Genomic DNA, 72,089 nt, shown 5'->3' on the forward strand with positions numbered 1-72,089 from the left:
GCTAATATTTTAGCAGGCTTCACTTGAGCATCACTCATTTCTTTGACAACCAATTTTGCAGCAGGACTTAAGTCGCTCAATTGTCGATGACCCACTTCATATACTATCATCTCATAGTTGTGATACCCCCATTTGGAGTAACCCTTCACTTCCCAACCTTCACGACTCTCTAGTTGCCGAACCTTTACTCTGAACTCACACCCACAACCTTTCCGCTTTGTATCAAACCGAGTGGATGTACTGAAATCTCTTTCTTCTCTTTTGCGATAACGGTCGCATCTCAAAATGCGATCCATTCTACCATCTCATTGAGATTTATGACTTGTTACAACCAAGCAAAAACACTAAGTAATTGCAACCTGTTTAGCCAAATCAATCGCTTGTTGAGCATCTTCGAAGGGACCATCATGTACAAATATCCCACTGTAATCATTTCCGTCTCCACCATAATCCTGCATCAATTAGATATTATATTTAAATACATTTAATTATGTAAAGCGTAAATTAACACAAAATTAAAAACATAATTATCTATAACAATATTCATACACATACAAAATTAAAACATAATCATTTATAAAAGTATTCATACACATACAGAATTAAAACATAATTATGTGTAAAAGTATTCATACACAAACAAAATTAAAACATAATTAATTTTTTTGTAAATTATTAACACAAATCTAATTTCCACATACAAAATTATAAAATAAATTTATTAGCAAATAAGTAAAACATTATTTCAAGTTATACATTTTTTTTACAATTTAAATTTCTCAAATTTATTAAAAAAACAAAAAAAATTAAAATCTAATTTCCACTTACAAAATTATAAAATAAATTTATTAACAAATATTTAAAACATAATTACAAATAAAACACTTTCTTTTTTTTTAAACAATTTCCATTTATCAAATTTATAAAAAAAAAACAAAAAAAAGGCAGTGGCGCCTGGCAGGACGCCGCCACGGTGGGAGTGGCGCCTGGCCAGGACGCCAGCACTGTGGGAGTGACGCCTAGCCTGGAAGCCACCACCACGGTTTCGGCGTCCTGGCCAGGCGCCATCCCCACGGTGTCGGCGTCCTAGCCCAGGCGCCACCGCCATGGCACCGGCGTCCTGACCATGCGCCCCAACCATGACGGTGGTGGTCCATGCTCACGCCTCCGACGATGTTTTACCTCGTTTTGCTGCGACGACGACGGCTCTTCGGCGTCCCTCGACTCTCCGGTCTCCCGCGGGGACCCAGTACGACTCCACATTTTCCGATGTTAGAATTTTTCGTTTTTTGGTAAGATTTCACAAATGGGCAAAAGAGTCAAACCAAGTGTCTTTTTTAATTCGATTTTTCAATGTCAGAATTTTTCGTTTTTGGTAAGATTTCACAAATGACCAAAACTGTCAAACCAAGTGTCTTTTTTAATTTGATTTTTCGATGTCATAATTTTTCGTTTTGGGTAAGAAATCACAAATGGGCAAAAGTGTCAAACCAAGTATATTTTGCGGGCTTTATGTAGTAATTTGTGGGCGATGTTTGACAAATCCCCCACCTAAACACCTCTCCCCTTCCCCGCCTGCCGGAACGTAGTCCCACCGTTCCCCCGACCTCGAAAACCGCCGATCCATGAATACGACCTAGGTAAGATTAATTTGGTTAGAATCATTTTGATTGATATTGAAATAAAGTAATTCGAATAAATTAAGTGTAATTTGATTCAAAATATTGCAATACGATTCAATAATTTGCATTAAAAATATCGATTGAATTATATCGCTAAAACTAAAACTTTGAAGTTTTGTTTAATTCACCTAAATTTCGAATCAAAAAACTGTAATTGATGAATTTTATGATTGAATTTTAACTACAGTTTAATTGAATGCAATTAGATTGAAAAATTCACCCGAAACAAATTATTATAGGAGAAGAAAATATCAACAGCCCACCTGGATGGTGCAGTGGCTTGGCGGTGAAACGGAATGTATGACAGTATAGCGGTGCTGTGGTGGCGACCCCTCTCCCCTTTCCCCTGCTCAAAACGACCCCAGGATCCAGAACCGGCTCCCTAAGTCTAACGGCTGCGATTTTATGGTGGTAATGGATTAATGGTGGAGATTGATGGTGATGATGATCATTGAAGCAGCCAAGCCGAAATGGAAGAGGTAGCAGGGGATGGTCGCGGCGGGTTAAGGAGGAAAGGGAGGGGGCTGGGTTAGACGGAGTAGGGGAGGGGGCTGGGTTGGACGGAGTAGGGGAGGGGGCTGGCCGGAAAGGTGGAAAGGGAGGGGACCTGGGTTGGCCGGAATCAATGGGGGATTGGGATTAATTTTTTTAATTTTTCTTTTTATAAAAAAAATATAAATATAACCATAGTTAATATTTAATGAAATAAGGTTATGAGTGGGATGAAATTTTTTACTAAAGTCATTTTGTATAATCCAAAATAAAGGGGTTTATCATTGGTGCGTAGCAAAAGTTAGGGGTTACCATTGAGAATATCCTATTATTTGAAATATTGAGTGAAGGGTGTAAAATTTAAATCGAAAAAAGGTGCATTTGGCAAGAAATATTATACCAAATAAAACGGAGTGGGAGAGAGAATAATTGGAGAAAATCTAGTGAAGTCTAACCCACTACTCACAAAGTTTGATCATTTATTCTACAATTTTTTAGGAGAAATAAGTTGCAATGAACGAAAAATCAAATGGATAGCAAAATCGTTTACATTCCCATCAATTGAAAAAATATCTAAGCCTGCATAACTTCATTGCTACTAGTTGGTTTGCTTGGCTAACTTGTCTTTTGCGGCTTCAGGACATTATACATTTCGTCTTTAGCGAATCCCCATTGTCAAGTAAAGTGAAGCACTCCACAAATTACACATTTTTCAAACAGAATGCCTTCTTCATCAAACATTGATCTTCTATATTTCAAATTATATTAGGCCATTTAATGTATTGCAATCTCTGAGGAACCATCTTGGCAAGCACAAGCACGGAACATCCCAGTACTATTGAATGGCATAGCGATCTCTCCTGTAGCTGATACAGCAATCAGCCCAAAAGTGCCTTCTGGGTCACCATTTTTCACAACATAATCTGCTGCTTCTTTCAAAGAAACACCTTTATATTCCATAAGTGCAGCCACATGTCGTGCAACAGTACCACGTATGATGGCTTCCCCTTTCCCAGTGGCAGAGACAGCACAATAAGTGTTGGCATACGTGCCTGCTCCAATGATTGGGGTGTCTCCAATCCTTCCAGCCATCTTGTTGACAACGCCCCCTGTAGAGGTTGCAGTAGCCAAGTTGCCATTGCCATCAACTGCAACACATCCAACTGTGCCTAACTGGCTGTCACCACTCACTTCGTGTGTTTCCACTTTCACTTCTTTCTCGATGGACTGAGTGTAGTCTAGCTACAAAAACAAGTACCATTCATAGATCATTGAACTGAAAGTAATGATGCTGACTAGCAAAATGCACAAACTAAATGCACAAATGATTGGAAGACTAGCAAAATGCACAAACTATTTTCTCAATTGATACTGTTAACATGATTGAAAGAGTAGCAAAATGCACAAACTATTTTTTCAATTGATATAGTTAACATGATTGGAAGACTAGCAAAATGCACAAACTAAAAGTACTCATAGCATATACCCTCAAAAATATCATACATTGTTTTTTTTTAAAAAAAAGAAAAAGGGGGTAAAATCAAACCATTAGAACAACAATAATAATTTCATATTTATTCCCTTTTTCCACAATACGTATTATGTGATGCAACCAATTTACTAGAAATATTTTGGCAAATTACCACAAAGTGAGAATTTCCTGTTTATGTTTTCAAGTATGCAGCTTCATATCCAAAGAGACATGATTATACCTGCACTCTGTTTGCTTCTTTATCTTGTTTGAGCCTTTCAACATTTGCCGGAGTGATAAAATGACTTGGTTTCTGAGTTTCAACGCCCTGCTTAAAAAGAAATTAATCAGTATGTATAATATTGCAAGTTTGCAACACGACAGTATTCCATATGAAGACAGTTGATCAAATATAATGACAGCTGACCTCAATAGCTACTTTAAATCACAATATTTTCAATCGAAACATTCAACAGTCAAGAACAGATGCAAGACATGGGTTCACCCAAAAAAAAAAAGCCTGATAAAAAAATTTGGCCATTAAAAAGAAGGGATGCACTCACTTGTTCTCTAGCAAATGCCTCTGCCCCTTCAAATGCAAGATATATATGCGGCGTCTTCTCCATGACTAGCCGTGCAAGAGAAATGGCATTCACAACAGTTTTGAGACCAGAAACAGCACCACATTTCTTGGTGTTACCATCCATAATACACGCTTCCATTTCAACAGAGCCATCAGCGGTCAAGACCGAACCCAGGCCAGCATTGAAGAGTGGATGGTTTTCTAGTTCACGTACCTGTTAAGGTCACAAACTTTTATTATTCTCAGTTCTGTACCAAGTAAATAGACAATCATGGGATCAATTTACTGCATAATAAAAAGATGTTCATCATCTGATAACAGAAAGCAATGTCTATTTCAAGTTAATAATTCACTTGACGACTCAAATTGAAGTAATCTTATATACTCCGTAATTAAACAATCTTAAATACTTGTGCATTCGTACTTAGTACACTCTAGTGTCTAGTCGATATTGTTCCAATTCCTCTTAGTTTAGAATTGACACAATTTAACTAAAATACTCACGGATTAACGGCAAAGCTAATCATTCCAATCTTTTCTCCTAAAAAAAGAAAACCATAAATCAAAAGAATATTTAATAGGTGACACCAATATCCCAATATTTTAAAATAGTAAACGTGACTATTAATTCTGAACACATGACTTAGAAACATAATCAATCAAGCAAGCAACACCCAAGAAAGCATACTCCGTATAGAAAAATTACCACAAGTTCGACGACATCAAGGGGAGAGCGGCCAACTTTAAGAGCGGTGACACCAATATCAAGACAATGTTTGAGGGCTTCTTCACGAGCTTGTCGTTTATCAGCAGGAAGATCAAGAGGGATGTCACCTGCTCCTCCATGCAAAGCTATTGCCCACCCCATCACTTTCTCTCTCCTCTTTTTTTCTGGGTTTCCTAATTAACAAGGTTTTCAAATGATCAAGGTTTGGTGTAGTTGAGCAGTTAGCACACACTACTCATATGATCGTGAAATCCGGTGTCCAATTATTGCTTAATTAATTAAATGGTGTTAGATAATGGTTAGGTAGGCAAAATTGGCCCATTAGCTCAGCTGGTTAGAGCGTCGTGCTAATAACGCGAAGGTCGCAGGTTCGAGACCTGCATGGGCCACTTTTTTAGCATATCCTAGATCTAGGACTAGGCTTAAGGCTTGTCATTGTATATTGTAGCAAACAAAGACCAACTATGTGCATTAACTGAAATTCCGAAACAATATGAGCATTTTGATTGATAGGGTAATAAAAAGTTGGAAAACTACTATTTACATTCACCTCTACAAGATGAAATCTTTCAAGACTATTAGAACATATGTCATTGATAAAACTTTGAAATACACTATGTACAGTTCAAGTAAGACGTATGTTGTAATTTTACAAGGCAGGCATTAAATCAAGAGATTTATCAATGAACAATTCAATCAATCAAAAATGTATTCCAATGAAACACTCTGGATGTAGTCAGTTCATGACGTCAAAACTGAACCTGCATGTAACTAGCAGCAACTAAATAACTACACGAGTCGGGGATTCATATAGTACTTTGCCAAGGTGCTGAAGATGGGATACACACCACAGCCATCCCACATAAGTTATAATTTGACTGGTGCAGGTGAATTTGTCAGCACCTATGATCAGATTTTTTGCAACGGCCATGCCTCTGAAGACGGAAACCACAAACCACAGTTGTTCCTTAGTATATAGAACCTCGGAGCTATCACAATTCAAGATCACCATTTTCATAAGAGGAATTAGAGGTCGAGAAGCTCTCCTAGATGAGATATGGAGCCAAATATGAATTTTCATTGCGCATGGGATACAGAAAGTAGCATTTTAAGTGTCTTCAAGCTTAGGCTGCCACATCCAAATTCACGCAGTTTCTGAAGGGCCAAAATCTTGTCGCCAGTACAAATCTTCCGCCTCTAAAACACCCTGAATAAGGTTTTTTTTTTTTTTTTTTTCCCAATTTTGGGGGAGGGCGGACGGGGAGACAATTATAATATTCATTAGTAATGATACCTAAAAACATATTCTCATTGGCTGCAGAAATCATGCTAACCTTGATAATCATGATTGCAGCATCCTTGTGCAATAGCTCATTATACTCCTGACAGGCGAGTGTCTGTTAAGATGCAAATATGAAGTCACCATGATGAAAAAAGTTACTGTGATAAAAATTGAAATTTTAGTCAAAATAAAGAATTGAAGAAAAAAAAAAAAGAAAAGAAAAACATTTTGAACATACTTGGACACAGTTGGGGCAACCAACATCTCCTGAACAGAAGCATGATGTAAGCATATCCAACGCAGAAGTCAGCAAATCATTAAACAGTGGTCGAATCTGTCCCACCTCAAAATATCATACATTAACATAAAACTCCATCGAGAAAGAGAAAGTGAAAGAGAGCAAACAGCTTGTATTTGCTAAAATCAAGAGGGCAAACTAAAAACTGCCAATGTAACAAGAAAGAGTGGCAGAAAGACATGTGGTGATGTAAAAGTCACTTCCAAGTCTATTGTTCCAAATCTAGTGTATATTATATTTCTAAACCAGTACATGATGAGTGCTAAGAATCTTTTCCTTTATATTAAGTTAAACTCTCATATCAAGAGATTACATACAAAACCATCTTCTCAATATTGGATACATCTGCAACTTCTTTGACTCTTACTATTCATTATTTAATAGTGTGATATGTTTGCTGCATGATTCTTGATAAGTAAGAAGTAAAAAGATAGATCTATGTCAATTACCCGCATTGAAAGTCCTGTTCCTCCGGGACGTTGATCATATAATAAGATTCTTTCTGGTACATAGCGGGTTTCATGAGGATTTGCACATTCTGGAGCTAAATCTGAAGAGTCACAGATTATGTAGCTACACATTTACAAGAGACTCAATCAGGGAAACAGCAAAGTTATAAAAGAGCAAAGCTTTATACAAAAAGGAACAAAGAAAACAAAGAGAAATTTAGGAAGCGGGTTCTAGGTGTAAATTTTGGATGAATTATTCATTGCAAAAACTATTATCATCGATAGCAGTAATTCATTCAGCTCCTCTGAAATATTAGCAGTGGCAGTGTGGCACCAACAATCAATAGATTTGGCGACAAGAGGTTCAGGAGCTTTTGTCACCTGTTTAGCAAATAATAGACAGACAAGAGACAACTGCAAATGCATGGTTATGGTTTTAATCACTAGTGAATACAGGCCACCTAAAGTATCAATAAGGCACAAAGAAGATCAAGATAGGTAATCCCTCTCGGACAGTTAATCTACACTCTATACATAATGCAGTCTATCTTATATTATTTAAAAAAAAAAAAAAGAACAAAAACCACAAATACACACACCTACCCAGCCAAGACCCCATATTAATATTGTAAGTAAAAATCATCCTATAGCACATCGTGTAAATTTAGTGCAGAGCTGCAGATCTTTGAGAAAAATCTTCTAGAGAAAGCATACTATAAGGAGTGAGCAAGATAGTTCCAATTGGAGAGCTATTCAATAATTTTGTGAAAGAATGACTAGATTTCAGCACCTGCTTAATGTAATTCTATACGGGTTAAAGTCTAAAGTTTTAGTGCAAAAGAAGCACGGCCTTGATCCTCACCCTTACACCAATAAAAGGGAGATGACCATTGTCACAAGTTAGTTAAGTCTATAATTTGATAAATGTCGGTAGAAACTAGAAACAGAGATATATTGTAATAAAGCTAGAGCCCTCATTACCCTTCAAACTGTGTATTGACTCCTTAGCGATTAAATACAGCATGTACACAGCTAAAAGATAATAGGATGATTGAGTGTGGTTGGTTCCTAGATGACGAAAGCCATAGATAGTTTTGGCTTGAGCGTTCAGACTTCAGACTGCACCTGCAATTACAGAGTTATAAATGCAACAAATATTTTGCGTCTTCTATCTTTCAACTCGTGGTCTTGCAGTCTAGCAGCTCAAGAGATGTTTTAAATTTACTCCTAGCACCATAAAATTGAATTCCATTCCTTAGTTTCTTTACAGAACAAAAAGAGAATGTTATGTCCAGATTTGATGCATACTTACAGCGGAACTACATTGAGGACAGCATGAGATGCAGCATGTAGGCCGGCACGAAAAGAAAATCCCTCTTTCTCCACTGCTGTTTTCACAGATGTGGGAACTCGAATCCAGACAGCCTGTCACAAAAAACCATTGTGGAACATGAAAAAACTCTTAAAAAGAGACTTGAAATAAACAGGAAGCTGTAATATAAAACACAGAAAGATTCGAGCCTGGTATGCACCTTTGACTCATATGAATATTTGGGAAGTGCAAGATCAACCGTATCAAGTACCCTACTGGTTCGTTTACAAATGCAACGGAAACCAAACCAAGTGGTGGTTACTGTGCAGGAATTTGTTAGGGCAGTTGTTCCATGACACTGCATCTTTGAAGCTCTTATTTGGTAAGCCTATAAAATCATCAATGCAATTAATCAGCATTATTCAGGTAACACTACATCTATAATAATCAAAGGGTGAATTAGACAATACAAAAAAGCAATAAGTTAATAGTCTTAATAACAGGAAAAACACACACACACACACACACTAATTTGGATTAATTGGTATTCTATAATGGAATACTGATCTTGATTATAAAATTTTGATAAGAGTATTACAGTAAGGATGAAACATGATTAAAGCCAGTGATTATTAGACATGGAACAAAAAACGAGAAGGATTATTGATGACAGTAGTTTCCTTGTGTATAACTATTCTGACAATCTGATTACACCTTCATTTCTAGGCTTACACTTGACAAAAGAATTAGAACAGAGAGACAACACCAAGACTTTACAATTAAGAGAGCAACAACATCAACAACAACAACAAAGCTTTAGTCCCAAAATGATTTTGGGATGACAATTAAGAGAGCGGCCCAAGTTATGGCTTAGATCAACCAAGTCCAGCCCACATGGTAAGGATACTACACAAATAGGAGTGAAGAACTGATTTTACATATAAGGGAGTGAACCAGAGGCATTTTTTAACTTTCAAAGAAGTTGACCTCTAAGAGACCTCACTAACAAAAGTCCGGCTTCTGCAAACATGACTCCTTAATGGGAGCAGTTGACCTCTAAGAGACCTCACTGACAACAGTCCGGCTGAACTGCAAACATAAGTACATGACTCCCTAATGGGAGCAGTTGACCTCTAAGAGACCTCACTGACAAAAGTCTGGCTGAACTGCAAACATGACTCCCTAATGGGAACAATAGCTGAGATACAATTTTATTTGATAAGAAAATTCATATTTATTAATATTAGAATGGGTAATACAAGAGTACTTGGTGTCCGCATAAAGAAGCTCTAATTTCGTTTTATAGATTAGCTCAATAACTCTTATTATCTCCACCCCTCCCCAACCCCCCCCCCCCCTTCCTCCCAACAAAGAATAATTTGGAAAAGCCACTATTGCCTTAGGCCCTATTCACTTCACCTTAAAAAAAAATATTCAGTAAAAATTAGTAACTTTAAAGAAGAAATATAACAGAAAATCAGTAAAAATAATTTCAATTCAGCAACAATAATTTTACTTCAGTTTAGCAAAAATAATTTCAGTTCAATAAAAATAATTTCAGTTCGGCAAAAATAAGGTGAAGTGAGCAGGGCCTCAGCCCATAATGAAGCTAACGAAGTCAATTTATCCCACACCAAATCATTCAGGATAGTAATACCCTTAAAAGCTAAACCCTTTCTTTCTAGTAGAACACACCACAAGACTGAAATCATTGTATTTGGCCAAACCTTCTTCTCCTTCACTCTACCATTAGTCCATTACCCACAAATTGAATCTGAAACCACTCCTTGATGTACAAAGAGAAAACCCAATTCTTCTAATACACCACAAAGAGTCTTTTTTAAAGATGACTAGCCAGTAACTAAAAATGTAAACCACTTCTCAAAGAAAAAAATAATGGGTAGACCAGCATTCATTTTTGTGATAATCACAGACAATTTCAAAAGTTCAAAGGATCAGAAAATTCCTAAGAGTCTAGTCATTAAAAAAAAAATCAAAAATAATTCTATCTGCAAATGCAAGATTGAGCCAGAGCCATATTATATCCCACCTCAAGTCTAAAAGATGCAAAAATTGCTATCAACTAGACCACTTTAGAAAAAGATGCAGCATTTTCAGGATATAAAAACAGAAAGAACAGGAAACGAATCATTATCACCTCGGCTATTTAAGGCAGCAAATTAAAACTTGAAGAAGGCACGTCTGGTTCACTACACTAAGTCACAAATTTCAAAGACCAAGATGTGCTGAAAGAATGTAACCGAATTTAGTGTTATAGCAATATCAACTAATTCAATAAAATAGGGCTCAGTCCATGGTCAAAATTACATATTAAAAGGTACTACAAAGTAATGACCGTACAAAGTCTAGTCATTACCCTTCAGCCAAAATTTTATAGATACTACTGAAGTTTAAAAAGCCTAAAGTTATAACCCTTGATTATCCTTTGTCATATAAGAATATAACCCTCTGTTGCTATCATCTTTTGTAAGTTATCCGCTACTCCCTCCGTATTTTATTATTTGCTCCATTTCTCCAGACATGGAGTTTTAGGAGGAATAGTAGAAAGTATTAATTTATGATGGAAGTGGGTTGGTGGAAGAATAAAAAAATCTGAAAAAGCAGAAGTAAGTATATGTGGGGAGGAAGAAAATATGAAAATTATTAAAATATGATATGAGGGGGCCACTAGTGGAGAGGAAAGTAAAACATTGTTCTAAGTTCCAAAAAAGGAAATGGAGCAAGTAATAGAATACGTCCGCAAAAGGAAAGTGGAGCAAGTAATAAAATACGGAGGGAGTATCATATAAGATGGTAGCTCTCTGTTGCTATCAACATTTGTAATATCTATGGCTTCAAACTGTCTCCCAAGGCACCGGCTATGAGCTTATGATAGCTAGAAAAGAAGGTCCATTTCTAATCTCCCCGTAGGAATTCAAACCACAATCCTCAATATACAGGTCCCCAAAGAAAGAAGCTTAATGTCAACAATTATAGTTTTTCTTCCTGATCCTCAAATGTTCACTCTTGATACCCCAATATTTTATAACCATTGAACCCCTTTTTAAAAAATAAAATTGTCTCAAATCTCAATCCTCAAAGCATTGGGGAGGGAAATTATTGCCAAGATAGGTTGCTAAAAGATATGTTTGGGACATCCCAAAGAGTGGATCAAATTATGAGACATAGAGAGTACAATGCTAGCATGACATTAACACCAATTTGCTAAAAGACTGTTGAAATTTCCCACTTGATGCACAAATATGTAAGAACAGCGTATAATGCAGTCTGAAAATATAGGAGTAGGGAAATATAATTCAACATACAAGAGCACCTCCAATGACATCAATGTCAGTGTAGTCACGAGTCTGGGTATAATACTTCACGTCTGCTCTTTGGCAAATTGCAATCTTACTTGATAAATCCAACTCCTTCACTAGATAGGTCTTCCCTTGATTCATGTAGATTGCCCCTTCATATACCTGGGTGTTACAAAGATTTAATAAAAAAATCGATTGCACAAGTACAGATAGCCAGATAGCAGGCATGTAAACCAAAAGTAACCATCATAGCATCAGCATGTCCATATTAAGGAACAACATGATTTAAAATTACAGTGTAATGTCCATCAAAAGAAATAAAGAAGTAAGATCAATTACAACTAACCTGGAAAAAAGCCCTGCTCTCTTCAATCTCTTCAAGAACTTCGTTATTCTTGTCAATTACTTTGTATTTCTCAGACTCAATTGCACGGATACTAATTGAACGAGAAGGTAATTTCTAGCAAGACAAAATAAACAGAGAATAGACAAGGTTAAGGTTTTAAGAAAATATAACTTGCTGAATGAAAACATAAACAGAATTCCATATGAAAGAAAGCCTAATGTATTTCAGGCAACCTTTCCTTCTCTATTTAAGCCGTAACTCACCAAGTGAAGTCATTTACAGGATTTTCAACAAAAATACAGGCATCTACATGAAGAAGCCCTGATCAGATTTATAATTACTTCCATTCTTAATAGAACACTAAGCTAACAGATGAGGGGAAGATCAAAGCAAAGAGGAGAATCGAAGAAGGGACACAAGGAAAGAACATAAAGAGCAAGAGTGAAAAAGTGAGACCTTCTCTGAATGAAAGAAAAAAAAAAAGAAGGGGAAAATGTGCACAAACAAAGGCACCAAAAAAGAGAACAAATACAAAAGAATACATAATTGATGATAAACAAAATTGATGTCAAAGCCTATGTCTAGTGAAAAATCTGAAAATACAAAGACATAAAGTATGCACTGTCAAAATGATGTATCTGTAGTTCAAAATTCTGCGCCTTAAACGGTGTCTTATCATCCTTCTCACTTGACTCTAGTGCAGTATCCTAGTGTCCTAAATTTATATTAACCCAGTATTTGATACCAATAGTACTTGAGCGCAGGCAAGTAGCATAGCTGCACAGCTTCCAGGTTGTGCCCATAACTAGGTTACCAGAAGACACCATCTCCAATATACGCATTCTCTTAAATTACAAGTATATACTAGAGAAAATATCGGAGGGGCACATCGTTCCCAAAATAATCACTGTCAATATATGTATGCCACACATTCACACAATGTTTCATCATATTTCTTTTTTCATATTTTCCCTTCATACACAGAAGCCGCTGTAACTTGTATGATCTTGCCATCTCTAACCCAATATTCACGACTCAATTTAGATAGTGGCTTTGCCTGGTCAATAGTGCACAAAAGGGGCCTCAACGAATTCATGGTCCCCAAATATGTAAATTGAGGTAGAAGAGCTTTTAAATAAGACCTGATAAACATACCTCTTGCCCGATGTAGCTCCATATCTTTGCTGTTGACTCACCAGAGGGGTCAGCAGATAAATATCCCCTGCTTTCAAGTGCTGTAACAGCATCGTTTAAACCAGAGCCAAAATACTTTCCATCATATATCAAACTTATAGGATGCTCTATGGCAGCACAAATTAGGTGCTGCTCAAGAAGCTGCATGAAAGACATGATCAAAGTACATAATCAAGCTTGTGAAGCAGAGGATAAAAAGTAAAACTAGCTTGCTATATAGTACTAATTAATGCAGATTTAAGATATAAATTATCAATTACTGATACCTTTGGGTTTTGAGCATCTACATGGCAGCATTCTACAGGGCTTCTGAATAATTTTTGTGGAAATTTCATAAAATACTGATCCAGTGGTCCCTCAAATGCAACATACACAGCAAGTGACGGTTTTCCTCTTCTTCCAGACCTACCAGCTTGTTGCCACAGACTGAATAAAATGACAGGCAATATATCAGAACCAAAACAAATAATTCCAAGTTACTAAGATCAAATAGTTACAGACTTTACCTAGAAATGCTACCAGGAAAACCTAGATGCAATGTCACATCAATATGTCCAACATCAATACCCAACTCAAGAGCATTAGTTGCAGCGATTCCACAGAGCTTCCCGCTAAAGAATTCACTCTCTATCCTTCTCCTATCCTGCTTCATCACAAAGCCCAGTCACAACAGAGCCATTCACTATTTTAATATAAACTGCAATTCTGGTCTCATAAACCCCCTTTCACCATATACCACCCTTGAATACACCCACAAACATTCAAGAGTCCAAGAAAAAATAAAAGCCAAGCAGCTTAATCAGACAAAAAACAACTCAATTTATGGAAAATTTCATTATCCAATTTCCAAGATGCTTCCAAAAATTAATCTAGACTTCAGCTGCTTCGTAAATAACCACTAACATGCTTCATGCATGCTTATGTACATTAAAACCAAAGGTGTCAGCTAGCTTTATGGTGCTAAAGACTCTTCAATTGACCACAAGTCTAGCACCCTCTACCCTTAAGGGCAGCGTTGGTTGGTTGAAGGCATCAGTGCAAGGAAAATAATGTGGCATATGCCTCAGCACAAACCAAGTTCTTTTTTATTTTCTAAAGACATGTTAGATGGCATTGAACACCAAAATAAAAAGGAAGAACACTAACCTCAGCAACATAGCCACCACGATAAGCACAGATGGAATCACTAAGATGAGGAGCTGTATCTTGAAGAATCTCATGTCTGCCAAAGACATAAAGTTGAAAATTAAAAAAAAAAAAAACCCAAGCATTTGGATCACACTTAACTGCAATACACATCAAGATGCGTCTAAATGGTATAACACAAAAGCACAACCATCGTAATAAAATCAAATGCATGACCAAGTCCATTTTGCAAAAACCATTCACACCAATCTTCATCCTCAGGGAAAAAAAAAAGGCAGAAAATGACGACCATTATGAGCTTAAATCAACAAAATTTAGACTTCACATATGTTTCACTAAAGGACATTCCAGAACCTATCACGAATATCAACACATGAATATGAGATTGACTTACGTGTAAGATAACACAACTTCACAAAGTTTGCGTGTTTTGCAGAAAGCAATACAACGTAGTCCATGCTGCACCATTTCAGCAAAGAGTTGTGAAACCTCCAATATAGGGCTGTAAATACAACAAAAAGATGATGGTTACCGGATTGCAAGCAGTATAAAAGCTGGTATGAATACCAAGGCAGCAGAGCATGAGCAGTAAATCAGTAATATACTGAGCCCAAAAGAATTAATATCATCAGTAAAAGTAAACATAGAAAGAAGGGGAAAGATAAAGCTTAAACTGACATCTAACTATTGTTCAACTTTAAGTAATATTATTTTTCATCAATCTCTAGAAACATCAGCTATACAGAAATTCATAGTTTTGTTTTATCTTTAGAATGTAAGGAAATCAAGTAACTTTCAGAATCCATGTAAATCTGTAGTTGATAGAGATATATTTCCAGGTCTTCTAAAGTGCATGGGAATATAGGCACTAGATAGAACACAGTTAGCAGAAATCTAATTCCGGCAGTAAACATGGTCTTTTAAGCAGTTTATTAAACAGGCTACATGCATTATTTCAAATTAGATTCAAGGCCAGACCTTAAATTTAGAAGGGCAAGGCTATATTTACAACATCCAAGATTCAATTGCACATTGGTAGGAAAGTTGGTGGCTAGTCTACACTTAACACAGTAAGACTCTAATGCTAAAATTGATCTCTTACTAGCTATAATCAGAAACCAGTGGCAAGATAGAGCTGAAAAGGCCTCTTGAATCAGCCTTATCTATTCGAAAAGCAATATAGAGGCTTGAAAGAGATGAGAGAATCATCAAATCACCTTAGCATATAGCATTCAAGATCAGTGTGAAATTAGTAATGGGTTAAACTCAGTATATCTTTATACTTTTGAGAGAAGGGTATCAAGTGATTTTCTATACAGGGAGAAACAGGAATTAAGAACTAATACTCCGCATGAAAGAAAAAGTTTCCTGTTTGCTGTCTAAGGTCTAATCCATCAAGTAAGAGCTGCATTACAGCTAAAACTTGCAGCCATGCCCATAACAGGTCTTAAAAAGTGGTTGAAATATGTTATGTTTAATCCATGTCCCACATTTCTTAGTACAATGAACACTATATACCTAGCTTCCTACAAACGAAGATAAATTTTACCTAGACCTCTTTGTGACAATGGTTTTGATTCTTGTGTCAGTTCGCTGCACCTGGATTTCAGAAGTATATGATCAACATCATATCACAAAGTTACCCACTACATAAAAATATCAAAGAACCATAAAGCACCCACTGTTTTTGGTAACAAAGGTGGATTCCAAAGAATAAAAGACTTTGGAGCGGACGGACTTCCATCTTTGTCAATCAGCTCCATTGTTGGTAAATTTGCAAGTTCCTGAATGGAGAAAAAACAAGCTAACCAGCTCATTCTCATAAAGGGAAAAGATCATTGACAACTGAACAAATAAACAGCCAGATTGATGGAAGTCATGGAACCCACCAAGTTAAGGATAAAATTACCATTGCATGCTCACGGGGGTTGGCAGAAGTTGCAGTAGAAAAGATAAAAGAAGGATCAGAGCCATACACTGCATAAGGCATATGTGGATTACTGGTGATGCTCTTACAGACCTACACCAACTGAGAATAGGATACTATGCATACTAATGCCATAAAGGAGCTTTAAACCGAGTGCATGGGACACATTAGTTAGTTATCACTCCGAATTCATATAGATACCTAAATGAAATTGTAGACATAATATATTCATTATGTGGCACATCATCTTCTTTTAATCCAATGAAGTCAATTAATGGCTTTTATAAAAGTAAATAACAATCAAAATTGATTGATTTGGGCTTTATAAACAAATTTGGCCTTAAAGCCCTATGAAAGAAAGTTGGGCTACGTAAATGGCTGATGGCCACAAAACCCATCCAGGTAGCTACTTGGAGGTTAGAACCCTATAAATTGGAAAGCTCTATATATATATATATATATATATATATATATATATATATATATATATATATATATATATATATATAGAGCTCATCTATTTCAATTTTCTATACACTTAGAAACTAAAGCTACACAAGAACACAAATATACTCTTGCACCAAAGTTGATTATAAAGCTCAAATTAGTAAATTTACTAAATTAATTTTTATAAAAGTCAGCAATTGACTAAATAAGATTTAAGAAAAAGATCATGTGGCATCAAAAAGAATGTTTATGCCAACATATACATACCATGAGAACATAACCGGCGTAGTCTCCTCAATATAAGGGAAGTATGGCATCCAAATGCTCCCTTATAAGCATGTGCTTCATCAAAGACTACATACCTGTTTGATTAATCAGAAATCACATTGTTGGAGAAAATTACAGAAATCACAGCTTTATAGAATTTATAACATATACTTTCAACATCCATATATAAAACAAAAATCACAGCTTTATAGAATTTATAACTTATACTTTCAACATCCATATATAAAAGTGTATTAAAAGTTAAATGCACTAGTATAAAGAAAAGTAAGCAAAAGAAAATTACAGAAATAACTAGATAATAAAGAACAGCAATCAACAAGATTTACTCCTTACTTAAGATTAGATAAAATTCGCTGAAACTGTCCATGATATGGCAAGATTGACATATGCAGCATATCTGGATTGGTGATCAGCTGTAAGAAAGGAAAGAAAAGACCTCAGTTAGGCACAACAGCATGGTGAGAGTAGCGTCCACAATCTTACAAAGTTGATAATTACTTCCTCCGTTTCTTTTTTGTTGACACATTTGTTTGGGCACATTTGCCAATGCATGATTAAACGATAATATCTTCCATTATTAATAAGAAATAAGTATATAAAAGAGTTTATTTGAAAAATATACATTGAGACATATCCAACAAGACCCCACAAGACTATGTTTCTTCTCAAGTATAAATCACAAATGGAAGTGAAAGTAACTTATGAAAAAGTGTCCAAAGTCAAAATGTGTCAACTAACATGACACGCAGGAAGTAATAAAGTACCAGTCTAGCGTTGTCACGAAGCTGATTCCTCTCTTTTTGAGAAGTGTCACCATCATAAACTCCAATATTGACATTTTCAAAATTTTCAGTCATAGACAGCAATGATCGCAACTGATCCTGAGCTAAGGCCTGGAAGCAGCATTAGACATAAAGTAGGTAAATTCATTTTAGACAGTTTTCATCAGAAAAAGAAAATATATCATTTTAGACAGTCAAAGAAGTTGAATACAAATTTAAGTGTGAGTTAAAAATATGTCACTGCAAACCAAATGTGAGGCACTGAATAAAAAAGAGGCTGCAAATCAGTGAACGAGTGTATTTGTGTTTGCATGTGTCTACAAATCTACGTAGGCTACTCTTGTGCAACTTTTGGTTAAGATAAATTTTAAACAATAACATTGTTGGAGTCCGTCAAGGGCTTGAGCAGCATGCCAAATTTCAGAGGAATCAGACACCATTTTAAAGTAAAGGTTGAGAAAGGTCAAATAAGAACATCAATATATCTGAATGCTAGGGATCCCTAAAGCCTAAAGAATTGCAAAATGGGATTTAATAGTACCAAAGATGCAAAAGTGAACTCGTAAAAACTAGACTTCCTTTAGACTAGTTGCGCTAGTCTAAATGAATATCTGCTAAACAAACAAATCTACATATTGTTCAGTCAAATTCTCATGCATGCAGCATGCGTCATACATACAAACAGATATGTGCTAGTGTGTGCACGGGAGAGAGAAATATCGTATTACTGTAAGAGGTGATGGATACAAAACTAAGGGGACCAGGGTCCTCTAAAAAATCATATAGTGTGCCAATCTAGATGAATATCTGCTAAAGATACGCCAGACAAGGACCACAAAAAAATAATACACCACTATTTCCCACAAAAACTCCCAACTAGAAACCATAGTCTGGAAAAGTAACTCATTCCTTTCCATCAACAAAACCAAGGGATAGACATGCAAGATACCTGCCAAGAGGTCTTATTAAGCCTATGTCACTCAAGACTAATCTGACTTGATCCACAAATAAGAGCCAATCAACAAGCAAAAAGTTAGAAATTACAGGCTCCTCACAACCAAGGCACAAGACACGTGTATTATAACTTAAACACAAGGGTCTCCAATTTTTATGATTACCAACAATGTTGAATCCATTCAAGCATGGAAGCCCAGATCTTTTTTTCTTCTCCCTTAAAACCATAACTTGCACAATTTTGATAATATATTACTTCTTAAAAATGAAAAAGGGCCAAAAAAAAAAAAAAAAAAAAAAAAAACAGGCCTGGATAGTGTATGAGGCATACTCTAGCAAACCTGTCACCCCCAAAATTTAGGCTTCTGCTCAAAATGAAAGTACTATAGGAAGACAAGACCCTCACTACCCAAGAATTCAACATTTGAAATATTGTGTGAACTACAGAAATAATAAGACATCAGAAGCATATTGGAAGATAAATCCCCACAAACTAGGATTCCTCTAAAGTGCAAAAATTACTATGGGAATTTACAATGAGGAAACATGGGATATAAAATTCCAAGATTGAAATGGGAGGCAAGTGTACCCACAAGTGGCTCCCATATGTTATTCAGAATACCAGACTATACCTGTTTCGACTCAGTAAAGAAAAAATAAATAAATAAACAACAGCAATAACATTATTAAACTGAAGCTAGATCAACAAAGAGCGAAACAGTAGCGTCTTGTAAATAGGCAACAGACCCCTCACCCAACCAACCTTAAGACTTACATATTATCCCTTAATAAAGAGATAGCTAAAAGGATTACCCTGCCCTCCCTTTTCATGCAAATCATATCTTACATGTACAGTTGGGTGGATTCGAACACAAGGCCACACATTGACTAGATCAAAAGGCAATCAGACAATGAGCACCATCCAATCCACATCCACCATATAACTATAAACTCTTTACACTCCAACTAACCCAAGGTGCTCCAATTCAACCTTTAAGTAGAGCAAATTCCAAATTGGTCACTTCACAGAAAAGACGAGAATCTAGTGTGCTGATGTGGGGCTGGCTCAATTCATTAACTTTGCTAAACATTTGCATTAAAATTAGAGCCAGATCTTTATTTTGAGTTGGCCTGAAATGAGGGAGGACCCATTCTATAAAAAATGTAGTCTTGACTGGGACAGTATGATCAGCACATAAAAAGTATCATCATTTGAAAAATGTAACAACTGGAAACTTCCACTATTTATCCAATTAATCATATAATATATCCCTTTCTCTTTATCATTTCAACACCCTGATCATCAGTTGAAATATGTAACTAGAAGCTTTCTCTATTCATCTAATGAATCTACCTGCTCTCCTTATAATTTCAACATCTGGAACTACACAGAGCTTCAGTAACCAGCTCTGGCAAATTAAAGATGGTTACGCCATTCTATTTTTTTATATCAATTGGCTGGAGGAGTTTAATATGGGCTTTGGAGAACTCCACCTACTTGCATCCACACCAAAAACTAAGGTGTTGTCCACCCCCAACATCACTGCTTCATAACCGTAAAAAAGGCTAGCCCTTAGAAAGCTTGAACCCATTCTAATCTTACTTTCATGTCAAAAAATTGTCTCATCATCAACCAACTCACCTCGGACAATCAAAAGAGCATAGAATATAGCTTATTGAAACCCCTAATCCAACAAGGGACCACAAATGTGGTGATATATTGAACCAGAAATCTTTAAATCAGCTAAGCATAAGAGAACATAAAAAAGACAGCCAAATTAGCTGAAGTAACACAATCATTAGAAACTTAAGGGAAAGTTGATAGAGAAAAGGAGTAATTAGAAAATGTAATCCATCATCTCTCAAATAACAAACAATTATTATGGAGAGCCTACCATCAAATACATCTGAAATGAAGTTTTATAAGAAAACAGTAAAAACTTCATAATTGTCCACACAATCTTGCCAAGCACAATTCAGTAGAAAAAAAACAAGAAGATAAGTAAGGCCAGTGATTCATCCAATTCCCTTACATAAGCATGCCTGATTAAAAGTAAATATCAAAACATATTCCATATATAAGACTGTATGTGAGTGTATAAGTGGGTACATGCTTGTTTATACACAAAAAAACAGTATATTCACCTTAGTAGGAAACAGATATAGAGCACATGATAGCCAGTTTTGGGATAATGCTTCTAGTATTGGAATATTATAGCACAGAGATTTCCCGCTAGATGTCATGGTGGCTACCACGACATTTTTTCCACACAAAGAAGCCTTTATAGACTCAGCCTGCAGAAAGGTAAACTTAATCCACATTAGTTTTATGGCTTTAAGCAAAAAGTTACAAGGCACATACGGTGAAACAGACCTGGTGGCTATACAGCTTAGTAATTTCCAGAGTCCTTAGAGCACTCTTCGCATTTTCTGATAATTCATCAGGGATATCAGTGCACACTGCAACTCTTGCAGTAATTTCTTCTATATGTACTATCTGCATCCAAATAATAGCCCAAAGCAATTAACAAGAACCCTTCTAATCTTTTATTTTCCATAGGCACTTTGTTCTATAAATATTGGCACATTATGCTTTTTGGTCAAATGACTAAGAATATTGTGGTTAGGGAATAAGGGAGGCAGGGGGGAATGGGCACCAGTCAGCAAAGCTTTACAGGCTTTACCTTAGTTTTAAAGGGCGCAAGGTGCAACAAGGCACAAAAATCCTTAGGGCCAAGGCGCAAGGCAGGCACTTTTTGTAGGTAAGGTGCACTTTATTTATATTAAAAATTATAATATTTTCTACTCCCTCCGTCCCCGAAAGAACGACCCTTTTGGGTTGATTTCGCGGGTATTAAGAAAGTTATTGGAAGTATAAGAGTGTATGGGGAAGCTAAGAAAAGTAAATTGAAAAGGGAAATTTACATTGGAATTGCAAAAAAGTAGAGAGAGAAAGTAATAAAAGTATATAGAAAAGGCAAAATTTGCATGGGGAAGCTAATTTTGCACAAATATTATTGCAAATTAGAGGGTATTAAAATGGTAATGGGATGAACATTTTGGGACTAAAATTAGGCCAAAAGGGTCGAACTTTTGGGGACGGAGGGAGTATTAGATAAGTCTAAAAAAAGAATTATGAGAAAAGGTGAAAAGGCCATATGATCAATAGCTAGGATTTGTCAAATGGAACTGGAGGATATGGAGTTACTCTCTCCTCTAGACTGACCATCACAAAGTCACATGGTGTTTTTATTAAAAAAAATAAAAATAAAAATAAACAAATAAATAAATTACGCATTAGCTATTTACAGCCTTACAGCATAAGGTGCAAGAAGCAGCCTAGAAAAAAGTGCATAGGTTTGCACCTTTTGTAGGTCTTTGCACTTCGCAGAGCTAAGGCACCACCTCTTGCGCCTAATTGCACCTTGTGCCTAGGTACACCTAACTCGTGTTTGTTAAAACTAAGGGATTTGCAAGCTTCTTACAAAGAGTAACTTCATACATTATGAAAGTACCTGTCCACGAGAGCCGATGCCCTTCCTAAGATGTTCAAGCATCAACATGGGTGAAAGTGGATGAGTCTCCTACACAACCAAGCAAGCTGATTATTAAAAAAATTAAAAAGATCTATAACTTTGTGGGAGGTGGGTTTTTGAGCTCTTTTTTACACAAAAGAAAATACAAGAGTGGTAACTAAGAAGGCTAGAGATGAGAAAGGTCTAGAAGTGACGATTGAAAAGCATCCAAGCATAAGAAGTAAATTTAAAACCAAATCTTTAAATAAAGTTCTGAACGATCTGAAACTTAAAGCAGTTATAATTTTTCTTGGAAACACAAATAAAAATCAAGAATACGAGAGTGCAACTCTATCACAGAAGTGGATGCAAATAGGAAAACAGCACATGCTACCCCTACAACTCTCTACCAAAATCACTGGAAAAAATGTGATGAAAAGATCTGCCATAAAGACCTTTCTTGCTCAATTGCACCAAAACAACAAAATCACACTTGTTCACACATTAATTTCTCCTTGAAGCTTTCTAAGACAAAGCCACAACGCCCGCAAGTCATGGAAGAACAAGTATACGGCAAACACCTTGGTAATAGCTAATGAAAGGAAACAGTTGGTTACATATAACATGTACCACGGATAAATGCCAGAAAAAAACACTTGAGAAACAAGAATAATGATCCACCAAAAGATTTATGAAGCTAAATCTCCAGAAACATTAGCACATCTAATATGGAGAATGAGAAAAGCAACAGACTAAAAAAGACTTCCTCCGTATTTTTAGTTGAAACGTATTCCTTTTTGGGAAGTTTTATAGTTGACACGTATCTATTTGAGATATGTCTTGTACAATAATTGTCAATTTTGCCCTTATCTCTCTTCTCTTTCCTCCTCCTTACAGACCCACTCCATCTCTCTCCTACCTAACCCACATACTCCCTCTTAACCTGGCAACATCTTTTTTCTTTCTCCTCCGTCATCAGAGTCCTCATCAGAAAGTTCCACCTTGGCTTCCATTCCGACACCACCGCTACACGTAGAACCTTAGTCTCCTCTAGATCCCCACCACCATGGCTGCCTCCATAAAACCTTAACCATCATATCCTTCACTGAATTCACCTCCAAAAGCCCCAAATTGGCTGTCCTTCACCGTTAATAATTTTGCCTAGCTACTTGACCGTCGACAATGGATGTTCATAAAAAGTTGTAGCATATTGAATCTCAACTTTAAAATTTTGACTTTTTGTCAATCTTTCTTCAACGTAGCAACAATCCTCCATCACTCAACGCTAAATTGATTAAAGCGTCGATGTTCTTTCATCCTTCATCGTCATCTTGTTTTCCAATTCTAGATCCAAAGGTAGAGGCGGTAACAAATTGAAAGTTGGGGTTGTAAATATTTTTGGAATTTATTAATGCTGAGTAATTTTGTGGGTTTTATGTGAGGAAGAAGGTGTTGACAAAGGTAGGATGGTGGTACCGGAAAAGTAGATCAATGTGGTGGTGGAGTAGAATCAATAGATGAAGTTGGGGTGGGATGGAGGTGGCTCACGTGCTGGTCAGTAATTGGAGGAAGGAAAGGGGAAGTTAAGTAGGGGTATTACTGTCCTTTACATTTATATCTTACTTCTCCTAAATATGTGTGCCTAAATCAAACTCATCAACTAAAAAGAAACGGAGGAAGTACTTATTAATTATCCCTCTAAGACTACTTAACCTTAGAATAGAAGTATCCAAGAACACTAAAGAGAGTGCAAAGGAGGTCAGACAGTGATGCAACACCCACTCCAATTCTCAAGGTATCTGCATATGTGTGCCCAAACAAACACTCTATGAAGGGGCTTCCTCTCAATACCCTTCATAAAACAATCCCTGCCCTATAACTGAATAAATTAAAACAAGACAACAGAAGTATATATAGCATTGCCCTTAAAGGAAAGCAAGAGGAAAAACATACACAACACCGCACTTCGATAGAGCTTCTATTTTTTTCTGCACCAATTCCGTAAGAGGATGAATCAGTTTTCTTTACAGAAGTGATAAGCTCCTCCAGCGAAGCAGCTTTCGCATAGATTCCATCAGGCTGCATAACATGATTGTAATAGAGTTATAGCTCTAATAATAAGAAAACTGGTATCATAGGATAGCATTCAAATTCAGTATAAAAACAATTGATAAAATTTTCGAACACACTTAGAACACAAAACAACAAAAGGTGGCCTGCATCAAATGTTATGAATGATAATTTACACAAAAATAAACCCCGTTGCCAAGGATTTTGATTATCTTAATAGAGATATAACAAGCGGTAGATTTATAATAATGATCATGTTAAAGCGCAAAAGCTTACTGAGTACCCAGATGGTGTTGAATCTCTAGCATATATGAAGATTCAAAAAAAAAAAAGAAAAATAAAAAATAAATTCAAGGACAAGTAGTAAACTCGTAAACTATCCTGAGCAACATTATGTAACTCCGGGAAGGATAAGGCACTAGGGTCTCACGTATCCTAATAATCTAATATCATCATATCATGTCAATTATCTCATTAACTAAATCCAATTACTATGCTCATTGCAAAGAGGACTTCATTCCAAAACAATAAAAAGGTCTCATAATCTCTTGCCTTTTTATATGATTACTCACAACTACCCTTTGCTTCTTCCCAATTGGAATCTTTTTGTGAGATAAAAAAAGTTAAAGTGGGAAAAATAAAAAGGATGGGAGGGAGTACTATTAAGCTCCTACCAAGCAACAAAACATCTCCCACTCTAACACATTTTACTCCAACTTCCTCCAAGGCTCTAAGAAAAAATCCTCCAAATTATAGTCATGGTCCATCTTATTTCCCTCTAATTTTATCTTGTCTCCTATGTTCAAAATTTATAATCCACAACTTTGCAAAAAGCTCTCTTCCTCACCTATTCAATAATTTAAGGATTGATCGCAAACCTTCCACCAATAAGGCCTTGTTCTTTTCACCTAATTTCTACTTGTGAAAAAATATTTTTACTGATAAAAATAAGCTTACTAATCAAAACTGATTTTTACTGAATGCAACTTTTGAGAAGAAATTCATTTTATTGATTGACACTAATTTTTAGCGATCACAACTCACAAGTATATTTTGTTGTATAAAGTTACTGAATTTTGCTGAATAAACTGAATTATACTGATAAAAAGATTTACAACTTAAAGTTACTGATTAAAAGTTATTTTCACGGTATATTATAATTCAAAGGTGAAAAGAACAAGGCGTTAGTTAATAAACAAACTATGTAAATGGTTAATTTGGTTGGATGTAGGAAAAAGGCCATTATATTTGTAATGAAATATAAGATCAAAAGTAACATTATAAGGATAAAAGCATATAGTATGCAGTGTTCATTGTAACAATAACAAGAACACAAGAAAAACAATAACATTCATATACCATAGTACCATATGAAACTCTGTTATTGAGGACCATAGAAGTCAACATTGCAGATTAAATTAAATGAATAGTATTTCTTTGGTCAGGAATACGACACTAATTTTTTCAAATAAAAAATAAATAAATAACACATCTAGGACCAAAATAATTGAGCAATGGAATGGATCTGATACTTACATACCAAAAGTAATCTGAAACCTTCCTCTAAAGTTGTTCTGAAAAGTATTTGTCTTCTATTTATCGAACTAATTATCTTTGACACAGGAACCGTTTTTCGAGCTGTAAACATGAAAATATACAGGAATGCAATATCTTGTAAAATCACATAAAGACAACATTCCAAAATCCAGAGCATAAAGGAGGAGTTGGGGGAACATAAAAACACACATCACTCAGGAAAACAAAAGACAAGGATCTCACGTTCCAGCACTTTACCTTTCACATTGCTTTTAATATGGTCAGACTGTTCCCTTGAGAAATTATTTATCACAATAACATCAAGTGACATCTTACTTTCTGTTTCTTGGTCAATAAAATGCACAACCTGGGATCAAACAACAAATTCAATTTAAATTTAAAGATCGTCAACACAGTAACGAAAAAGTGGATGTTAGCTAGCTTGGAGTATTAAATCTCCAGGGGAATAGTAAAAGAGATATGGTCTAAACCTACCTGCATCCAGAACTAATGTGTATCATAAACAAACAAATTGGTGTGCACTATAAAGAACATCATAGCAAGACAGACCTTGTGTCGGGCATCAAATTCCATGTCATTGTAACTCATGCATGTCACATATTTATCCATACTTATGCATGAAAGATCAAATGAAGAGATATAATACAATTTTATATCCAACAGCATAATGTTCATGTTCAGCATGCTAATAATAAAAATAAAAAGTGAATAGTACCTCAAACAAAAAAGGTGAAATTTTGTTATTCTCCCAAGTAGCTTATAAAAACAGAGTACTTATCTTATTATTTTATCTTAAACGAACCTATTACCTATTAGACCTTATTAGAACTTATAATTAGGCCCTTATTGGACCTAGTCGACCCTTATTTATCCTATATGAAAACATTAGCCCTTATCTCATTTTATCCAAGCTTATTAGCCCTTATTTTACTTTATATCAAGTAATTAGACAAGCCTGACTTTAGTGGAGAAAAGTTGAGACTTCATTCACCATAATGAATGATTGTGTAACCAGAGGAAAAGTATACATCCTGTAGGCTACAATTTATTTGTCCTTCAACCTCATCTTCCATGCTACAAGGACGGCTTTCACTTTCCCAGACTGAACTTAAAGAATTCCAATCAATGCCACAAAGAAAGCACCGAAGGCTAAAGCCATGTTCCATGAAATCTTTATTTAACAGCCATATTCAATCATAAGGATCTTGGAAAAGGATAAAGAATTTATTTGACCTTGATCATTGGAGAGCAAAAGGAGGACCACACGTAGCCTTCTCATGACTAATCTCCAAGATATGATAATGGGTATAATTATGTCAATGACTTTGAAAAGTTGGCCTCCATGGGTCCATGTCTATCAAACAAGAAAATCAACCAAATTCTTATTTCATGACTGCAGAATGAATCAATGAACAGCCTCTAATATTGGGAAGCTTAAATATAAATTCAGCACAGCCATTTAACTTACTATGCATTAAGCTGGCTACAAGTTGATATCTAATTAGAAATTGTTATTTGATTGACATTAAAAGTTGATCTACAGCCATTCTTATTACTGTTGACATTCCCAGTTATAATCTTTCGCAGGAATAATCTATGCTCAAGATTAACTAATCCAGCCCTAAACCTCAACTTTTGTTCAACCATGAATTTTCCATCACTGAGATTTTCACCTTGAATTTATCTATAGATTAGGGCATATAACCCACTTGATGCACGCACCATAGCTAGCCATGTCAGGGGAACTCTTTTTATTTGGCCTTATATCACAATTTTTAGTTGTTGGCAACATTAATGAGGGAAAATATGTAACCAAATATTTTTAGGGGTATAAATGTCCGCATACTTTTTTAAGAGTTAGAAAAAAAACAATTAATACTAATGAGGGCAAATAAGTAAATAAACATTTTAAAGGGTATAATTGTCCAAACAATATTCATAAGAGATATCTCAAACTTTTTAAAAGGTAGAGAAAGGGATTAAATAAACACCTAGTTAAATTCATATTAAAAGTAACAAGAACACGAAGCCCTCAGCCTCATGTCAAATCTCTTGGAGAATGAGAATACAAATAAAATCTACAGCAGAACTATGATTTGCCTGCAGCTTGGACAGCCGTGATTGTAGTATAGGACAATAAACATTTTGAATTAACTCAAAACATACAAGACTTAACAAAAGTTCCTTAGTTGAGAATTTGAGCTATCATACTTTAGTTTGTCCTACAGTAGCCAATAAGGAAACTAAGAGAGCAATTTAAAGTGGGCTGAGAAAGACATGTAAACACAAGGTAAATCAACCAGGAAAAGCAACTGTAACAAGCCAAAAAAAAAAATTAGCAGGGGATGTATCACAGAACACATAACAAATTGGCATCAGATGCAATTAAGTTGGTAAGGAACCTTAGGGCAGAGATCTGGCAGACGCTTCAAATCTTCCACACAACCACAGAAACCAAGTTCACGGAGTTTATCAATTGAATTCTTGACAAGGTCAAACGTAACAGCTTCATGATTCACTTGAAGAAATCCAGCAAAAATGTTCAAGAACGTAAAGGACTTCATCATTATCGTTAACCATGTTGGGCAAAGGCATGAGCAAGAGGGCTGGGCCGGCTGGCCATTCTCCTGCATATTAAACTTGCTAGATAACATACAGTTCCCAGTTTCTGCATCCGATAAACAACGCACGGACTCCAATACCTTGAGGAAACCTTCACAAACTTCTTGATCAAGAACATGCCTTTTAGAGGAATGCAGTAAACTAGATATAAGATCATCAGCAAGCCCTGCCTTATTTTCAACTTGAGAGATCTTTCTACGCTTTCTTGAATAATTACTTGAGAGATTCTCATTTATCATGTCATCTTTACTTTTATCAAAATGATCTGGCAAACAACCAGAATGTTCTTCAGAACTCATTGTGTTACTTAGATACGACAAATCTTCCATCATATCACGCCAAGCTGATTCTGCTACGTGTGAAGGTTCACTTTGTGGAGTAGTCTGTGAGGCTACTCCAGATTCCTCAGAGTGTATATTTTGGGATTTTGCTTTCTTTGTAAACGGCATAAGAGCGACAAATTCTCCTGAGTTTATGGAATGACGTCCTATTTGACTCTTAACACCTAATTTCATACCCTGGGAAACACAAAGCAACTCAACAGAAATAAGCAACACGTTCAAAACATAAACAACATAGTACTCGGTAAGTCCCATACTAACAGTCCGACCTTAACTTTCTTCTTAGCTCTAAACATCTGTGATTATACATACGGTTTCCTCAAATCCTCATTAAGTGATTATACATTTATACACTAATAGTCAAATCAAGAATATAAAAATGAAACCGAGGTAGTATAAGACATAAAAGCTATAATACTTAATCCACGGATTCGACTATTCAAGCTCATAATATCATCACAATAATGTAGCTACCCTAACCCTTACTCAGGGGATCAACATCCAATCCACTAACCAATCATTGTTTTTTTTCCGAACAAGGGTACACAATCAAGGATTAGGTCCTAAACTAACCGGAGTTTCATTAGCCATTAGCCAATTCACATTCAATCCTAAACAATTATGCTAATTTTGACAAATATATATAAATCAATAAAATGACTAAATTCACCACATTAGCACAATGTCGCAATATTAACCTATCATACCATAACAACATATAAATCAATAATTTCAATATAAACCAATTAAAATTGAAAGTAACATGTTATAAATAACAACAATAAGAATTAACAATTACAAAATTGTGAGAAAATTCGTACTCTGAGAAAAAGATGAAAGTCGGAAGAAGAGGCGGGAGGAAAGCGGTTCTTCAAAATGAGTTTGAGGTCTGCAATTGTTTTGGTCGATGAAATTGAAATAGTGATAGATTCTCCGCTTAGGCTGCGCACCGAAATTTCTCTCTCCATTTTTTTTCCTCAAGCAAACGATGATGAAATGTTACAGTATCAATTTATTTCAGTTTCCCGAATTTATTCTATTAACTCATATTAAGACATCATCATTCCCTAAATTTATGTCGCTTTTTCATTAGAAAAATTCTCGCCTAAATGTTTTAATGGCATCATCTTTATTTTTTATTTTTTTAAAACTGAACTACTCTATTTTTATTAATTTGAAAACTATTTATGAATTTTGACTAAAAAATCAAATAGATGCTTCTACAAAATATTATACAAACTGTTAATTGTTGAAAGCTAAAATAATAATTTTGATAACATTGGTTCTAATTATATTTTTTGAAGCATTGGTGCTAATTATATACTACTTATTTTTTTTCTTCAGATTTCATTAATATGCATTTCTTAAATAATTTTCTTTTGACTATTTCAATTATTAATTGTAAATAATGTGGTTCATATATATCCTTAAATGTAAATTATTTTTATATCTAATTATAACCTTTATATACAATATAATGTAACAGAACATAAATTACAAGAAAGATTACTTATAATCGTGCATTGCACGGGGATAACCTAATGGGTTAATATTTGTATAAATGTTAGGTTCTGGAGAAAATTGTCATTTGAATTTTTTATTTTTTATTTTTTCCAAATTTGGAAAGGAGTTCCAACAAGAAAAGAAAAGAAACCGAAAGAAACAAACATTAATAAACTAAACCCCCAGCTAATTAGGAGGGACAAGTCGAGGAATAGCAACCCCTCTAATATCCTCCTCTAAAATGCGGCTAGGATCTACTGGAATACTATTCATTACATCAGGTTGAGAGCCCTGAGTGACTCCGCGGTTGGCCAACCAATCCACCGCTTAGTTCCCTTCTCTATAAATTGGACGACTTTGACTTCCCAATGCGCTTCTTCAATCATCTGTCGGCAATATTTTATGTCATGAATATTCTCGCCTCTTGGAACTTCTGGCTTGTGTAAAGCTTGAACACACGACAAGTTATCCATTTGAACCTCCAGTTGTAATATGTGCAGATTCTTTGCTAACTCAAGGCCACGGACGAGAGCCAATACCTCTGGTCTAAATGCAGAACAATAGCCAAAACTTGCTGCAAAGGTTGTAACATGGTTATACGAATAATCATGAATAATCTGTAAAATCGATTGAGGAAAATAACCAATTAGCTCGTTCAAATAAGAAACCCAAGCGAAAAATTACACAATTCATCTTCAATAATGAAGAAAATCGAGCGGAAGAAATGATAGAGGTGGATCTGAACCACCAAAAAAGCACCATGGGAGAACCTGAACAAAACCCTAGTGAGGCTGTCAAACCACCAGATCCTAGCAAGCCTCTTCTATCTAAGTTTTGGTTGAAAGGTAGAATCTGGAGGGTGCAATACGAAGGAATTCGTATGGTCTGTTTCAAATGTGGGAAGCTCAGACATGTGGAAGATGAATGTAAGCCTAATTAGGATGGAGATAATGAAGTGACAATGATAGTGAATGAAAATCCCCTGTTTAATCAAGGTCTAAAACCAGAGGAAACGGAGGATTTTGGATCGTGGATGCTAGTAAAAAAAAACGAGAGATGGAACAACCTTAAGTTGTGATAGTGAACCCCCTGATCCACGTGTTGGAATTAAGGGTCGAGTCTTGGATGCCACCGGTGTCGAACCCGCCAGAATTAGTGATGATGTTGGGAATACCCAATGAATTTTAACTCTTATTGAGAATCATAAGCCAAGCTTATATGTCCACTCTTCAAAACATACCCGTTTTTATGGAAGATAGCATCCCTAATTTAGTAGCACCTGATTCACTCCTCGTGACTTGTCTAGTATGGAACGTACAAGGAGTTGGAAATCGGAATTTTATTACTATTTTGAAGGATTTAGTTCGCACTAACCAGCCTAATGTTTTGGTCTTGGTTGAAACCCATATGGGTGGAGAGCAAGTAGAGAAAATAGCTAACATCATTGGCTACTCGAGTCACGTTCGACTGGATGCAGACGAGTTTAGTGGAGGTATATGGGCGTATTGGAGACCAGATGTAGGGACAATAAGCCCAATCCATAAACACAAGCAATATATTTACCAAGGATGTGACACATAATGGTGCTATTCCGTGGTATTTCAAAGCAGTGTATGTGAGTCCTGATCCTGCTAAGAGGACAGAATTATGGGAAGAATTAAAGCAATTTGCGCAAGTTCATAATAAACCGTGGCTCATAGCAGGGGATTTTAATGAGACCCAATGTCCTTTAGAACGAAATTCTTCTTGTAGGGAAACTACTCGACGATCAGCTTTGTTTAATAGTTGGATTGATGATATGGATTTGTTAGAGGTTGAATCTACGGGTGTTGCTCATACATGGTCTAGGGACAATAACAATTAGACAAGGAAAAGTGTGAGATTGGATAGAGCACTATGTAACGATCAATAGGCCCTCAGATTTGAACAAACCAAAATGAAACACTTGCCAGCTGTACACTCGGATCACTACCCTATTTTTATTTCACCAAACAGTTTTATTCCTATGCAATCCTTACATTGCCCCTTTTGATGGCTTATCCCTGGAAATTTCAAAGAGGTTGTGGCGAGAAATTGGAAAAAGGAGGATGATCTAATACCTGCACTAGGTAAATTATCATCGGATTTGCAAGGTTGGAACCGTGATGTTTTTGGCAATGTTTTCAATCAGAAAAAAATCCTTCTGGCATGCATTGGTGGTGTACAAAAAAAATTAGCAGAGTGTGCGGACAGAGGACTCATCAAGCTGAAGGCGAGACTAAGAAGAGAGCTAGACGAAGTCCTAGATCGTGAAGAGCTGATTTGGTATTAAATCTCTCGTTGATTGGTTGAAAAACGGAGATCGCAATACAACTTTCTTCCATCTTAGTACGATTGTGAGGAGATGGAAAAATTAAATTGTGGCGATAAAAAATGATGAAGATGAATAGCTTGCAAATAAACTGGAAATTCAAAACCATATAGTGCAATATTTTTCAAAAATATTTTCAAGAGAAGGGGGTCCAACTGTGTTTGACGTACCTCATAATGTATTTCCATAACTTAGCCCGCAAGATTGGAGCTGTTTAGTTCGACCACATTCAACTTTGGAGATAGATTCAGTCATTAAGGAAATGAGTGCCTTGAAGGCCCCGAGTCCGGACGGATTCCAAGCTCTTTTTTATCAAAAAATTTGGGAAGTCGTTGCTAGCATAGTCTACAAGACCATCATACCGATTTTAGAAGGAAATGGAATTCCTGATCGTCTCAATGACACACTTATTTCCTTAATACCGAAAATTGATCACCCTGAATTAGCATCCCAATTTCGTCCTATTGGATTGTCTAATGTGGCATATAAAGTTGTGACGAAAGTTACTGTGAATCGTCATAAGCCAATCCTTCCTCGTTTGATTTCTAACACTCAAGCTAGCTTTGTTCCGGGTCGCCAAATAACGGATAATATAGTGATTGTTCAAGAGGTGATTCTCACTATGAAGCGGAAGCAAGGGACAAAGGGTTATATGGCGATTAAAATCGATTTTGAAAAAGCCTATGATAGGCTAAGATGGTTGTTCATTCGAGACACGATAGTGCAAATGAATCTCTCGATTTTAATTATAGAAGTAATAATGGAGTGCATTACTTCAGCTTCACTTCAAGTACTTTGGAATGGTGAACCCTCACAGAGTTTCAAACCTAGTAAAGGCATACGTCAAGGCGATCCTCTCTTACCATATTTATTTGTTATGTGCATGGAGAGATTTTATCAAACCATTGAGGAGGCCATTGTGAATTAAAGAGGAAGCCAATTAGAGCAAGCAGGGATGGTTCGGCCTTATCAAATTTATACTTTGCGGATGATATCATCCTTTTTGCGGAGGCCGGTGAGGATCAAGCAGCGATTGTTCATTATTGTTTAGGGAGGTTTTGTCGAGCTTTGGGGCAAAAAGTGAGTCTTGCTAAATCAAGGGTGTATTTCTCGGCAAATGTTGATGAAAGTTATACACGAAATTCAGTCAGCTCTGCACTCCAAATGGAAGCGACGGATGATCTTGGTATGTACTTGGGGATGCACACATTCACGAGTAGGGTAACAAAGGCAACTTTCAGTCACTTATGTGAAAAGATTGATAGAAGATTGGCGGGGTGGAAGACTAAGTATTTTTCATTAGCAGGGAGAATGACACTTGCGAAGTCCACTTTGTCAACTATGGCCCTTTACTCTATGCAGACGGCTAAGATCCCAAGAGCCACATGTGATAAGAAAACCCGAAAATTTATTTGGGGAGGAAGTGAGGAAAAACGTGGGGTTCACCTTCTTTCCTTGGAGTTGCTTCAAAAACCTAAGGAAAAAGAGGGAATTGGCATTTATTCGACTAAGCAAGCGAATGCGACGTTAGGTTGGAGAATGCTATCGGAACTGAATGCTCTATGGTCTCGTGTACTAAGAGCTAAATATTGTAAAGGTCTTTGTGATGTGGATATGTTCGAGCCTAAAGCCAGAATGTCTAATATAATGTTTGGAGTGGAATTACTGAGAATGTTAAGACCTTGAAGGAAGGAATTAAAGTTGCTATAGGGAATGGTTGAAAACTCTATTTTGGGACCATAAATGGGTTACGGACGAGCCATTAAGCAACTTATTAATGCAGCCTCTTCCTATGGAGATAGCGGGGGCAACTGTTCAGGAAATGTGGGAAGAAGGGGTAGGATGGAGATGGAACATATTTTCCCCGTATCTTGATCAAACAGTCTTCAAGAAAATTCAGAGTTATGAAGTAAGAGTTGATCCCAACATTGGGGATTTAGTTTACTGGAATGCGGGAGATAAGGGGATGTTTTCAATAAAATTTGTCCTCAGTATAATGAGGCACGAGACAAACACACTTGATGAAGAATGCTGGGAGGCGGTCTGCAGTGCACCGGTAAAACAGCAAATAAGAGCCTTTCTCTGGCTTGCTTACCATGATAGGATCATGAGGAACTTGAATCATTTTAAACAAAAGCTAACTGATACTCCACGATGCTATATTTGCGGGGCAGCAGAGGAGAGCACTCTACACATCATTCGTGATTGCCCTACTGCTTGGGTTGGTTGGAACAAGACAGTTGATCCCTCTATCATGCAAAGCTTTTATCAAGGTTCACTTAAAGACTGGATCACTGTAAATGCAAAAGATGATGGCATGGAGGATGGTGAGTCTTGGACGATGTATTTTGGAATTACGGTTTGGTGGATCTGGAGATGGAGGAATTGCTTTACGTTTAATCGTAGAGATGAAATTCCAATAGATTTTATGGCCTTCTTGCAAGTGCAATATGATGAGGCAAAGAGAGCAATGTGGGACTCGTTGGAGGAAAGCAAGCATAAGAAAAATTATCGAGTGCCAGCTAACTTTACTTAACATGCCCCACCGTATGGTTGGTATGCTCTTAACTGCGATGAACAAAATTGTCATTTGATGATTGTAAGTAATAACAAAATAAAAATAAAAACGTATGTAACTTATTGTCCCAAATTGACGAAGGTTTTGACTATCCATTTTGGAATTACAGTAATGATCTAAGAAAAGTGTATCAAGATAATCCTACCTTATCAACAAAAACCGACAAGTATTGTAAGACCTTGAAAGTATGAAAACCTTTGGAAATTGTAAATGGCAACTATTAGCTACCCCTGGAAATTACATCCGGTAGTCATCGGTTACCCTCGGAAAATGTAATCGGTAGTTGTGCATTACCCCCGACAATTTTATCCGGTAGTCATCTACCCCAAAAGTGTAAATAGTCATGCATTACCCCCATAAAAAACAATTGATACTAATGAATAATCACCAGAATTGTATACCAAGCATAAAAGTATTCCCTTAATATGGTTATCAATACGACTTGTCAACTATTTAATATAAAATGCGAAAATGAAATATCACCTATAATACAAGTATACGAAGTACATACTCAAAAAAGGCGTTGAATACGTTATAATATATTAATACGAGTATATTAATATAGCTACAAAATTAAATTTTAAGAGTGATAAAGATGGGAAAAGTTTCGAATAAACAAGGACAAAATTGGAAGCATAAAATTTTTATAATTTTAATTAATTCTGCATTTAGACAAAATTAACCTGTATTTAGTACACCCTACATCATACCATTAATTAGGAATACGCCACTACTCTTTGATGTCTGTAACGTTGTGCTGTGAATTAATACGATCAAAGGTAACAACATTGAACTCATTACCATTAACATCGACTCCAACCCGAAAACAACAATGTCACACGACTGTGCAAACGAATTGCCCCCCACGGACAGGGCGGAACTATGTTTAAGGTAATGGGGTCAATTAATTCCGCTTATATTTGTAAAACAAATACTTGTTACAAAAATTTGAAAGATTAAGAAATAATAAGTTATTTAACATTAAATTACTATATGAAACCCGTGCGATGCATGGTTTGTTTGTATTTTTCAAATAAAATATTTTACTAAATATATATTTATCTAACAAACTTTGTGATATTCGCTTGGTTACTACTTGATTTTTTTATTATAAAATGAATTATTAATATTTTTTTCTCATATTTAGATGAAATTCGTAATATAAATAAATAATATTTTATTTAACAAAGTTTCGTATGTGGCTGGTCACACCGTGTGGTCGGAATTACTTGGTTGACCAAGGGTTACTCAATCGATCAGGGGTTATTCGGTCAATGTTTATGTGTGTCTCATCTGGCCACGCGATATAACCAGCCACACAAAAAACGCGCTGATTTTATTTTCATAATTAATATAAATTTTGATCAAAAATAAATTGCAATTATTTTTTTTCATTAGCTAAAATATAAGATTTTACTTTGTGACGCTCTAAAATTAATTTTACGTGGCATAATCCTATTGTAGCGTTTTAAAATTATTAAGCCTACGTGGCGCTTTTTTGTTATAATCCTACGTAGCGCTTTAAAAAAACTAATCTTACGTGGCATAATCTGATTGTACCGTTTTTAAAATATTAATTCTAAGTGGCGCTCTAATAATTTTTTTAAAAATAAAATCCTAAGTGGCACTCTAAAAAATCAGGAAAAAACTCCCCTTTATACATATACTAGTTTTGTGCCCGAGCTATGACCGGATTGTCCTAAGCTTTGTAGCTTGAATGTTAAATACGATCATATAATCCTTTTGATGATGTAAAATATTTAGACATACGATATCATATCGCTTATTTATACAATACTGTACTTATTTGTAAATAGATATCTATGTTATTATTAACTTGATTTTTTTTTATTGCCCTAAAATTATTTCTAACGGACTGAAAGTATTTTTACCAAACTAAATTTATTTTTTCTGATTAAAACTTATTTTTACTGATTTTCTATTTTTTATTAAAATATATTATAAATTAATCTCATTTTAAAGAACTTTAAAAATGAATTTTATGGTGGAAATAGTATTGAGTTATAAAATACTTATTAAAAGTTATAATTAATTTTGCATATATGAAATATTAGAAGTATATTGATAAAAAACACTATACAATATTTTATCTTAAAAAAGTCTATCCAAAACTCGCTTACTTAGTATCCTATTTGTCACAAAATATCTATTTGTCACCTGGCTTGATACTTGGCGAAAAACTGGAATGCCAAGTGTCGATGTCTCGTGGTCTAGCTACGAGACCGACTTTATATATTAGTGATATGATATTAGATTTATTAGAAAAGTTATATAAAATTATGATTAATCTATCAATACCAATAATTATATGTGTCAATAAGATCCAATATAGTATACACGTAGTTTTATGTAATTTGTTAATTTATAAATAGTTATAATATAATTTATTTAATTTGATTTAATTTTAACCCACTTATATAAAATACTAGATTCGCCTCTGTCCACGGAAATCTATTAACTTATACTAAAAGTAAATCCTTCCATGACACTTGTCATTACCTTGTAATAAATTTTCCCACCTTTTTCGCTTCTCTTTTTTTTTTTTTTTTTTTTTTTTTTTGCAAAATCTTTAAGTAAATTATTTATACTTTATGATTTTTTTTTTTCCACTTTGACAATCATATTCCATATATATCCAAATAAAATATTTCTGAATATCTTTTATATACTTTATATTTTGTAATATTATTGTCAATAATATTGAACAACTGTGCATTGCACGGGATTTTAACCTAGTCTCAAATAAGCTGATCTCCCTCGTATTGGTTGACGTGTAGCATAAGCATAAAAATACCGTTTATATTTCATAATTGGATCCCACAACCAGTGCGCAAAGCTTGTTCAAATTAGCGACCCTCAAGCTTTTTTGGAAAAATTAATTGACGATTCTATAACCGGCGTAATCAATGGTAGGTACATACGTATAGTTGAGCAAAGTTAACCTTTGCGAATTAGTTGTACGAACCAAGTGTGGAAACCAGGTTTATCTGGTTATGGTGGTTAACCACTACTTGATCAGTATTAACTGCAATACGTAACAATAGATAAGATATAAGTATTATAAATTGATATTAGGCATTAATATTGTTGAAAGAAAAGCATAAAGATAGAGATGTCTAGAAGATATTTAGTAACCTTTAAATTTGAAAATAGGGTCCATTCTTACCCATTTATATTAGAGCACATTGCGGTTAATCATATAAGGAAAAAAAAAAAAATAGAGTACAAGTAGGCACGAAAAGGTAATGTGGGATGAAGAGCAGTTAAGGGGAATGGATAAGATTAATTATGTTAGGACTAGTTACTTCTGTTATGTATCTATGAATAAGAATTCCTTTTTAATTTTCCAAGTCAATTTTTTCAAACACTTGTGAATTATTGCTAATAATTTTTTTTTTTTTTTCATGTATTAAAAGGAAAGTCTTCGTGGTCAACCTCATTTCAAGCTCAAAATATACGCAATTGATAGTCCTTTATACTCTATTGCATAAAGCATCATATTTCATATACGTAGTAGTTGTGCAAACTAGAGGCACAATTACCTAGAGGTGTCAATAATTCGAGTGCTTAAGTCAAATCCGATGTATTTCAAAGTTATATTATTGTATCAATGTGAGTCAAAATCTAAATCGAGTTTTTTTTATTTCTTTTTTATTTTGAGTCGGATCGTGTCGGGTCTGATTTTGACACCTTCAAGCATTACCATAGAATAATGAAATAGGAGCTCACATCACATAATACCAAGTTTCGTTCCAAAATTGTAATTATATTTTAGCTAAAGACCTGTTTATTATTGTAATCTCAAGTCGTTATTTCTGTGCAATGATTGGATTTGTTTTTTAGTTACATACTATAGAATCGTTGTTGGCATCATGCCAAGGGGAAGGAATATAATTATCAACAAGAATCATTTCGTTATGATTTGGATTTTTATGAATTATTTGTCCTATGTTTTTTTTTATAGTTGTCATGTTTTTTATTTTAGCACTACTTACACTTTTTTCTTTATAAGCGTGTTTTGTGATTAATACGTAATAAAAAATATAGTCATGTGGAATTTTAACTATCGGTAATTAAAGATATTAATGGTTGAATTTGGGAGTCATTGACAAACGTGACTAAAGAAACGTGTCAACTAAAAATAACGAAGGAAATATTATATATATATATATATATATATATATATATTAGGACGGACTAAACCACTACTTAGTACTTATACCGGCAGATGTTCCACGTGGAATGTGTGGACGGTGGGGGCGTGAATTAACACAATCGTAGGTAATAATATTAAACTTATTACCATTAATATCGGCTCCTACCTAGAAGCGAATAATGTCACTTGATGTAAGATTGTGCATAGTGGTGAAATCTATCCAAGGTGATCCCAAAGAAGCTGATCTCCTTCGTCGTCGTGCTCGTCTTCGTGGTGGACGTAGACGTATATCATAAGCGTTAAAACTCCAATTTGTTTGAAACACAGGATCCCAGAACAAGTTGTGCCCCTCGTGTAGATGAGGATACAATATCCCTGTAGCTACGCGAGGGTCATAATTCATTCTTTATGAATAATCGACATAATTTAAAAATTTAGAATCTACTCGTCTTAACACGTGGAATATTTCTAAACAATGTTGAAACTTATTAAAAGTGACAGAAGTTTATGGTTAATTAATTTGATCGAGAGTTAAGGGTTTTTAAGTTCTTAGGTTGTGCTATTTCATTAAAAAAAATCAATATATTGTATCTAAAAAAAAAAAACAATATATTGTAAGGTGTCAGTAAGTAATTATGTAATCACAAATAATTTTCAAAGTGGGTGATTTTTCAAATTCATGTTCATGTCATACTAATCATTTATTTAAGTCCTTGATTTGCTCTTTCCTTACCAATTAAGATCTTAACCCACTAATGATGGAGGCCATATAAAAGCACACATTTTATTAGCTATTAAAACCTAATAATTATATGAATTTGTATTTAAATTCAAATATTCATGCCCTCTTAATCACGCGATTTTACCGTTTGAATCAAAGCCCATTTCATATATTCACTTTTTGTTTTCTTCCTCTTTAACATTGCACCAAACCAATGAATGATGAATAATAATGTGCAAACATTGGATGATCAAGAAGTTAGCAAAGTTGCAAGGCAAAGGTATGGGCTTTCAAGTTTCTTTTCCATTTTCGCATTATATGATCGTAATACTTCCATTCGTTTATGTTCTATCCACTTTCGTTTTCATCTACGAAATCATAGTTTTAGTACAGTATGTAAATAAAGTCGTAAAGGGCAAGAGTTTTCACTCGTACAATATTTAAGCCCATATGCTTACAAGGTACAAACACATGGATATAAAAATATACTTGGTCGTTGTACCAAACACAAAGTACAACTGGATTATATATAGAAAATTGTCGTAAACGGTAGAGAAAGTACTCCGTATTAGTTTATTTTGAAAGTGGAATTTTATAATGCATAGTATACTTAAGATTTAGTCATCATGGGTTTTAATAGTCTACTATTATGGTCCTCAACCATTTTTCTACCTCATTATTTAAAAGGAATTATACTTTTAATTATTCTGATGAATACGTTATAATTCATTTAAACAATCTTTAAATAGAATTCAACTGAAATTATGAACACCATTATTCTAAACATGCCACCCACAACTCAAAGCTAAGGCAAAGAAAGAAAAGACAGCAAAAATATTGATGATAGATTCTGTAAATTCATCCTCAACAAGTCAATATACTCGTGAAAATAGAGTCCATTATTTCTCTGAATGCATTACCATTCTTTTCTTTTTTCAGTGATGTGCAAATGTTCATATATCAATGACGAAGATTTGAAGAATCGGAGAAACAGAGTTGCTCTTCCTTCCTCGGCCTCATCCTCTCGAGTCACGACACCAACTAACCCGGTTTCATCCCCTTCATCATCAGCCTCACAAAGAGAGATTTTCACTACTACATATATCTCTTCACCAAGATCATCATCACCAAGGGCAGGGGCTAACACTTCTAGAAGCTCATCATCACCGCGACAATCAGAAGCACTGGAAGCCAAATCAACGACTTGGATATCGAAGGATGAGGCTAGGAGTGGTGGTAACAACACCCCTAGACTATTCCTCTCAAAACTCAAGCCAAGGAAGCTTAAAAGGCGCATTAATATTGGCTCGACACTGTCTATTAGCAGTGGTTCAGGTGATGTAGAGGAAGCTGATTGGCCTCCCTTTGCTGATGAAGACTACATTGTTTTCTGCTTCGAAGAGGACGGTGCATTTCATGTTATAGAGGATAGCCCAATGGCTAACAGTCCAAAGGTAAGGTTACATCAAACTTTTTACAGATTGTTTGTGCGTGATTCGTGAACATAGTGGAACGACTTCCTCTTCATTACTGATCAGTAGAAATTAACGGGGTATGGGAGTACAATCTCCAATCCCTTTCCCCTTAAACCTTAATCGATCTTATTCCAACGACTGAATGGTCTAATAACTAAAGAGAATCCTCACACTAACATAGTAGTAGACTAGTCATAGTAATGAAATCACAAGAGGGTGTCTGATGACTGATCTAATTTTTTTATGGGAAAATGGGATTTGAACAGCTTCAATGTGAAGAACATGGGAACCTCGCCTGCATGTGTAGTGACGAGAACAAGGATGTAAACTACCTGAGCCTTATATATAGAAGAGACTGTTTCTTACCAAATAAAGAGGTTAGATATGAATCCCTTAAAGCATGTTAGGAGTAAGTTATTCCTTAGTCGATAATACAGGTTTTGTACTGATCTGATGACATTGGTGATTGGCTGCAGGCTGAGGAAGAGATGAGTCCTAAGCTGCACCACAATGGAACTGATATTAGTGATCATTTGTTGGAAAATAACAAATTCGTACATGATATTGAATCGACTGAATCGATGGAATGCAGAAATGGATCAGTTGAATCAACAGCGTCTAGTAAATTGGATTATGAAGAGCAGTTCCAGATTGAACATAACACTGAAGTAGAACTTTCATCATCCCCCTGGAACGTGATAGACCAAGACGGCAACAATGTCAATGCTCTTCTAGCTTTTAGGAGAGACTGTTTGTTACCCAACACAGAGGTAAGAACAACTATTCTCGTACAAGAATTCAACTTTTTTGGCTCATTTTCATTGATATCTTTTGTGTGTTTCTGTCAATTTTCAGATTGATGAGGAAGATATCTTTTTGAGTCCGAAATCTAAAATGGGAGTTATGATAAGGATTGATGACCTGTTGAAGGGAGATAATGATATGTCAAGCATAGAGTCTGATCAATCCAGTGGCTTCAGTGGATCAGATTCTATGGGTGATCAAGACGATCAACTCGAGGGGAATGAAGAGCTGGCTTCAGAGTCTGCTAAATCAAGCACATCGAATATATCGAATACCAGCTCAACCTCTTTTGAATTCCCTGTGTAAGTTAATTTTTAGATTCAAAAGAAGAAAATTCAAGGTTTGATTACTGATAATATGCTGACAATATGAATGTTGGTCATGTTTTTGCAGATTGGAATGGGCGTGGATGGGTAGTCCAGTTACATGGCCAAGATCAGGGAGGGCAGGGTTCAGAAAGTACAAATCTCGCCCAGCGTGTCTCAGATGCTGTAAATTCTGAAAAAATTTCCCAAATTTACATTTTTTTTTCCCCTTTCCTCAAAACCTCCCACCCCAAATTAGGAAATTATCGCTGGAAAATTAAGCGTGCGTGCCTCCTTCATGGTGTTGATACTTTCGTTTAACTGAAGTACATTTTTTGCAAACAAATCTTAGGAATAAATTCAATACAGGGCCACAGGGGATCAGAGACATTGAAATCCAAATCTAGTAACTTTTTCACCATTCACATTGCACGCAGTTCGTACAGTAAAAACAACTCTCACACAGATGAAACATGAGAATTGGTCATTCCCAAACAAGTGCTACTCCGTACCTCTTTACTTTCTTTTTAAACATATAAACAATGCGGTTCAAAAGCCAAACAAAGAGGGCTGCCTGATCTTATTTTGTGATGGTGACAGCAAATCCTGAAGACGTCAAATGAGTCTCCATGAATGAACTGCCTTGCATGATAAAGATGTGATCACCACAAGCTTGCCTGCATAATTTTATAATACAGTAGTGGCTGGGCGTTAAGACTCAGCATTGGCACTAAAAACAATCGACTGAAGATGTAACCTTGCTCTAGCTGCGGCAAGAAGTGATTCCTCGTCTTGCCTCTCTTTAGCCATAGCAACCGCTGCAACATAAGCTTCCCTTGCCTCCTCCATCTTTTGCAGATCAGTTTCATCGACATTGTCCTATTGAAATCAACATATTTAATTGTAAATCAGGTTGGGTTAAGATCAAGTCATGTAATTTCGGTCTTAGTAAACAGCTTCTAAAATGCTTGAATAAAGTTGATGTTGTTTAGATCTTGAGGGTTCAATTCTACAGCATCTACCTATAAAATACGAGTATGACAGAACAGGATATATGTTAGTACTGTACTACTGTGGGAGATTGAAGACTTACTATGTCAGGGAGCTGATCCACATAGTATGGTGAAGTGTCATAATCCTCACTCGGTGTGAATGCGTCGTCCTTTGACAATCCTTCAAATATATGCATTAATGATGAAATCTGCAATTGCAGGGCATCTAACTCTTCTTGGAGCCTCTCTGCCTTCTCATTGGATGTCTTTGCTTCCCACTGTAACTTCTCGACAGCTGCTTGTTTGTCTGCCAGCTTTATCTGAGTAAAAATAACAAGACAATATTCAAAAAAACAATTGATTGCATTAAAATATGGCAAAGTTGAAGATACGCTTTTACAGAACACTATGGGTAAAATAAGCCTCTTTCATTGTGACTAACTGAAGTCTATAAATTGAGAATTGGCTCTATAAGGGTAAGAGAAAGGGGAAGAGGCAAGGAAAACAGGGAAAAGACAAAAAAGATTCCTGAAAAATGGGAAAAAAAAATAGTGATTCTAACTAAAGTCTATAAATTGAGAATTGGCTCTAATTAGGGTATGAGAAAGAATAAGAGGTAAGGAGACTAGGGAAAGACTCAGATTAAAGGGGAAAAACAACACAAGATTAAAGGAGGAGGCACCACAAAAAAGACTCAGATTAATTTTTTTTTTTTTTTTTTTTTTTTTTTTTTTTTTTTTTTTATAAATTCTACCAGTATAGAGTATGAAGATTAATTGATAATATATGAAACACATAATTGAAGCTATAGAATTTCCTAAGTTCTACTCACTTGCATTTTTTGCATTTTACACCGTTTCCAATGCACTACTTTGGCCATTAATATCTTTAATTTGAGTATTAATAAAGTCATACAAAGTTGATATTGAAAATTCATAACAATATGAATCTATTAAGATTCAACTTGATAATGTTTTTTCTTATCTATTAATAACTAAAACAAAACATTGCTGACATCATCAACCCTCAAACTGTCCTACGTGTCATTCTCCCATTAAAAATTTTCCCTCCAATTCTATGTGTGATGTCATCATGGTTTTTTTATATTTATTTTTAATCTACACTTTTGACTTCAATGCATAAGTGCCTACATAATAAAATTCAATTAACCAAGTTTCTCTTCTAAATTATAGTTTCACATACCTAATTTGTTTGGCGTTTGATCGTGGTTTCAATTTTTTTTTACTTTCCTTAAATGTAAATTACTTTTGTATCTAATTTTAATCTTCATATAATGTAATACAAAAGAACATAAATTACAAGAAACATTTATTCCAATCGTGCATCGCACGGGGATAATCTAGTAAATGGGTTAATGACATTATATTAACAAACCATCATTCAGCCATTCAGTAAGTAAATGCTTAAATCCCTAGTGTCCTCAAGTCTCAAGAGCATTAACTGTTCAAATTCAGGACAACACTCGATGGTCAAATAAGACAAGTTCAGCTTTGAGATCCTCATGAACTTCAACATTAACTCATTGTTCAAACACTGTCTATCCATCCCTTCACAAAAGAAAGACCAAAGATATCTCTACAGAAAAACAGTTCAGTAACAATCAAGAGTGACCAGAGTCAAGAGTCTCAAGACTCCTATAATACTTTTTTATATGAATCACTCCAACTAGACACTATTTCAGAATTAGCCTTCTAGAGCCCTGGTAACTTCTCCCTGTCCTCTGATCAGATTATAACTAGAAAAGAAGTGAATCCTATGAACAACACCCCTTTCCTATCCACAACGCCATATTATGTATTCCAATTCATACCTGCACTTACATAAAGTCCTAGATGAACAAATCTTTAAACAATAACATCAATCGAATCCTTAATCCAAAATATAGAGTCAGCTACATGAACCAAGATTTTATCTCCTGTACTCATTAACAATGATCCTCTACTTAAATCCCACTCTGTCCAATGTTAAATGTTCCTGCAAACCCAACTTCATCATATACTTCTTAACTCCTTCCATCCAAGAGATGACCCCAAGAAAAAAAAAAAAAAAAAAAAAGAAGAAGATGAACGGGCTGTAGGCCTGAAAGACAAATATAGAAAGAAACTATTTCAACACAGCCCATTTCTCAAATTAAAAAGCTGAAAGTTCAGATACAAATGTTCCAACCTGCCTTGCTTTCTCATATGTGACAACCCCTCACCAGCCTCCCCCTCTATTATACTGATGTTCGCAATTTTCCATTAATGGGCTCACCCCATCAGGATTCAATAATTACTTTAACTTCTAATGTAACAACACCAACAATTCCCCAAACTTCCAACTCCAGCAAACTGGTGACAATTAAACCCTTTAAATAATCTTGCAGTTGGCAATATGTAGTTAATGATAAGATTCATAAGAAGTCTTCTGTTAGGAAGAAAGAAAGACCCATCCACTAGACCACCTGTCTACTGACTATGGCCCTCCGTGAGTTTATACAGGTTAAAATACACGAAATTATACCATGGGTCTAGATGGGCTATGTAAATGCATTGATGCAGTATACACTATACACTGTCAGTACCCAAATAAAAAGGTTGTGATGTACAATGGCAACAGACAAGAAACTTGATACAAAAAATTTTAACATGGACTATGCTAGAGTTTGAAGGGCAATGATACGAGAAGCTGCAACGGTTTCACAGATAACAGAAACAGACAAGAGTGTAGTCCTGCCATTGCCCCGGTGCTTAAAGATATCTAATAGAACCTTTTCCAAAGACATCAAGGATTCAAGGCTACTTGTCACATATGTTCATAATGTCTACATTATTAGTTCTCAGAGAATCCCAAGAGTATACAGCTCGTAAGCTCAAGCAGGGCCAGGTAAACTGCACACCTTATAAAACTTCAAGCAATTTTAAAATTATGCCAGTCACAACTATGAGAGTAGCATCATGTTATAATTTTAAGCAACTGGTCCACAAGAGCTGCATAATCTATTAGCAACATGCAGAAAAGCAAGAATACCTAATAGCTATAATTTTATACATGAAAAGAGCAAAGACATCAAGACACAGTAAATAAAAACCAGGCAGAGCAATACCTTGGCATCATTTAGTTGCGATAGACTTGACTTAACCAGAGAATCCTTTTCAGAGGCGAATTGCTTCAACTCGTTTACTTGTGACTGAATCAAATTAATCTGATTCTTAGACTTCTCTGCTGCTTTTAAGAGTTCATCTTTTTCCGCCAATTGCCGGCGTAGATCCTCTACCTGCTCCCGAAGAGAGTTCAACTCCTCTTTTTCTGCAGCCATAGTTGCTGAGGAAACTGATTGATCATCTGGAGATCCATCTGTATCATTCTTAGAATACTTGTCTTGTACTTTGTCCGCATGCTTAGACTTAACTCCATTCCTACTATTCTGATGAAAGCAAAATAAAACCCATTTAAAAAATTGTCCAAAGCACACAAATTCGCAATCATTTTCACAAATTGGGTCACATCAACTCCATACTCCATGGTTATACTTAAGATTTATAATCAAAATGCTTGCTTGCTTGAACGCCTTAATCACTTCAATTACGCAACAGAATGACATCAATTGGATAAATCAAAAGTGAACGCAAGCAACGTGACTCTCTAAGATGCAATCAATCTACTTCGTAATGACTAATAATGTAGCTCGAAACTTGAACAAAGTTGATACATTTCTTTACTTTCTCATGCATTAAACATCCCAAATTCTTCATTCATTTTTCATACATTGCACAATTATCATATCATCCTTGCATTTACATTTTTGACATACTCGCTTTAGCACGTTTGGCAATTTCATAACCCCCACCCCCCCCCCCTCCCCAAATGCCAGGTTAAACATTAACAATCCTACACAAGTTTTAATTTTAATGCCGGTGTTAACTACCTTAGTAGGTTAAGTTTTCGGGATGGTAACCAACAACCCGGAATCAATTTAAATGCCCATTACAACACCCTATATGCATAAAAATGCAAAATTTTACCTTCTTGGAATCTCTAGAAGGCGTCTTGGTATAAATCATGGAACCCCGTCTGGTAAATGAGCTGGTAGCGTTCCGATCCTATAATTTAAATCAAAATCAAATTAAATTTCACACAATTACAAAAAAATTCCCAGAAATTAGGGCAATGTAGAATGAATTAATCCCAAATCAAAGAAAGAGACCGAAGAAGAACTATTGCCACAGAAAGCGAGACAAAATCTCGAAATTTTCCCCATAATAATAATTTCATCCTCTTCTTCCACATTTCGCGGATTCAAAGAATCAAAATTCAAAATAAAAAATTTGAGGAAGAAGAAAAAAAAAAAAAAAAAAAAAAAAAGAGGAGAGAGGAAGAGAGAAAATTACGATAAGGGATTGAACGAGAGGAACGATTTCAACAAGATCATTGTATAAAACCCGATCCAAATTATCGCTGAATCCGGATTTATTATTCGGGTGGTCGCCATTAAAACTGCCCGAAGTCCTCTCATCCATTTCCACGTAGTCCTGTTCTTCTGGTCCTCTTCTTCCTGAGTACATTTTCTCTCTCCTCGAAATGTGGGGATGAAGTGAGTGAGTCACTGAGTGAGTGGAGTGAGCGAGTGAGTGAGAGCGAGTTGATTTGAAATTTGAGTGCCGGATGAAGATTGAAGAAGAAGAATCTTCCGCCGGCGATTGAGTGAGGAAGAAGAGTGTGATTCAGAAACAGTCCATCGCTTTACTGAATTGCCCTTAAAAAAAAAAGAAAAAAAAAATTCCTCACGCCCTCTGTTGAATTTGCGAGTTTTTTTTTTTTTTTTTTTTTTTTCTGACGATTTTACCAAATGTCATTGAGTAATTAAAAATTTCTCCAAATATCATGAAGTTTTTCAAAATTCACCAAATGTCACTCACTAGTCGGACAATGACACCTCATGCCATTAATAACATCAGGACGTTAGTTTTTGTTAATGCAAATTGACTATTTTGCCCTTACTGTGTTTAATGGCGCCATGAAGTCAATTGACTTCCTGATTGACCCAATCACTTCAAAAAAATTTGACCCCCATTGTCTTCATCCTCTCAACCTCCTTTGTTCTTATATTGCATCAATGATGCATGCTATTCCCAATAAAACTATACAATGTAGATGTCGTATGCCTTTTTATTAATGAGTTGTTGGTTCAAAAAAAAAACCTATACAATGTACTTAAAACAAAATAAGCTAAGTAGAATAATTTTTTACAAGAAAAAACTTAAAGCTAACATCATATATTGTATTGGCGGAAATTTTTTTTAATGATAGTAACATATGTCCAAAATGATCGATGTAAGCATGACCTGTTTTAGTAATAGTTAATAGATTTTTTGAAGGTAAAAAAAATTATAAGTTGGTAAAATTATTTAACATAAAACTAACTCAATTATTATTATTTCATAAGATTTCAAATTAACACCATGAACAGATTTGTTTTTTTTTTTCCACTAAACCCCACTATTGTACAACTACATAATGGTAATTTAAATGTTAATATTGTATTTTAGGCTCTGTTATTTTATACTTTCCACCATATATCAACCTTCTAAATTACAGCTTTTTCTCCCGTAATTAAAAGGTCTCAAAATCTTATGTAACTATTTTAAGTAAATAGAACACGAAATAAAAAAGAGTATAATTATTATAAAGATAATAAATATAAGATAATAAATCATCCTTACGACTACAACAAATCGTTAGACCGTCTCTCCGAAAAGGTTGTATATTCCACCGATGTATGCGATAGATGTACCACAGTGCAAGATCTATTCAACAATCGTAGCTTTGATGAAGGAAACCCTTATTTGATTCAATTTTATGTATTTGTTAATTTAGATTTTATTTGTAGATGTCGTATGACTTTTGGTTAATGAATTGATTTATTTCAAAAAAAAAAAAAAGATTAGGAATAATATATTATTATAGCTGTATTATACAAATATTCCAAAAAAAAAAAAAAAAAAAAGATTTTTGTTATAAAGAAGGAGAAGTTTTAGAGAGAAAAAACAGCACCAAAAAGTGACACGTGTCATTAGCATTATGTAATTTCTTTATTATTATTGATTGATTATGATAAAAATAATTTTGAAATTTGGGAGCAGCGTGGATTGATGTGGGTCAAAAGGCCATTTGTCAATAACCTTGGAGAAAAATATAAATGTCAAAGTTTGGCGAAAGATTGAAATTAGTTTTGATAGCACTTTGATTATTGCTATTATACTTGTCAAAGATTGTGACAATTGAAGTTGGTATCAGCAAAAGGACATTTTTGCTTCTTTGTCATCATTTTCCACAAAAAACGTATTTTTCATCATGATCTTTACAAGTATTTGTTTGTCTGATATGATGAGGCTAACAATATTTTTTATGATTTGAATTTGTATTGTTACGAGAGAAACATTAATATCGCATGACCCAGAAAATGTTGATATTTTTGTTTTCACCTTTTGTCATTTACATTCTTCAAATGATTCCATATGGTGGTTATTTTGTAACTATTACAAATAAGCTAAGTAAAAAAATAAAAAATAAATAAATAAATTCTAGAAAATTTAACATCTAACATGTGTTTTGTGTTAAAAAATATTTGTTTGAATGTAACATATAGCTACAACTAGCTTCGTTTTTTTTGGATGAAATACACATTGCTTCTTGACTCATTACTACGAGTTGATTATAGAAAAAATAGATAAAGAAAATGCAAGAACTGACATAATACTCGATTCGTAATAAATTCGGTGGTAATAGAAATGCCGAAAAAATAACCGTATTAGTAAGATGATTTTCATTTTAATTTGGAAAAATTGCCACCATTAATCCCAACTTTAATTTTTTTTCTATCACTCCTAACTTTGTACCCTATTAATTTTTATCACCCCTAACCGATCATCCAACTTGATGTAGGAGGTTACTAGACACGTGTCAATACGTGATAGGTCCAAAAAACATTAAAAGAAAATAAATTTGAAAAAAATAAAAAAAAATTTTAAAAAAATAAAAAATAAAACCCTAACCCCTACCCCAGCTGGTTGCAGCCCCTGCCACCTCCGGCAGGCGGCAGCCCCTGCCTTTTCGGCCCCCTTCACTTTCCCCCTCCCCTGTCCATTTCCGACCACCACCCCTGCTGCCTCCAGCCATCTTCCCTTCTCCCTTCCCCGTCCTGCTGCTGCCACCACCATCGATCTCCCTTCCCCCCCCCCCCCCAACTCCATCAACCACCCTCGATCTCCCTTCCCCCTCTGTTTTCGCCGCCTTCCCCGTCGGTTTCCTCCCTCACTCACCTTCCCCATCGAATTCCGTCCATAACCCTCCCATCCCCTTCCAATTTCGACATCCCCCTGCCCTTCCCCCACCGTTTCCGCCCCTTCCATTCACTTGCCCGCTGATTTCCGCCCTCTCATCACTTCCCCGTTCAATTTCGACCACCCTAATGCCTTCTCCGTCGAATTGGCCTCCCCTCCCTGATTCCGGCTGGCTTTAACGATGGCTGCCGTTAAGGGTGGCTGTTTATTTTTTTATTTTGGTTTTTTTTTTTAATTTTGTTTTTTTTTATTTGACCAACCACGTGGTGACACGTGTGCAAAAAAAGTCTAACTCACAAATGTTTACCTGATTAACCAGTTGCAGGTCAGTTGGGGGTGATAAAAATTAATAGGGTACAAAGTTGAGAGTGATAGAAAATAAATTGAAGTTGAGATTAATAACAGCGGACGGAACAAAGTTGGGATTAATCATGACAATTTTTCCTTTTAATTTTATAGAGAAAAATATAAAGAGTAGGTGACATGAATTTCACACCTGTCTGTAAAAATTGATTTTACAAACTGAGTGAGTGGACAATGATGAGCCCGACATCTCACGCTAATAAGTTGAACCAAGCCACCAACTAAATAATCGACCAGCAATTCGCACCAACTAAGTGTATTGATCATGCAAGCTAATTAACTAATAAGGGTTATGAAAATGATTTGTATGCATATTTGTAAAAAAAAAGTCTTATGCTTTCTAAAAAAAATATAAAGTTTAATTTATGTCAACGCTAATTAATTGGTGTGTCCCAATTCCTCTTCTTGAGAAACAAGGAGCGTTTCTCTAATGGCATTTGCGAAATTATAGTGCTTTGGGAATTGTAAAATAATGATATTATAATCAGAAGAAGTGCTAACTGTAACATCCCCTCAAACTGCTAACATGGACCGATGTAGACGGTGTGAAAAGATTAAATTGACTTCTATTAACGTCGTTGCACTACTAGAAAACAGCTAATTTACGAGGGACATATTCCGTCGGAAAACCATAAAATTCCGTCGGAAAGTCCAGTTTCCGACGGAATTCCGTCGGAACACGCTGTCGGACACCCCTTTGTAGGAAATTTGGGTTATACCGAGGGATTTTCCGTCGGAAACATCCTTACCGACGGAATTTCCGACGGATTTCAAGTTCTCGGAACCTTAGTTTGACCTGAATTGGAAGTCCGTCGCAAATTTCCGACTGAATAAAATCCCTCGGAATATTCCCCTGTTCCGACGGAAATTTTCGTCGGAAGGCCCCACGTTTTCGAGGGAAATTTCCGTCGGAACAGGGGAAAATTACGAAGGATTAATTCCGTCGGAAGTTTCCCTTTTCCGAGGGATTGTATTTCCGTCGGAAGTTCTCCTCTTCCGAGGGATTACAATTCCGTCGGAAGCTCTACTTTTCCGAGGGATTATAATTCCGTCGGAACGTTTCTTCTTTGCTACGAATTAAATTTCTATTTTGGCTATATATTTTCCTCCGGGACAAACCTGTAATTCCTGCTTCTTATATTATATTACTAATTGAATAATTTGTGCAATATATATATATATATATATATATATATATATATATATATATATATATATATATATATATATATATATATATATATATATAGATAGATATATAGATATATATATATATAGATACTAATTCCAATATTTACAATAAACACTAAGTTAATATAAAATTACAACTAACAAACAATAAGTTCATCAATACTATACAACAGCGCAAGTGCCCTGGCCAGCTCCACCAAAACCCGGGTCGTCGTCCCTGGGATCTCGAAATGGAGGTCGCACGTTGGAACATGGGTCATTGAGGTCGCACGTTGGAACATGGGTCATTGGCGTAACGACCCATCATCCTTTCTTCCAGCCTCTTCTCCATTTCTTCCATTTGGGCTTGTAGTTGGGCTTGAACTTGGGCTTGAACTTAGGCTTGAACTCGGGCTTCCATGTCGGCTTCCATTTGTTCCCGAATAGCCTGGACCCTGGATTCCATCTGATCCTGCATCTGAGAAACAAAGGAGGGCGTGTACTGCATGGAAGAGGTGGAAAGTCGGCGACCTATCTGGCTGCAATAGTACATGTCAGCACTTTCGCCTAGTCCCTTCACACGTCCTTTTTTGTTCCGACCACCCACTGTCTCCCAGTACAACTCATTCGGAGTCTTCTGAGTCCTTTGAGTGCTAGCCCCCTCAACCCTCTTTTGGTAAGCCTCCTACAAGATAAACATATAAAAGGGAACAAACGAGGTAGTAAGTTATACAAATAAGCTAAACCAAATTGAGCCAACTATGGCCTATATGACTTATTCCTAGCCCATTTTCTATGTTTTTGACCAAATGAACAATTTCTTTCTCTAAAAATGCATATTTTAGGTATTGTAAGGGGTACAGGCCTTGAAATCACAAAAATCTACAAGTCCCTAAGGTTTGGGACGCATTTTGAGCCAAATGGAGCCAACTATGGCCTGTATGACCTATTCTTTGCCCATTTTCTATGTTTTTGACCAAATGAACTATTTATTTATCTAAACATGCATATTTTAGGTAGTCTAAGGGGTAAATTCCTTGAAATTCCAAAAAACTACAACTCCCTAAGGTTTGGGATGCATTTTGGAGCCAAATTGAGCCAACTATGGCCTATATGACCTATTATTTGCCCATTTTCAATGTTTTTGACCAAATGAACTATTTATTTCTCATAACATGTCTATTACAGGTATTCTAAGGGGTTCATGACTTGAAATCACAAAAAACTACAAGTCCCTAAGGTTTGGGACGCATTTTGAGCCAAATGGAGCCAACTGTGGCCTGTATGACCTATTCTTTGCCCATTTTCTATGTTTTTGACCAAATGAACTATTTATTTCTCATAACATGTCTATTACAGGTATTATAAGGGGTTAATGACTTGAAATCATAAAAAAATACAAGTCCCTAAGGTTTGGGACGCATTTTGAGTCAAATGGAGCCAACTGTGGCCTGTATGACCTATTCTTTGCCCATTTTCTATGTTTTTGACCAAATGAACTATTTCTTTCTCATAACATGTCTATTATAGGTATTATAAGGGGTTAATGACTTGAAATCACAAAAAAATACAAGTCCCTAAGGTTTGGGACGTATTTTGAGCCAAATGGAGCCAATTGTGGCCTGTATGACCTATTCTTTGCCCATTTTCTATGTTTTTGACCAAATGAACTATTTTTTTCTCTAAACATCTCTATTAAAGGTAGTCTAAGGGGTACATGCCTTGAAATGCCAAAAAAATACAAGGCCCTAAGGTTTGGGACGCATTTTGAGCCAAATGGAGCCAACTGTGGCCTGTATGACCTATTCTTTGCCCATTTTCTATGTTTTTGACCAAATGAACAATTTCTTTCTCTAAAAATGCATATTTTAGGTATTATAAGGGGTACATGCCTTGAAATGCCAAAAAAAATACAACTATGAAGTATATGACCTATAATTTACCTATTTACTACGTTTTCGACCAAATGACCTATTTCTTTCTCTAAACATGCATATTTTAGGTATTGTAAGGGGTTCATGACTTGAAATCACAAATAAATACAACTCTATAAGGTTTGTGACTTATAATTTACCCATTTACTACTTTTTCGACCAAATGAGATATTCATGAATAATGAACCAAGGAAAAAAGTTTAGGGAATTTGTTACCGCAATTTGCTGAGCTGTGGGGTTTACTGGCACTGTGCCTTTCCCAGGCAGCTCCTTGAAGTGTGTCTTCAGAAAAAGCTCAGGAGCTATTGGTAGCTAGCCCTCGTTCTTCGCCGCCTTTGATACAAAAAAATAGGAACAATCGTTAACCATGTCAAACCCTTGTTACATTGAAATACACAAATATGTCTTGTAATATAAGATATTTTTAAATAAACTTACCATCCTTTTTGCATATTGGGTAGCTGCCAACGAACCCTGAAAGTGGGTCCCTCGGACGGGATTTTCCATAGAACCGCCCCTTCTGTTCTTCTGGTTCTGCGCCGACCTCTCCTTGTAAGTTGGATCGTTAGCAACAATGTCCATCATCTGCTTGTGGAGCTCCGCACTCAACCAACTTGGCCTGGCGCCTTTCATCTTGTACGTGATGGTGTGGAACATGTCACGCAGGCGTGTGGCTACCCTCCTCCGAAATGTGATCTTCACTAGCTCGTCCATCTTAGGTGCCCATTTGTATTGTGCCTGCAAATGATAAAATACAAAAGTTATACACAAAACTAAATCAACACAATAGCTAAAACATGTATTAACCAAGACCCAAATATATCATACGCTGAACAAGTTCCACCAGTGTTCCTTCGTAGCTGGAGGCACTTCGGAGAAGTTCCTCCAAGGGGCTCGGTAGTATCCAGTAATCGTACCGGATACCGCACTCCGAACCTTAGGATCATCAAACCTATAACAAACGGGAAACAACAATGCTAAACAAGTTCGAAATATGTAATATAAGCCTTGTATCTGATCATCCATATCATGATATTTACTTACCATAGCGTAGTAGGGTCCAAAAACGGGAGCTGTGACTCATCCTGTGGCTCGTCCTCTGACTCATCCCGTTGCCCATCTTCTACAGGAGTGGATGGGGACGTCTGATCATTAGCCAAATCGGCTGTCTCCGCATCGAACATCTCCTCATCTTGGTCATCGATGAACAGGGCGCGGGCGGTCTCTTTCTCTTTCCCCTTTGCTTTCTTCGACGATTGCCCACTTTTTCCACCCGCCATGACTACCTGAATCAGATGTTTGTAAAATGACAAGATATTATAAATAAGGAGTGCAGTGCAACGTAATATGGCTTTTATACAAACACTAAAAAGTTTTACATAAGGCTCATTAATATTTTGATTTTACAATAAGAAGCATACGTTTAAAGGAGATAAACATTTTCTCCTATTCAATACTCTCATCACTACTTTCACTACTAGAGTCATCCCTACTATCATCTAAAACTACATCGATGTCATCATCATCGTCACTATCACTAGAGCCGATACTAGGTTCATCGTCTTCATCGCTTGAGATCACAAAGCCATCGTCAACGTCTTCATCATCATCATCCATAGCGTAGTCTGGAATGTCACTCGGCGGGCAAAGCGTTGCATGTAATGTTGGGGATGGTGATTGCAGAAACTCTAAGTCCACCGGAGCATCAACCACTGACCTTGCATGTGTTTTAAACACAGACCACCATTGAACTCGGTCCCGTTTCAGGCTAGGGTATGATGCGTAGTACACTTGAGTCACTTGGTAAGATAAAACAAATGGATCATATTTGGGGTATTTCTTAGTATGATTTACTTCGATTAGCTTGTATTGTTCGTGTATGTTCATTCCCTTACCTCAATCCATCCAATTGCACTTAAACAAAATTGTCTTGTACTGTCTCTTGGGTCCCGTGTACACCAAGTTCAATTATGTCGTCTAAGATGCCGAAGTACTCTCCGCCATCCTCACTTTATACACACACCCCATAATTCATGGTGGATTTGTGCTTGCCATGGGCATGTGTATGGAAATTAAATCCACCTACAAAAATCTGGCCCCAAGTACGAACTCGCCTGAAGGGACGCATGCACAACGCTCGCAGGACATCCGAATTTGGCTTATCTTCGACCACCTATAAAGTGGTTGAATATAAGCATCAAGGTTCCTGAATTCAATGAATTGAAATGTAACATGTAAAATTCATTATTATTTCACGGTTACACCGCGTATATCACCTTGTGATGAAACCAATCAGAAAATTCAGTTTTGAAATTCTCCATGACATCTTCTCTACGCAGGAAAGGTCGAGTACTAAGAATGTAGTCCTCAAACTTCCTACGAGGCCAAACACACATTGTAAATCTACAAAGTCATCATTGTAAATGATCGTAAATACGAATACACTGAATACCTGGGCCTAATATACCTTTCGTATTCGCCAAGAATGCCGGTGTTTCGTAACACAAACAAATGTGCACACTCGAGTTCTTTTTCATCTAAGAACCGAGTTCTACCCTCATTTGACACACGACCACTGTCCTCTTTGAACAACTCTAGTATTTCAGCGTCGTCTGATGTGGACTCAACGTCGGCATTCACATTTCGACCAAGATCTCGAGTTTTAGTGTAAACTGTCGACTGAAAGTAATTGGAGCAGAAGTTTGCTATCTCTTCAGTGAGATAAGCATTGCATATGGACCCTTCAACTCGAGCCTTGTTCCCAATTTTCCGTTTCAAATGATTGAGGAACCTGCAAATACAGTTGTTATGTAACTGTATGAACAATTGATTAGGATGTAAAATAAAGGATGTGAAATAAGGGTATTTGATTTACCTTTCGAAGGGATACATCCACCTGTATTGTACAGGACCACATAACTTCCCCTCGTACGGCAAATGTGTAGGCAAATGTTGCATGGAGTTAAAGAATGCAGTAAGGAAGATCTTCTCAAGCTTGCAGAGGATCTCAGGTATGTTTTTCTCCAAGCGCTCCATGTCACTAACTGATGTTGTATAGCAACACAAGTCGCGGAAGAATTGGCTGATCTCTGTAATTGCATTCCAAATATGGCCAGGGAGCAATTCCCTCAAAGCTGTGGGCAACATCCTCTCCATGAACACGTGACAGTCATGGCTTTTCATTCCATAGAGCATACACGCTTGCAAATCTACGCATCTGCTCAAATTGGAGGCATAACCATCAGGGAACCGCAGCTGTTTAACCCACTCACACAAAACTTTTCTCTGAGCCTTGTCAAGAGTGAATGGAGCCTTTGGCATTACCTCTTTTCCTCTATCATCCTCTTGAAGATGAAGCTGGGGACGTTTACAATATTTAGCAATGTCATTCCGAGCTGAAGGGGTGTCACACGTAAGCTTTTTCACATCCATTACAGTGTGAATTAACTGATCAAAGAAGTTCTTCTCGATGTGCATGACATCTAAGTTGTGACGAATGAGGAGATGCTTCCAATATGGGAGCTCCCACAAGGTGCTTTTCTTGAACCACCCCTTCTTTCCATTTTTCAGCCTTTTAATTGAATCGGGTCCATCTTAGCCTTCGGAAGGTCCTTAACACATTCCCACAGCTCCTCTCCTGACATGATGTGTGGAGGGGCTCCTTTCTCCACTTTGTTTTTACAAAATGTTCTTTTACTGTTCCGAAAAGGGTGATCTGTCGGCAGGAATTGTCGGTGGCAATCAAACCAAGAAACTTTACCACCATGTTCAAGCCAAAATGCTTTGGTCTTCTCCATGCAATGTGAACAAGCTTTCTTACCAGCCGTGGTCCAACCAGACAACATGCCATAAGTCGCGAAGTCACTAACGGTCCATAGGATGACTGCTCGAACATTGAAATTCTGTTTCTTCGAAATATCATAAGTAGCCGCGCCGACTTCCCACAACAGTTTTAACTCCTCTATCAACGGTTGCATGTAAACATCCAAGTTGCCCTTAGGGTTTTTAGGACCAGGAACGAGCAACGAAAGGAACATGAATTGTCTTTTCATGCACATTGAGGGAGGCAAGTAATAAGGGGTCAAAATGACAGACCAACAAGAATATTGACCCCCAAACTTACCATGAGGAGCAAAACCATCTGTACACAAGCCAAGTCTCACATTACGAGGCTTAGAAGCAAACTCTGGAAACCGACAATCGAGGTGCTTCCAAGCTGCGTTGTCACTAGGGTGTGCCATTGTGCCTTGAACTCTGGGATTTTTCGAATGCCATGTCATTTCCTCCGAAATGTTCTTTGTTGCAAACAGTCTTTGCAACCTGGGTGTGATCGGGAAATAAAATAGAACATTCAAAGGCACTAGGCTACCTTTGGAAGTCTGCTTGTATCGGTCGCTGCCACACACCCTGCATTTAGACAACTGAGCATCATCCTTCCAAAACAACATTCATCCTTTCGGGCACGCATGAATCTTTTGATGGGACAGTTCCAACCCCTTCACAATCTTCTTCACCTCGTAGAAAGTGTCGGCCATATGATTGTTGTTCGGAATCGCCTCACTTAGCAAAGAAGCAAACCCATCAACACATCTGTGAGGCAAATTATACTCACATTTGAGACTAGTGATTCTAGCGGCCATCTCTAACACAGGACAAAGAACTCCCTTCGTATAATGGCCTTTCAAAAGCCTTCAACAAATCCAGAAAATTCTTAGCAGTTGCATTAGGCTCCTCCTCTGATGAAACACTAGCCTCCTCGAAATGCCCCTAATCTTGACTATGACCAAAAGCATCCAAAACCATGTCATGATATTCATTGGACCGTCGTTCGGGAACTCCTGGATACCCCTCCCCTTGACACATCCACACGTAGTAGTTAGGTACGAAACCCTTGTCATACAGATGAATTTTAACCGTATCCGCATTCCAAAGGCGTTTGTTCTTACATTTAACACATGGACACCTAACCTCATCCGGATTACTACTCTCGGGATGATCTCTAACGTACTGAATGAATTCATCAACTCCTTTCATGAAATCAAGATTAATACTTTGCCCAATCGTCCTTTTATACATCCAGCTACGTTCTTTTCGTTTCATGATTACAACTTCTACACAGCTCATGCATATGTACAATCACATTAGTCATGAACGGTATTTTGCAGTCATTATCCACCACAACGTTATGGAAATGCAAATGAGATTTGAAATGCTTCCAAAGGGTCCTTATCACTCCAACCTAACCCATCCTTATACGTTTATTCTCACTAGTGAATGTAACCCAGGTTTTTAATTCTATGCAAAATCCGCCAGCATTTCCCTACAGTTCTCCAAGTACACGATGTAGGCGATTATACACACCTACATATGTACCCAGAGAACACGGTAGAGAAATGCATGAAAAGGCAGGATTTTCCCTATAATCAAAAACAAGGCTTACATTCATCACCTAAGTGAGAATAAGCGTACAAGGACAGTCCCAACCGGGGACTATTCAAGACATACTCCTAATGTGTATGCCTTGAACGGGTATCTAGGCATATGATTATGCAAATGATTCATTTATTATAATATATATATATATATATATATATATATATATATATATATATATATATATATATATATATATATATATATAAACTAACTTGCATTAAATTAAACTAAAAAATATATCATAATTTATCTAAAGATAACTAACATATCATAATATCATAATATTCAAATAAACCAATCAAACAAAACCAAACTACACTAAAATTTCATTATATTAAACCAAAATAGGATACATTATATAAATTAAACTAAACTAACCTACAATATATTAAACTAAAGTAATGTAACATACATCATATTAAACTAAACCAAACCAACCTACATTATAATAAATTAAACAAAACTAAACAACATTATATTAAAATAAAGTAAGATAACATACATCATATTAAGCTAAACTAAACTAAACCAACATACATTATTATATTTAACTAAACCAAACTAAACTAACCTATTATAATAAAACTACACTAAACTAACATATTACCCTAAACTATACTTAAATTAACTACACTAATCTAACATATTGAAATATAAATATAACCTAAATTAAAAAATTTCAACAAATTGAAATATAAATATAACAAATTGTAAATACAATAACTAAAAACAATAATAACCTACCACATATCTACACACCATTAGTTTTTAACATGCCAAGTATGTACTAAATTTATACATTTAGCTTTAAAATAATGTCTAACCCTGGAGAGGGCGCGCACAGGCCACCCGCGGAGCATCTCCACTTTAGTACATAATAATGTCTAACCCTGGAGAGGGCGCGCACAGGCCACCCATATTCGTCTATTATCTTGAGCATTATTGATTTTAGGATTGTTGTTTATCATAGTTGTCTCTTGGTATAGATTGCTTTGTTGTAGGTTGTTCTTGGTGTCTCTTGGAAGTGTTCTTAGTGGTGATTGCTTGGTTTTGGAAATTTGTTGTGGGTGTTTATAGTTGTGATTTGTTGGGAGTGTTTCTTGGTGATTGAAACTTGAGTAAATAATCATGGTGTTTGGTTCTAAGAAGAGAAAGAGTGGGAAGGAACTTCAAGGTTCATCCTCTTCTAACCCCCAACAAAATGAACCTACACCCCAAACCGCTCCACCATCTCTACCACCCCTCAAATTCCACAACAAAAACCACAAACCCATCTATGACAGCCTCCTAAACAGGAAGTTGAGACCAACCAAGCATTACCATCACTCCACCACAACCAAGCTTGGCATCGATGAGGATTGTTGGTTCTTGTTCAACAACCTCGGGCTTGGTTCCTTTGTGTCAAGCGCCTATCGAACCTACAAAGAGCCTACCCTAGAGTTTTTCGCTTCCTTCGAAACCCATGCCGCAGGAGATAATGATCTCTCCATCTCCTTCCAACTCTTTAACAAAAAAGAAACCTTCACCCTCCGCCAGTTTAACCAACTGCTGGATTTCAACCCCGATGTCGATATGTTCTTCCCCGAGCATGCGGGCCTCCATGCTTATGAGCCCCTTCACTGGTGGAAGGTCATTTCGAGAATGGACGCCTTCAACTCCAAGTACTCTTTAGCCAGTCAGATCATGCACTCGGCCATCAGACTTCTGCATCGAATCCTTGGGTACTCGGTCTTTAATCAACAAGACTTGGGGAAGATTACAACCGAGGAAATCCGAATATTGTGGCTAGCTACGCAGCCGGAAATTGGGCACAGAATGAACTTCGGGTTTCTATTCACCAAATGCATTGAGGGTGTCCTGTCGGGTACAAGGAAAGGTGAAATTCATTTTGGAGGGATGGTAACTCGGATAGCCGAGAAGATGGGGCATTTGGCTAAGCTTGAATCTTGCACCCCCGTAGGGAAGAGTGATGGGAGTGATATCTGGCTCGACCTCGACCAACTAAAAACCATGAAATTCATCGCAGATACCGAGGATCAAGGAAAGACTTGGAGCTTACTTGTCTCCCACGAGCACCATTGTTTCCTGCCCAAGCCGGAATTCACTTCTTTCACGAGGGAAGGAGTCAATTACCCATGGTGCGTAAAGAAGGACTCAGGCGTCCTTCCTAGTGCTAGGATGGTCACGGGGGAAGGGTCCGGCCAAAGCAATGAGGGCACAGAGGATGAGTTCCACCAACAACAACAACAACATCATCAACCTGACTACCAACAACAAATGGAGGCAATGCGAGCCCAAATGAAAAGCATGCAACTCGGCATGCAAGGTATGTTTTCTTCCCACCAACACCTCTCTTACCAAACCAACGCCCTATATGATTTGAGTGTGCGTAGAGGGGATGTCACTCCCCCAGTCAACTACCCTTATGTGCCGGCCCAACAAGGGCTCGTGCCATCTTGGGGGGGTGACAACCAATCTACGTACCCATATTGGCAAGGGACCTCGGACCCTGCTGTGCCTAGGCGTGATTTCCCTAATGAGTCCGGTCATTGTGATTATCGGGTTTTGGGTGGGAGTGATTACAGGGGTGATCCTAACTACCCCTATGTCGACCCCTCTCACCCCGACCCCCTTGTCCAGCCCGAGCCATATGACCAGTTGTCCGCGTCCCAGCTTGACCTCTTCAAAGGTCATTATGGGTGGCCGCCTGGCTACTCCGGAGGTTGGGACCCCTATGGCCCCCCATCGAGTTTCTCTTACGACGGTGGGAGCGTGGATAACGACGGTGCCGGCTCTAGTGGCCATTAGTTTCCCCCTTGTTCTTTTTGTTCCCTCCCTTTGTCTTCCCCCCCCCCCTTATTACTTGTCCTCACGCCGCATCGAGGACGATGCTTTACTCTAGTGTGGGGGGGTGTCTGAGTTAAAGGAGAGTGTTAGGGAATGCTTGAGGTGAGTGTGGGGGAAGGCACCTAGGACTCAAGGGACTATTTAGGGGTTTTGGGTGTAGGTGTCGTTGGTAGCGTTGTTGTTGTCTGGTGTCTATGATGTCCGTTTCTATGATGATGATGATATGATGACAATGTTTTGATGATGATGACTCTATAATGATGGGATGTTTGGGTAGTAAGTCATACCCAAAGAATTAAGTTCATGGATTTTTTTTCTCTCTCTCTAATACTAACGTTCTTTTCTTTGTAGTGCTTGCCTTCTTTTTCTTTGTTTTCCTCTCTTTTGTAGCTTGGAAGAAATTGAAAGCGACATGTGGAGGCACGGTAAATTGCTTGGTTGCTTTATTTTTTTTTTCTTCAAGAGACATTGGTGAGATCTTTCCTTTACTTTTCTTTTCTCTTCTCGTGTCGTGTTTAGTTTAGGATTTAGCTTAGGAAAGAGTTGAATGGTTCGAGGATGTTTGCATGCGGTTCCAAGGAACCTAGGATCGTTGGTATTGAGACCGAACGATCACTTGTATGTCGATTGGGATTTATTTGAACCTTTAAGCCTCTCATATGAACCTTCTTGATTCTCTCTTTCCTTTGTTCTACTTCCTTTTGTGTGATAAGCATAATTATGGCATGATGATATGAATGTGTTTTGGAACTTGCTTGCTACATTTGGATTCTATCTCCGTGATGATGCATCCTTGAATGTTTGTCCTTTTTCTTAACTATGTGATAAGATGCACATTTCGAGATTGTTGTTGATTGAATTAGACGAGCCTTAGTTAAGGTAGCAAGGGTAAGAACTTGTGAGGGCGTTTGAACCCCTAGTTCACGGGATGTGGTAAGATGGAGTTGCTCCCTGTAGTGGATTTGAAGCCCTCTAGTTGGTATTTTCTTACTTTTCTCATCCCTTGTGAGGTTCTCTTGTTCATGCCTTCATTAACTTGTTGAGCGGCGTATTAGGATCCTCGACTATGCATGTTTGAATCCTTGTGTTGACTATTAGCTCCCAAGATCGCGACCTTGGACTTTTGAGGGAGGAAAAGGGCCCCATTTCTCATTTTTGTTTATTTTCTCTTTTATTTAGTTACAAATTTGATCTTTCTCTTTGCATCATCCCTCTTTCCAACCAATTTGAGCCTAATGTTTTCCCATTCTTGTCTCAACCTCATTACAAGCCTAGCGACCTATGTTTACTAACCCCTATTAGTTAGTGAAGCAATGACTTTGCGAGGCGAGTGTGAAAGAGCGTCATGAATGTGAACATGAATCATTTGTGGAATTGGTTTGTAATTCTAGAGTTGAATATGTAAAGAAGTTTAGAAAAAAAAAAAAAAAAAAAAACTTCATTTGATGAAATGAGAAATTTATTTATTTTGTATATATACTTGAATAAAGGGTGGTGATGCGAATGAAATCAAAATGTTTGGATATTCGTTTGAGTTGTGGTTGTGTTTTGAGTTTTAACCTTGAGGATTCCCCTTTCTCTTGCTTCACTTAGGAATTACCGCCACTATTTCAAATTGATATTCCGACCTCTACCTTAAGCCGTGTCAGTAAAGAACGTGCATAGTTGAGATGTCGGGATGATCTTTTACCTCCTCAAATTAAATCTTTTTCCAGTTCCTTCGTGGAATCATGAGGAGCCATCTAGGGAGACGATCTGAAGCTAGTGGGGAAAACGCAGACCGTTTTAGAGGGGATTAGGGCGGAAGATGACTCACTAGTTCTCTATGCTTAGTTGAGGCTCGATTCTTGCAATCTCTAACATCTTGAGGCGTGCATGCATCACGTAGTTGAGAATAGCTAATATTCTTTGACGTTTTTGACATGGTTGAGTCCAAATAAAGCAATTGTCCTTTTGATCTCTTATGTTGTTTTTCCCAAAACCATGCCATATTATGTTTGTCTTTGTGGTGTTTGATTTTTCTTTCTTTCTTTGTCTTGCTTGAGGACAAGCAAGAGGCAAGTGTGGGGGATTTTGATGTGTGGCATTTATGCCACCATTTTAACCCTTTTTACTACCGATTTCCCCCGGATCTGTCACTTTCTTATGCCTCTTTTCACCCCTTTTATCTTGATTTTAGTCACTTTAGCTCCCTCTCGTATTTTTCCTCCCCTTGTGTCTTTTCTTCTAGTTTTTACCTCCTTTTTGTGTGTTTTGACAGCTCCCAGCGCTCATGTGCGATTCACGACTCAATAGCTCGAGTGGAGATGCCAAAGGAGATGCCAAAGGAGCTTGCCAAAGGAGTGGAGATGCCAAGATGGAGAGGGCGCGCTATTCTGATGGGCCGCGGGCGCGGGCTTGTAAGCCGCGGGCGCGAACAGGAAAAGTCTGAAGCCAGTAGAAGAAAGTGGAGATGGCGAGCCGCGGGCGCGGAACATAGGGGCCGCGGGCGCGGCAGAGAAGCCCCGCGGGCGCGGCACTTTCCCCGCGGGCGCGGCTTTCTAGGTTTTACGAGGCAGTTTACCCAGCTTGGAGAGGGCGCGGCTGCCGGTTCGGAGAGCCCTCTCCCTTGCCCTTTTTCTTCCTTTTGGTAGAAGACTATAAATAGTCCCTTGCTTGAGTTTCTTGGCATCCACTATTCCATTGCCCCAAAATTTCATTTGTAGAGAGAGAAGTTCATGGTTTCTAGAAAGAGAAAACACTAGTGTTCTAGAATCAATCTTTGTAATCAAATATTCAAGCTTTCTTCTAGATTGTTGCTACTACTTTGATGATTTGGTAATCTTTCATCTTTATAATATCAATCTTTACTTTTGTTTCTCTAGTTTTTGATCTTCTTTGTTTTATTGCTCTTACTTGAGTTTATTTCCATAAATATTCAAGCTTTATTAGTTTCTTTGATTTTCCTTTCAAGTTAGAATCATGTTAGGTTGTGTTGGTATTGAATACATGCTTATGTTAGTTGTTATGGCTATTCCTTTCCTTCTAGCTTAGGTTTTTATCTAGGGAAGGGGGTGAAAATCATGTGTATTTGAATATCTATTGATTATTGATTGAGATTTATTCTTGAGTTGATGATTTGAGCTATAATATGCTTGGAGTTAGTGTGTGCACCTCTAATCCCAAGAATCTAGCCCTTGATTGAATGCATGAGAATGATTTAATCTAGGTGTGAATGATTTCATCGACTTGCTTGAGTAGTTGCATGAGAATGAACTATCTTAGGTAGAGTTTATACTCCTAGAATCGGTTTCCCTTCGGTTTTCATTAGTACTCTTTGTTCATGATTGAATCCCCCTCTCCCTAGTGCTTTTGTCATTGTTATCTCTCTAATCTTGCCCATTTATTTGTTTTTAAAAGTGTTTAATCTATTTCCCTTATTTCTAGTTTATTCTAGGCTCAATAGTAGTTGGTTTGTCCATAGAATTCTTCAAACACAAATACAAATACCCCCTTTTGTTACTAGCAATTTCTCCTCGATTCCGTATTAATTGTGCTAAACCCCCGTTTCCTAGGGAATCGACCCTACCTTACCGCTATCTAAAACAAAATTTGATAGAGTTAGGATAGGAGTTATAAATTGTAATTTTGATCTAGGATAATAAACTAACGACCTATTGTCCACCGATCAGTTCCGACGAATTTTTCCTACAAAGTCAATTTCCCTCGGAATTTTTGAATTTTCCGAGGGAAATAAAGTCCGTCGGAAGATTTCCCTCGGAAATAAGCCTATTTCTAGTAGTGTTGTTCAACCTACCTCCAAGTTTTCGTTACAACCAAAGTTACTCCATAGTAGAAAAGCTAATCTCCAAATCTGATCGGAGGATCTAATCAGTCATCGAACTTCGCAAATCACCAATTCACCATTGTAACTAGCTTCCTCCTCCATTGGAGCTGCACATAAACCACCATCTCCACCACTAAATTTTACAGCAGCTTTTCCTCCAACTCTAGAACGGCTTGCGTTTCATCCAATTCACCACCGGCTTCACAACAGCGTTTCCATCACTTCGACACAGGCTTCAACACCACTGTAAGCAATCAGCGCAACCGTGAACATAACCGCCGCAAACAACACCACATTGGGTTGAATGTCTTAGATTTCCACGTTATCCCTCAATAACTAAAGGGGGTAAATTCAGTAGGCTAGGTAACTCTAACAGGGTAAAAATTCAGTAGTTAAACATTTTTAACGTTCCGTCAACAATAAGACTTAACAATAGGTTAATCAAAATAATTAGTCAAACAAAAAAAGTCAAATTTACCCTTATATTCCTACGCAAATGTACGACTTTACCCCCTTGAGAAACGCTCCTTGTTTCTCAAGAAGAGAAACTTGGAATTGCCCCTAATTAATTTATTCCAAGATAACTCTTTTCCTTCATTTTTTAAAATTATCATTACAACGTAAGGGGTGGTATTGGGTGGTAGTGAAAATTTACAAAGAAAACTAAACACAAGTTTGGGGATATGTACGTGCCTACGTGGTACAATTGCCATGCACGGCCATTAAGATGATAAGTTCCTTGCATAACTTCATCTACATTTGGTTAATTACACATTTGGTTACACATTATATGCAACTAAGATGATATCTTTTATTTAATAAAAGAAACTTGAATGATAAATTGCTGAAATTTGAATGCATTTAAGATAAATCAACTTGTTACGCAATTTCCTTTAATAAATGTAGGGATTTAATTCTTCAAAAAAAATGTAGAAATTTTAAAATGACTTAAATCTCTATTATATAAATCAAGGGAGAGGCCGGAGAGTAAAATGTTGGTGTCCAACTTTTAAATTCCCCAAATTGCCCCTATAAAATAATTAAAAGAATACAATATTCTATATAATAATGTTAGTTTCCTAAATTTAACCACAATTTAAAATCTTCCAAAATCAAAAAATGTCTTAAAGGGCAACTCAACATATTAGGAGAACAAAATCAAATCAAATAAAGTACTACTAATATTATTACACATGTAAAAGAATATTAACTTCTATGAATCTATGCAATAGAGAATTTTCATAAGATAAACATGACCTAAAAAATTATTAGATTTCAAATAATCAAAAGAGAGCTTTAAACTTCAAACAAGTTTGAAAGGCATTAAAAAAGACCCCAGAGGTGTAAAAGCAACAATTGTACGTGTGAAAAAACATCAAATCCATAGTTGCAATTTTGCGGAAAACGCTGCCTTTACTACATCAACGCATGCATCACGTGCATATAGTGCCGCCAATTACATAACAATGTAAGTATCATTCCAAAATAATAACTTGGGACTATGGCTGATTAACTAGATTTTCCATCGTATTTAATTACTTCTCTAATAAAAAAGTCATTACAAATTAAAAAATTCAGCTATCTACTTAAACAATATCCATACAAGTCTGACAAATTTGGGTGAAAGAGAGAATAGAATGGCTTGAATTTTATTCGTCAATAGGTAAGATCATAAGATAGGAAACAATTTTCCTAAAATATATACTAGTCTAACCATAAATCTTACAGATATATTCTCTAAATAATATATTAACATAAAATAAATCTAAATATATTATTCTCTTAATGATATCTACGAAAAATATATCACACATATATTTTCTGATATCTCATATCTTTAATAAAGTCACACAAGCGTCAAGCTTATTAGTTTCCACACCTCGTAAATTTAAACCATTACATTGTCAATTTCAATTTAATTTTAACTTTGAGCTTCTTTAATTTTCAATTAGTGCTACACAATTTATATAATCTTTGAGTTTATTCTCATTATCATCATTCATTACCACCTATTAAACAAACATTGTAACTTTTAGTAAACCAATCTAACATCAAACAGGTATATTATCAATCAAGTGTACCGTGTACGGATGTCCTTTATTTATAAAAGGTTACCAAATTATTGTTTTGCTTTAAACATACATACAAAAAGTAAATTTCTCATTCTAGGAGGAGAAAAAAATCATGCAAAAATGATGAGCCAGGTTCCTCTTTGTCCTTGGCCTAGGGTTTGTGCAATCTGTTCGATCTTTCGTTGGTGGTTGATTTCCTCTGCTTTTCGTTCCTGATTTCCCTATTTGATTCTCGCTCTTTAATCATGGCGTCGGAATTAATGAAAAAGTGAAAAAAGTGTGATTGGCCGAAGATGAGGTTGTGGTTGTGGGGTATAACGAAGAAGATTGAGATATTGGTGATTCGGTTGAATAGGTTAGATTGACTCTCGTGGGAAAACTTTGACTGTGAAACCATTTAATATTGAAGCAATGAAAACAAAAACCTTAACAAACTTGTGGCGTTTGAATGACAATCTTGCTATACGATCTGTGGAGACAAACTTATCTGTATTTCAGTTCTTTAGAGAAATTGATAAAGGGCGTATTCTTAAGGGTATGCTGTGGTTCTTCGATGGTAAATTGTTACTCCTGAAAGAAATCCATGGGGGTGAACAACTATCTGAGATTGATTTTGATAAGACTCCTATGTGGGTAAGGGTACTAGATGTTCCATTTAATAAGCAAAATGCTTCTGTTATACGATGTAGGGGAAGCGCTAGGTGGTTTTGTGGAGTTCGACGACTCTGATCCACTTGGTTGGAGTGAGTATATGCGCCTTAAGATAATGGTGAATATACACAAACCTCTAAGAAGGGGTATCTTTATCGCAGCAGGAGCAGTGGGATCAAAGTGGATTGATTTGAAGTACGAAAGGCTTGGTGATTTTTGCTTCTTTTGTGGTAAGCTTGACCACACCAATAAAGATAGTATGAAGAAAGAATGTGAAAGTGAAGTGGAGGGGGAACTTGTATATCGATATGGTGCGTGGATGCGTGCTTCTCCAATGAAAGTGTCTCAAAAATCTTTTTCAACAAGGGAGAAAGAAAGGCTATGGAGTGATAAATTAAATGCCTTATGAAGTGGGAGTAGCTCGGATCACGAGAGAAAGGAAGCAATAAGGCTTGGACCTAAGATTTTCATCTCCATCATCAGCAGATATTAACAATTCTCCGAAGCCTAGAGAAGCGGTACTCACTCTTATAACTGATCCCTGTTAGGTTTTATGGCAATTCAACAAATTAAGAATTACTTTAAGATTATGGGAACAAAACCTAAACAGTGTATAATTCCAATCAAATTATACAACAACCTAATACTAATTAAAGTATTTCAAACCAAGCACTAAATAAACAATGCAATTCAGAAATTACAAAAATAAAACACTAATGTGAAAGATTCTACACTTGCCTCACTCCAAGCCAATGAATCCAACAAGAACATGAGAATACCAAGGACCACGTGAGTCTTCAATACTGGATACTTGTCTAAGGCGTGTAAACACTTTCCTAAAGTTATTATTTCCCCCACCACGGTGCTTGGGTTGAAACCGGAAAATCACTTTGAAATACAATAGACAAACACTACAATCTTTGCACTAGAATTGTAGTAAATGATCAAATTCTCAAAAATTAAACTTAATTGATAGAGGATTTCTAGAAAAGATTGCAAGTTTCCTTTAGAAATTGTGGAGAAGAGAGAATATTGGAGAGGAGAGAAAAAGTTTTTGTATCTCTTTTTGAAAAAAACGAACATTCCTTTTAATTAAAAAAGGAAATAACCGCAAAAACCGCAGACAAGGGAAGCAGCGCGGGCGCGAAACAAATAGGCGCGGGCACGCCTCCCCTATTCTGCCAAAATTCTGCAAATTTCCAAAAACTTGGCGCGATTTTGACGTGCTTTTGTAGCGGGCCGCGCCAACGTTGCGCGGGCGCGCTGAGCAGTGGCGCGGGCGCTCCACTATGACACTCTAAATAATCAACAATCCCTCTAGAAATAAATAAGTTCTGCGGCCGAAACACACCACTTGTGCAAGCAGGGAAGAGCTAGTGGCGAAGAAGGGTGATGGATGCGGTACGAGGAATGGGGATGAGATGGTGAACATTATGGGTAATGAGGGAAAGGGGGTGAGTAAGGGTGTGGGGTTGGGGGGTGAGTTGAATACAGGGGATGGAGGCTATGGGGTGATTGAGGGAGATGTTAATATGGAGGACTTTGAGGAAGTGGTTGAGGGGAGAAATTCAAGTGAAAGAAGTGCTGACCTTTTCAATATTGGGGTAGGTACGAATGAGGGTGGGGGCTTTCTTCCCCACAAAAATAAAATTGTCTCATAAAATGGGGAAAAGTAGTATGAAAAAGAAGAGAAGTGGTGAGGATGTTGTGCAAAAATGTGGGGACAATAACAGTGGGACAATAGTGACACAAAAAAGAAGTAGCTTGGAGATTAGTAGTATTGATAATGAGGGGAATGATGATGTAAGGAGAAAGATAACAAAACTATTGCTGCACCTTTTGCCGGAGATGGGGTAAATCAAGTAGAGGGTTATGGTGGTGACCATACCCTTGAAGAGCAATGAAAATATTAAGCTAGAACTGTCAGGGGCTTGGAAACCCTTGGACAGTCCGATCTCTCTGTGACTGGTGTTGGAGAGAGAGGTTGAATATTTTCTTTCTTATGGAGACAAAAATTGACAGTTGTATTCTTAAGCGTATTCAGAGTAAATGTGGTTTTACTGATGGCATGTGTTTGAGCAGTAGTGGTAATTCTGGTGGGATTGGTTTTTGGTGGAGGGATGTGTCAATTGCTATGGTTTCTTATTCTGCTCATCACTTTGCTGCTGATATTCTTGATCACAACAATGTTCTTGTGTGGAAAGCGGTTGGTATTTATGGTTGGCAAGAGACGGGTAACAAGAACAAAACTTGGGAGCTTATGGGTAACATTAAAGTGGGGTGTTCCATTCCGTGTACGATGTTTCATGATTTTAATGAGATTTTGTGCCAGAATAAAAAAGAGGGAGGGGGTCAAGGAGAGAAAGAGTTTTAGATGACTTTCGAGAAGCTGTGGATGGATGTGGGTTAAAAGATTTGGGATATAAGGGTAGCTCTTTTACATGGTAGAGAAGTAACTCGTCGGATACTTTTATTCGAGAGACATTGGACAGGTGTTTTGCTGATGATGGCTGGTGTGAAAGACACCCAAATTATATTGTATGTCAGTTCCCTATATACTCATCAGATCATGCTCCAATCGTGATTGAGGCTTATCGAAATTTGATAAGGGCAAGAAAGATAAAGTGTTCCGATTTGAAGCCTAATGGCTTTCAAATGAACAATGCGGTGATGTGGTAAAAAAGGCATGGGAAGACAATGTAGGGGCTGAAATTTGTCTTGCTTGTTATGCGAATGA

General features: G+C 36.5%; 4 protein-coding genes and 1 non-coding gene across 8 annotated transcripts; 2 read left to right on the forward strand and 3 right to left on the reverse strand.

The window, feature by feature from the left end:
• Nucleotides 1–2,603: 2,603 nt before the first annotated feature.
• On the reverse strand, nucleotides 2,604–5,179 carry LOC110697930 (isoaspartyl peptidase/L-asparaginase 1-like). The gene is made up of 4 exons (XM_021875339.1): nucleotides 4,935–5,179; nucleotides 4,209–4,442; nucleotides 3,887–3,973; nucleotides 2,604–3,416 (listed from the first exon to the last, which is right to left on the reverse strand). The coding sequence occupies exons 1-4, from the start codon at nucleotides 5,094–5,096 to the stop codon at nucleotides 2,949–2,951; spliced, it is 951 nt and encodes a 316-aa protein (XP_021731031.1). The 5' UTR covers nucleotides 5,097–5,179; the 3' UTR covers nucleotides 2,604–2,948.
• A 91-nt stretch (nucleotides 5,180–5,270) lies between these two features.
• On the forward strand, nucleotides 5,271–5,344 carry TRNAI-AAU. Its single transcript has one exon. It is a non-coding gene; the product is annotated as a tRNA-Ile (tRNA).
• An 82-nt stretch (nucleotides 5,345–5,426) lies between these two features.
• On the reverse strand, nucleotides 5,427–29,917 carry LOC110697909 (uncharacterized ATP-dependent helicase YprA-like). 4 transcript variants are annotated; one of them, XM_021875312.1, is made up of 27 exons: nucleotides 29,627–29,913; nucleotides 28,245–28,982; nucleotides 26,080–26,188; nucleotides 25,826–25,923; nucleotides 24,169–24,294; nucleotides 22,216–22,284; nucleotides 21,075–21,197; nucleotides 20,846–20,995; nucleotides 17,729–17,857; nucleotides 17,298–17,377; nucleotides 16,944–17,038; nucleotides 16,212–16,279; nucleotides 15,985–16,086; nucleotides 15,852–15,901; nucleotides 14,697–14,804; nucleotides 14,303–14,378; nucleotides 13,663–13,799; nucleotides 13,423–13,582; nucleotides 13,118–13,297; nucleotides 11,963–12,076; nucleotides 11,623–11,778; nucleotides 8,517–8,684; nucleotides 8,297–8,409; nucleotides 6,985–7,108; nucleotides 6,476–6,571; nucleotides 6,290–6,352; nucleotides 5,427–6,162 (listed from the first exon to the last, which is right to left on the reverse strand). In XM_021875312.1, exons 1-27 carry the CDS (start codon nucleotides 29,771–29,773, stop codon nucleotides 6,100–6,102), a joined length of 3,642 nt encoding a protein of 1,213 aa, XP_021731004.1. In that variant the 5' UTR covers nucleotides 29,774–29,913; the 3' UTR covers nucleotides 5,427–6,099. The 4 variants fall into 4 exon arrangements, with proteins under 4 accessions (XP_021731004.1, XP_021731015.1, XP_021731008.1 ...); XM_021875323.1 differs by lacking the exons at nucleotides 5,427–6,162; nucleotides 6,290–6,352; nucleotides 6,476–6,571 and adding an exon at nucleotides 7,966–8,109 and having other exon boundaries at nucleotides 7,006–7,108; nucleotides 29,627–29,917; XM_021875316.1 differs by lacking the exons at nucleotides 5,427–6,162; nucleotides 6,290–6,352; nucleotides 6,476–6,571 and having other exon boundaries at nucleotides 7,007–8,109; nucleotides 29,627–29,917.
• Nucleotides 29,918–41,899: 11,982 nt separating this feature from the next.
• Nucleotides 41,900–43,005, forward strand: LOC110697949. Its single transcript, XM_021875351.1, has 4 exons — nucleotides 41,900–41,986; nucleotides 42,086–42,379; nucleotides 42,465–42,715; nucleotides 42,807–43,005. Exons 1-4 carry the CDS (start codon nucleotides 41,909–41,911, stop codon nucleotides 42,913–42,915), a joined length of 732 nt encoding a protein of 243 aa, XP_021731043.1. The 5' UTR covers nucleotides 41,900–41,908; the 3' UTR covers nucleotides 42,916–43,005.
• A 103-nt stretch (nucleotides 43,006–43,108) lies between these two features.
• LOC110697939 (interaptin-like) lies at nucleotides 43,109–48,478 on the reverse strand. Its single transcript, XM_021875346.1, has 5 exons — nucleotides 48,102–48,478; nucleotides 47,736–47,813; nucleotides 46,817–47,137; nucleotides 43,812–44,030; nucleotides 43,109–43,597 (listed from the first exon to the last, which is right to left on the reverse strand). The coding sequence occupies exons 1-5, from the start codon at nucleotides 48,273–48,275 to the stop codon at nucleotides 43,430–43,432; spliced, it is 960 nt and encodes a 319-aa protein (XP_021731038.1). The 5' UTR covers nucleotides 48,276–48,478; the 3' UTR covers nucleotides 43,109–43,429.
• Nucleotides 48,479–72,089: the final 23,611 nt, after the last annotated feature.

The sequence above is a fragment of the Chenopodium quinoa genome, unplaced genomic scaffold (assembly GCF_001683475.1).
Source record: "Chenopodium quinoa cultivar QQ74 unplaced genomic scaffold, ASM168347v1, whole genome shotgun sequence".
NCBI classification, from domain to species: Eukaryota; Viridiplantae; Streptophyta; class Magnoliopsida; order Caryophyllales; family Amaranthaceae; genus Chenopodium; species Chenopodium quinoa.

Coding starts and splice junctions, on each gene's coding strand:
- LOC110697949 (XM_021875351.1), top strand. CDS start 41,909: ATGTGTAGTGACGAGAACAAGGATGTAAACTACCTGAGCCTTATATAT. Junction 42,380..42,464: donor GTTTGTTACCCAACACAGAG/GTAAGAACAACT, acceptor GTCAATTTTCAG/ATTGATGAGGAAGATATCTT. Junction 42,716..42,806: donor ACCTCTTTTGAATTCCCTGT/GTAAGTTAATTT, acceptor ATGTTTTTGCAG/ATTGGAATGGGCGTGGATGG.
- LOC110697909 (XM_021875312.1), bottom strand. CDS start 29,773: ATGGAGAGAGAAATTTCGGTGCGCAGCCTAAGCGGAGAATCTATCACT. Junction 17,378..17,728: donor TTCGTGACAACGCTAGACTG/GTACTTTATTAC, acceptor CCTTTCTTACAG/CTGATCACCAATCCAGATAT. Junction 14,805..15,851: donor ATTGTCACAAAGAGGTCTAG/GTAAAATTTATC, acceptor TTGTATTTACAG/CCCTATATTGGAGGTTTCAC.
- LOC110697939 (XM_021875346.1), bottom strand. CDS start 48,275: ATGTACTCAGGAAGAAGAGGACCAGAAGAACAGGACTACGTGGAAATG. Junction 47,138..47,735: donor CTTCTAGAGATTCCAAGAAG/GTAAAATTTTGC, acceptor TGCTTTCATCAG/AATAGTAGGAATGGAGTTAA. Junction 44,031..46,816: donor CGCAACTAAATGATGCCAAG/GTATTGCTCTGC, acceptor ATTTTTACTCAG/ATAAAGCTGGCAGACAAACA.
- LOC110697930 (XM_021875339.1), bottom strand. CDS start 5,096: ATGGGGTGGGCAATAGCTTTGCATGGAGGAGCAGGTGACATCCCTCTT. Junction 4,443..4,934: donor TTGATGTCGTCGAACTTGTG/GTAATTTTTCTA, acceptor TGACCTTAACAG/GTACGTGAACTAGAAAACCA. Junction 3,417..3,886: donor AAGAAGCAAACAGAGTGCAG/GTATAATCATGT, acceptor TTGTTTTTGTAG/CTAGACTACACTCAGTCCAT.